This window comes from Cupressus sempervirens, chromosome 9 (genome assembly GCF_028749045.1).
Source record: "Cupressus sempervirens isolate cs-2001-9-10 chromosome 9, ASM2874904v1, whole genome shotgun sequence".
In the NCBI taxonomy this organism is placed as follows: domain Eukaryota; kingdom Viridiplantae; phylum Streptophyta; class Pinopsida; order Cupressales; family Cupressaceae; genus Cupressus; species Cupressus sempervirens.
In genome coordinates this window covers 763,864,914-763,937,002 of record NC_143126.1, presented here as the reverse complement: position 1 = coordinate 763,937,002, position 72,089 = coordinate 763,864,914, and the positions used below count along the sequence as shown (strand labels likewise).

Sequence of the window (72,089 nt, the reverse complement as noted above, 5' to 3'; positions counted from 1 at the left end):
AAAGTGAGAAAAGACATATTGAGGAGAGATAGTGAAGGGAGAGTGAGGAGAGATACAATAGCCTTAGAGATAGTGAGGAGAGAGAAAATAACCTTAGAGATAGTGGAGAGAGAGAGAGAGAGCAAAGAGAGAGAAATTAGCCTAAGAGATAGTGAGGAGAGAGAACTTGAAAAGAGATAAAGTGATGTGAGATGTAGCATGGAGAGAGAAAGTAAGAATGGAGAATGGGGAGAGATAGAGTTAGGAGAGAGAAATAAGAGAGGTCTAGAGACAAAGTTAAGAGATCTAGCTTGAGAATAGAGAAAGAAAGTGACATGAGAGAGTGAGAAAAGAGAGAGTGTGTGAAAGGAAGTATTTAAGAAGAAAGAGAACTTTTGGTTCAAGAGCTTGAGACAAGTATATAATATTTAACGTGGTTAAATTTTTCACAGTTTAATGAAAGGTGTATTTTTTTTTGTTTAGTTTAACATGGTTTAAGTTATATGTACATAGATATAAGTTTAAATAGATATATCTAAACATTAAACAAATATATCTAAACATTAAATAGATATATGTAAACATCATGTACAAATTGAACACTTGAGTGACAAATTAAATAAATATTGGAAGTTTTAAGTTTATATCAAACATGTCTCCTTAAGAAAAATTAAAATCATCTAAATATATTATGTAGCTATCCCTTTAAGAAATTCATTTAAAATCATCATACATTTACATGCTTAATGTTTGCAACACATATACATTGAAAAAAAATCAAAAACCTTGTTAAGATTAATTTAACATTTATATACATTTTGGTAAGGCATGGAAATTTAAATAAAAATGTTAGTGAGGGGAGAGTAAGGAGAGAGAAAGTGGGGAGAGAGAACTTGAGAGACAGAGAATGAGGAGAGACTAAAAGAGAGTAAGGAGAAAGAACTTTGAGAGAGAAATATGAGTGAGAGAGAGAGAGAGAGAGAGAGAGAGAGAGAAAACAAGGAGAGAAAAAGTGAGGAGAGTTCAAGAATGAGGAGAGAGAGTATGGAGAGACAAAGTGAGAAAAGACATATTAAGGAGAGATAGTGAAGGGAGAGTGAGGAGATAGAAAATAGCCTTAGAGATAGTGAGGAGAGAGAAAATAACCTTAGAGATAGTGGAGAGAGAGAGAGAGAGAGAGAAGAGAGAGAAGCCTAAGAGATAGTGAGGAGAGAGAAAACTTGAAAAGAGATAAAGTGATGTGAGATATAACAAGGAGAGAAAGTAAGAATGGAGAATGAGGAGAGAGAGAGTTAGGAGAGAGAAAGCAAGGAGAGAAATAAGAGAGGTCGAGAGAGAATGAAGAGATCTAGCTCGAGAAAAGAGAAAGAAAGTGATGCGAGAGAGTGAGAAAAGAGAGAATAAAGAGAGAGTGTGTGAAAGGACGGATTTAAGAAGAGAGAGAGAACTTTTGGTTCAAGAGCTCGAGATAAGTATATAATGTTCAACATGGATAAATTTTTCACAGTTTAACTAAAGGTATAATGTTTTGTGTAGTTTAACTTGGTTTAAGTTTTATGTACAGAGTTATATAAGTTTACAAGTGTTATCCTATAGGTTGAAGTTCAAAATTTCAAGTTTTCTTATAGAATTCAAATGTTCTTTAAAAACAAACTATTAGAGTTTTTAAAATATTTTTCCTACCTAACATAACAAAAATTCTTTTAATTAATTACAAATTTAAAAGTAAAAATTTACCTATTTGCTACCTAGCATAACAAAATATTAATACTTTTAATAAATTACAAATTTAAAAACTATATTTTAACTATATTTGGCTTAATGTCTCTCCTCTGCCCTCTTGTGTTGCCTTAGCCCTTCACTTCTCAAATGAGGTGCTAAGGACACAATTGTGGCATATATAATGCCAAGAAGTATTAGATTGAGTCCTACTTGATCGAATTCCCCTTGGCACATACATGCCAAATGGCACATATGCAGATTTGATTGAGAGGGACTCGATCGAATCCCACTCAATCAAGCTTGTTGAGTTAGCCTCAACTGCGATAAACTTTTGCGCTTTCCCCCTTTTGTGTTGTCTATATCTTTGTGCATTTTGATTGGAATCTCATTTCGACACTTGCATTTTACTAAGTGGAAAACTTGTCACATTACTTGAGTAGGCCTACTATTGTACCAAATTATATGAGAATTCATTGTCTAGTATATGTTGTCCAAGGTGAACAAAATAGATCTATAGTAGTGCATTAAAAATGTCTCATAAATGCATATGGTCAAAAAGATGCCTCTAAATTTATGCCACAGTGGGTCAAATTGTATATGGCATTCGTACTTCCATTGGCTATCATTGGATTGATAGGAATGAGAAGACCAAATGGCGATTCACGTTGGCATAATCAGGTCAGGGTGAATTTGTAACCACACTTGCAGGAGGCTGTAAAGTTTTGAACTTTTGACAGGGAGTCACAGCACTTTAGTGGCGACGCCATTAAACAATCTTGATAAGTGAAAACGGAGAAAATCATGACCGACAGCCAAACGAAAGGACAAAATTTTATTGACTACGCTGCCACATTGTCACTTCTTATCCTGGGCGAATGTATTGTGAAGTTGCAACTCGGTAGACGGAACGGTTTAAAATATCGAAGAAATTTGCCTCTTGATCAACAACTTGGAAAATTTCAACGCTACAATTAAGGGTTGTAACCAAAGCATCATCTTACAGGAAGTACGATTTTATCTGAGTCATTTTTGTGGGGAAGAATCTTTCTATCTGATGGGAAATTCGAATCTATTATGTATTAAAAAGGGTAAGGTATATTGTTGTTATATTCAAAATCCCAAACTTTGTACAAACCAGATTTAGAGATGATGGTGCTATACAACATGCACAACAAATCGCTATACAACATGTACAACAAATTGGGACAGGCTAATCTTTAGGAGAAATGTACTAAAGCGAAAACAAAGTCGAGTCTTTTTTTTTTTTTTCAGATTCACTAAAATTCAGTGATTTTTTTTCAAATTTTTTGTTATTTAAGAAAATTCATGCTGTTTTCAATTTTTTTAAAATTGGTCAACTGTACAAAATCTGCATTCAAATACCATAGCTATGCTAGACAGGTAGAACAACACTAGAAATTTATCAAATGTTTTAAGATTGTTTTTTTTATATATAACTGTTCATAAAGAATGTTTTAGATTGTTTGAGAAAATTATTAATTGGTTCATTTAGAAAATATAATGAATTTTTCAAAGTATGAAAATAAGTTAATTGTTTAATAGTCTTTACGATATGTAAAGTATTTTTTTAAGTGAGTAGATTTATTAAAGCAAGTTTTGTTTACGTTTATATCATAATTAGATAATTTTATAAAAACATTATATAAATTATTAGTCCCCATGGAACTAATGTTTTCAGTTGTTCTACATTTCATTAGTTATATGATAAAAATTATTCAACTCCTAAAGTTTGAAAATACATTTATTTTTAAATTAATTTTTCACTTCTAATTTCTTTTTTCTGATTAGTTACTTATAATTTTCCCAGAGGTTTAATTATTTTCCAATTCAAAAATTAACAATAATTATTTCTAGAAACTTCTAATACAGAAAGTTCAAGCTCATGGCCGCTGAGACTAGAGAATTTTCTGTAAGTTGTGTTCTCTTTAAACTCCACAAGACCAAGACCTTTGGCTCTGCTTCGGGCACTCCATTTTCTCAGTCGATTGGAGATTATCTATGGAGAGCGAAACTAGCGAAGGGTGAAAAAAACATGGCTCTGCCCGCATATTGTTATTGAAGTGCCCAAGCAGAGGAGCAAGACCTATTCTCTGGATTTATCTTATTTGTCGCCAAATGGGTCCACGACCAAATCTCTTCTTACTTAACCAGACTGGCTCTTTGCACACCTTACACAACAACCAATGGTTACATCCCTTTAATAACAAAATGTTTCAAAATTACTTGAGCAATTACAGGATTTATATTCAGTCCATCATTGCCGCCAAGACCCCCTGCGAATTACCCATTTTGTTTGTATACAATCGGAGTTAATTAGTGCGAATAAACTGTAGCTTATATGGTAGATCATTCTAGAGTGAGGAAGCACACAATTTTAATAAACAAAAGCACTGAAAATGAAATTTATCAATTGACACCGATTAGTAGCGCCTACTAAAATTACAGTATACAACACACTCAAATGATTCCACTTTCCGTGGAATACTTCATCATGGCCTTTCTCTTCACAACCTGGAATAGATTTGGGACTTCTTCTTAACTGATGCAACCATGTTCTAAAAGTAGCAGAACACTGACAAGACGGAAACGAAAAGGCTTTTATTGGAGTGGTGGGCATTCAAACTTTCATTTACGGCCATTCTTAAACATCACACATAAAGGGAAGAATTAAGCTTGGGGAAAAAAATTCAACTTTGACTATTTAACACTTTTGGTCTAGGAATTAAGCTTAGTGTGTGATGTTTAAGCTGTTCGCTCATTTGCATGCAAATACAAATGCAAATGTCCACACTAATTAATAGCGCCGACTAAAATTACACTTATAGAAAATATTAAAAGTTTAGATTCGTCAAATTAACGGGTCCGTTATCAAGATATGAGATCTATCAAAGCAATATGTCCATAAAAATTTGAGATATTCAAAGCAATAGGCTCGGTTATCTAATTTTGAACCCTGTCGAAGTAACCGAGTTAGTTCAAACAAAATTTATAATCTATCACTGTTACAAACTTTTTAAATAAGCTTTAGATCAACTAGCAACTATTCTCACCAAATTTCTTGGTTGAGAGAAGTTTGAGCAATCAAAATATTGGTTGGTTTCATGATAACCTCTTTAGATTAAGAGGGGATGTTAACATGTTAATCTTTTGGGTTAACATATCTGTAATGTATTTTTTAGTTTAGTTGGTTATGACACTCCAATTGTTTTCTGCCTGTAAAATAATGATGTAAATATTTCTTCAAAATGTAATTTCACGATATTATGTCCTTGGGCCTAATAAGCAAGAAATCCTTTTAACTATGATGGGTGACCTTAAAAAAATTGCCACCAACTTTTTTTGTTTTGTTTAGAAAGGTAATGCACTCTTTATTGAGTTTGTTGTACTAAAAGAGTTGTGCAACTGATCTTAGTTAATTCATTGCACTTGATATCTTGATACCTTCTTTTGGCCATGGTAGTGCACTTTCATTTTGGCTGCATCTACTGTAAATGAGTGCCACAGTAGTATCTGAAGGCAAAGAGAGAGACAAATACACACAAATAAAATTGATTTTATTGCCTTGCTGCCTTACAAAATGCATTACATAAGGCCTCTATTTATAGAGGACATGAGAACTCTCTACACACAAAACATTTTACACATGTTACACTATATTAAATATAATATTACATATATTAAAAACATGGGTGGCTGCTATATTGCAGGTGGAATGGCTAATGTCACCTATTTAATATGGATGGTGCTAGAGTGTAGGCTAGGTAGTGGTCTAGACAGCTAAGTTGTGGGTTGCTGATAGACTGGTTGTCTGCTATTAATGGCAGAAATTAATACCGCCAACACTCCCCCTTAATTTCTGTCATTAAAATTTTTTGCATCAGTAATACCCAATTTCTCCCACAGATATTCAAAGTTATTCTCTGACAATGCCTTAGTGAAGATATCTACCAATTGATCTTCAGATTTACAGAACTCAAGATAGATTTCTCCATTGTTGACCAATTCTCTGATGAAGTGATACCTTGTATCAATATGTTTGCTCCTCTTATGAAATACATGATTTTTAGATAATGCTATTGTTGATTTGTTATCACAAAGAATTAGTGTTGGTTCCTCTTGATGATGGTGAAGATTGAACAAAATTCGATGCATCCATACTACTTGACATGCCGTGGAAGTGGCAGCTACATATTCTGCTTCAACTAATGAGATCGTCACTATAGGCTACTTCTTTGATGCTCATGACACAGCGCCTGATCTAAGGTGAAAGATATATCCAAAAGTGCTCTTCCTGTCATCAACGCTACTTGCAAAATCACTATCAGTATAACTAATCAAACCAAAATTGTTAGCTTTGGAATATAGGATTCCATATCCTGTTGTTCCTGCAATATATCTCGATATCCTTTTTCCAAATTGCCAGTGAGAATTTTGTAGTGATTCCATAAACCTTGAGATTAAACTGACACTATACATGATGTCTGGCCTTTTAGTTGTCATATACATTAAACTTCCAACAAGTCTTTTAAACATAGTTAGATCAATATTTGAGCCCTTCTCTTCCTTGCTAAGTTTTGTTCTTGTTGCAATTGGAGTTGACACTGGATTGCAATTCATCATTTTAAATCTCTTTAAAACATCCTTTATATACTTGGATTGACTAATAAAGATACCTTTGTCACATTGAATAACTTCAATACCTAAGAAATATCTCATCAGCCCCAAATCTGCCATTTCAAATTCTTTCATCATTTCTGACTTGAACATGTCTATTGATAGATTTCTAGTGAATATCAAGTCATCAACATACAAACATACAATCAAAATATGACCTTCCTTATTAGTCTTAACATATAATGCGGGCTCATTGTTACTTCTATTGAATTGATTACTTATCATGTATGAATCAATTCTCTTATACCAAGCCCTAGGAGCTTGTTTCAAACCATAAAATGTCTTGTTTAGTTTATATACCTTATTTTCATGCCCACTAACCTCATAACTAGGTGGTTGTTTAACATATACCTCTTCATCAAGAAAACCATTCAAAAAAGATGATTTTACATCCATTTGATATAATTTTTAATCATCTTGTGCTGCTATTGCTAAAATAGTTCTAACTGTGTCAAGTCTAGCAACTAGATCAAATGTTTCTTAATAATCAACTCCATATTGTTGTGAAAAATCTTTAGCAACTAGTCTTTCCTTATGCTTAACAATTTCACTTTTTTCATCAAATTTAGTTTTGTAGACCCATTTGACTCCTATACATTCTTTTCCTTTAGGTAAATCCATTAATTCCTATGTGTTATTTCTTTCAATATAGTCAATTTCTTCATCCATTGCCTTGATCCATTTATCTTCTTTAATTGCTTCATCAAAATACAATAGATCACAAGAAAATAAAGAAAAATTTGAGTAAATATCTACATTCTCTTCTTCTTGATCATATATTTCTTTTAAGCTTCTTGTCTTCTTACCTTTGTAACTTGGTGTTGAGAATGTAGAATCTAATTTATCACTTACATTTGAACTTGGAGGTGAGGCTCCTTGCACAAAGTTCCTTGGTGGAGTATTGGGTGTTGATTGAGTCCTTTGTTCCTTTAATTCATCATCACCTTGTAATATTGGTGCTCCTCTTGTGACTTGTTTGTTATCATTTTCATGGCATGAATCTTCTTCTTCAAATCTAACATCTCTTCTAATTATCAATTTCTTTGAAATGGAATTATACAATCTATAAGCATTTGATTCTTCACTATAACTAATAAAAATGCATTTTTCATTTTTATCATCCAATTTCTTTCTCAATTTAGATGGCACTGATGAATAAGCAACACATCCAAAAACTCTAAAATGGGATACAGTATGTTTCTTACCATTCCATGCTTCTTGTGGAATTGCATTCTTAACACTCTTTGTAGGACTCATATTCAAAATGTATACAACACATGCTATTGCTTCTACCCAAAACTTATTGGATAAATTTTTGGCCTTCAACATACTCCTTGCCATTTCTATTACGGTTATGTTCTTCCTTTCTACTACACCATTTTGTTGTGGTGTGTACCTTGTGGTAAACTACTTCTTAATTCCATGAAATCTGCAAAATTCTAAAAACACGTTGGAATAGAATTCACCACCTCTATCAGATCACAATACCTTGATGTAGTGACCACTTTGTTTTTCAGACAAAGTTTTAAACTCCTTGAACTTTTCAAAAATTCACTCTTTTGTTTGAGAAAGTATATCCATGTCTTCCTGCTAAAATCATCAATAAATGTTAGGAAATATATACTTCCTCCTAATGATGGAGTTTACATAGGTCCACATATATCAGTGTGAACTAATTCCAATGGTGCTCTTGCTCTATATGAACCTTCTATTGGGAAGCTTTCTCTATGTTGTTTTGCCAAAATACAACTTTCAAATGAACTTGGTGGTTTCAATATTTGAGGCAATCCTTTCACCATATTCTTCTTTTGTAACAAGCTCAAAGCATCAAAATGAAGATGACCATACCTCAAATGCCATAGCCATGATTGATCTGAGTATACTGTCTTGAAACTAACTTCTTTTCCTTCTTGAATGGAATGAATCTGGAGGGGGAATATTCGATTTTGTGTCATGTTGACCCTTTCAATTAACATGCCACCAGAATTTCTATCCAAGATTGTGCAAACATCATTATCAAAAGAAACTTTGTAACCCTTTTGTACTAATTGACCAACACTCATTAGATTGTGTTTTAATCTCAATCCAGGCACAAAATACACATCAGGAATATATCTTTTTTCTCCTTTTTTTTTAAAGAAATTTTTAACACCTTTTCCCATTACAAAGACTTTACTATCATTTCCTAGCTTTACTTTAGATTTTACAGAATCATCCAAGCTAGCAAACAAATCTTTATTTCTAGTCATATTGTTACTACATCCACTATCTAGGAATCATGTATCACTAGAGCTTTCTTGAGCAACATTACAAGTTATTAATAAACTTCCTGAATTGTTATCAAATACATCTGAGTAATTAACACCATTATTTTCAATCTCCTTTTTTTTTTTTCTACATGCACTTGCAATATGACCATATCTCTTACAATAATGACATTGAATTCGAGATTTATCAAACCTTGATGATGGGTGTTGGAATGAACTTTTGCCACTTCCTCTGTTCGAACTTTGAATGGATTGATTTATTCTTTCTTCTTGATTTGGACTTCCACGTCCATCTATGCTTCTACCTCTTCCTCTTCCTCTGTAGTTTGATCTTCCTCTTCCTCTACCAAAAGATACCTATGATCTAAAAACATTCTCCAAAGAAGAATTGTTATTTCTGTTCATTCTTGATTCATAAGATAAAAGTGAACCCATTAACTCATCAATAGAGAGTATTGTCAAATCCTTAGATTCTTCAATGGCAACAACAATGGCATCAAATTTTCTAGGCAAACTACGAAGTATCTTTTCAACAACTTTTTGATCTGTCAAATCATCACCATATGATCTAATCTGATTAACCACATCCATTACTTGATTTAGAAATTGATCAACTGAATCTAAATCCTTCATACAAAAATTTTCAAAATCATGCCTTAAAGTTTGCAATTTAGCAATCTTAACTTTTGATGTCCCTTGATATGTTGTTTCTAAAATATCCCATGCAATTTTAGACTTTTTAGCTGCACATACCTTAGGGAAATTGATTCATCTAAAGATTGTTGAATTAGAAACAACGCTTTAGCATCCTTTTTCCTATTATCTTGTAATTTATCTTTTTCATCTTGTGTTAATGTAGACTCATCTTGTGGTTCAATAAAACTCTTTTCAATAAGATCCCATATGCCTTGAGAACAAAATAGTGTCTTCATTTTTATAGCCTAGAATTCATAATTTTTACCAAAAAATATTGGAATTTGTGGTTGCGCTATACTACTTCCTGAAGCCATATTAATACTCACAGTTACAACTGCACCTTACAATTTTAAACATTGCTTTACAAAGCAAATCCACCAAACAAATCTAAGCCAATGACATATAGCTTAAATAAATAACAGTACAATACTTATTTTCTCCTTTTAACAATTTTTTTTGCTCATTAGATTTCACTTTATGAAATCAGCTCATACCTTCTTCAAACATTAAACTGGCATTTTTTCTTCTCTAGATCTTCAAAGCCACCAATCTTCAACTTTAGAAGCTGATAATCTGCAAGAAAGAAAACATTAGAAACTCCATTCACTGCTACAACAGTTATACATATCAACACATAATTCTTTTCCTCCTAGGCCCAGCTCTTCATGCTCTGATACCAATTTGAAGGCAAAGAGAAAGACAAATATATACAAATAAAACTGATTTTATTACCTTGCTGCCTTACAAAATGCATTACATAAGACCTCTATTTATAGAGGACATGAGAACTCTCTACACACAAAACATTTTACACATGTTACACTATATTAAATATAATATTACATATATTAAAAACATGGGCGGCTGCTATACTGCAGGTGGAACGGCTGGGACGGCTAATGTCACCTATTTACTATGGACGGTGCTGGAGTGTGGGCTGGACGGTGGTCTGGACTGCCGACAGACTGGTTGTCTGCTATTAATGGCAGAAATTAATACCGCCAACAGTATCTCCAGGTTCACAATTTCCTCCATTCCCACCTCATTTTCTTTTAATAGTTTTGATAATTCAAAACCAAGCTAGAGGTTTGGTAATAATTATAATACAAGCTCTACTAACAGTAATCTTCTTACACCCAACAAAAGGAAACTTTTGATTCATTCATACAGTTCGGAGGATCAATCATAATATAAACCCTACTGACAATAATCTTCTTACACCTAATAAAAGGAAACTTGTGATTCACTAGTACAGTTTGGAGGATCAATTTGCAAAAGATGACACTGAAAAATTGTTTGGAAATAAGGTCACATATTTTCATAAAACCATTTCTGCAGTGGCATCTAACGATCATCATTACACTCCCATGATTTCATACACTGCTTTAATTAGTAAACAAGTATAACACAAGCTACATTAAAAATCCCTTTAAAGAGTTCCCACATTTTGAGTTTCCTAATTCCTTTTGAAGCAGATTGAATACGACGTTCGACCATGTAATGCTGCCGCTCATTCGCCTGGTGATTGCATTGACATTTGTGAAGTCAACATGGTCATATCACATGGTGGGAATGTAATTTATGCTGTCGGACACCAACATACTGGAGGAGCTGGTTTAACACTTTATGGCCAGGTATGAATTTCATATCTCAATAACTTATGATGACTAGTGGGAATATTAGGAAGAGAGATTTCGACCTCCTTGATCCTGAGTTTCTAGCTCTGTTTCAATGACTAGTTCATGATTATTGTTTTCTTTTCAATTGATGGTACATTATATATTTGATTTAACATAGCTTGTAACGGTAAGGATGGTCGGGAGATTTGCACATCTTCGCAACTTTATGGTGAAGGAAAAGAGCCTGGTAACGAAACTGGTTATGTTGTTGGAATGAGCACCTGTTATCCAAAGCCGGGGAGTGTACAGGTACATAGTGGGGAGACACTGAAATTACAATCCAAATATACCAAAGATCGCGGTCACACAGGTGTTATGGGTCTTTTCTATCTTCTTGTGGCAGACACTGCTTAAAACAGGGCTCTCATCAACTGGTAAGTTACTAGTAAATATTTGGCGTTCTTTCTGTAACGCTCATAGCTTTTTGTGGTTTACCTTTTTAGATTTGAATTCTTGTGCTGCCTCCTATATTACAGGAGAGAACATTATGATCACAACAGCTAAGAAAAAAAGATACTCTTGTTTGATGTATTTCACCTCACAGACTGGGAATTTCAGATTTAAAAAGATCAGAACTGTTGGTAAACAGATTCATCACTTGAAAATATACGATTGGCCCAATGGAGTATGTGGCAAATTGATGTCTCCAACAGTTGGATAGGCCCTTGATATCCGGCCTTCCTCTGCATTTAGAGGGGCAGCTCCCTCGTAAGATAAAATTTTGAATTTTTCAATAAAGATGAATAGAACTTAGAAAATAAAAAAGAAAACCATTGATAGCGAATGCACCACACGCCTTCAACGTTTTCATAAAAATGATGTAAACTGTTAATGAGAGCAATCAAGGACTACGCTTGAGAACTATCACTGACACAATGCTAATTCAACCATTCATGAATACTCACACCATACCATGAAAATACTCATAAATGAATCAACACTTCAACAATTTAGATTATTTAGAAAGAGAATGCCTAATGTACTTCCTTTATTTTCTTGCACCAAGAAAGTAAGAAATACCTGATTACAAAAACAACAATTGTACACACTTTCCAAAAATTGCTTTGTTATCAGAGCATAAGTGTTCCTTGTCTCCAAGTCCAAAAACTCCTTTATTAAATTGATTTTCAGGAATTTATAACCAATCCTAGATTAATCAACTTTTCTGATTCATAACTACTCAAAAAGTTAGAGTTTGGACCACTCTGAAGAGTTCGTAACCAATTCTAACTTTCAAACCTAACCATAATTAAGACATTGACTGAAACAAGGTTAAAATTAAAGTTGACTTCTTCGATCAGAAGGAGTGACCTACGTCACTTTACAGAAGAGTGATTTGAGGTTCATAATATCAAAATGAGAACAAAACTTTGATGTTGTTGACGAAATCTCTATGCCTCTTTCTCAATCCTTGAGCCATTTTCTTAGAAGGATTTTAAAGCTTGTTCATTGTATCCATTTTTGACCAATTTTAAAATTGTTGCCTTCGATAGTGTCCAGGTCATTCCATCAGGAATGAAGAAATGTTTACAGTACTGAAGCACAACCTACAGACACTAAAAACTATGACACTTTTCAACTGCCTCAAATGTTGTCACAAAATTGCATGGCTTTCCAATATCTTGTATGCTTCTCTTGTGGATAGAATTCAGTTTTACATAGCTAACTACATCTAACAAAAGTGATTTCATCATGCCTTTGGTATTGCCTTGTTCTAATCACCATTCATGCCTATGAGATGGTCAAAACATTAATGCATTCTGTCTGACAAATTGGTGGCAACCTCTATTACTACTTTGGCAGCCAAGCTTTACATTGGATGAGTCATCAAAAAACTCAAGAATAGTCAAAGATCCATTTGGGTGGCACCACATATAGCAAAATCCTAGAGGATGCCTGATGATCTTTCAAGACCAATCAACTTGAATTGTCCTCCTATCTCACTCGGAAGTGCAAGCCTATATAAACCTACATCATCGATGGGATCTCATATGTTCAAAAATATTTCATGGCCAACTTTTATAGGGAACTTAATAAATTGGGTGCAGTCATTGATTGGAAGAAGTCCTAGAATGTGCAATTTATCTTGACTATAGTCATATTCAATCAATCTCTTATCAGAGAAGCAATACAAGTGTCCAAATACATTTAGGAAATGTGTACTGTTGAGTCTATTCTTGTGAGAAATATATTAAAAAATTAATTTAATACTCACAACTCAACCCTAAACCTAAAAATTTTACTCGGCACTCACAATTGTCGAGTGCCAGTTTTGCTCGGCACATGAATGTGCCAATTGGAAATTTGCTCGGCACCAACAGATGCCGAGTGACAGGCAACAGGTGCCAAGTGAGCTCGGCACAAAGAGGAGCTTGACATTTGAAGAAAAAATGCTCGGTACACACATAGGAAATGCTCAGCACCAATGGATGCCGAGTGAGCTCGGCTCCAACTGAGAAAGAGGATGCCGAGTGTTCTGTTTCAAACTTAAAAATTATAACTTAGGAAATATTTCAACGTGAATGCTTTCACCATTAAAACCAGAAAGCCAAAGCTTTAAGCTTTCAAACAAATTTCTCAAATGCAACATACAAGGGAAGATCAATAGATTCAAGTATGTTTGCTTGCTTTCTATTCAATCTTTCATTAAACTATTACAAAATCTGGGAGCATTCGGCTTCAACCAAAAAATTCTAAACTAATAATACTTCAAACTTCAATAAACTTTTAAACCTGCAACTCTAATGGCTGCATACAATGGTGCCTGGAGCAATCACTGCTTCAACAGGACAAATCCAAACAACAAAAAACTTACTAAGTGAGCAGGGGAAACACGTGCAACTGCAGGCACAAACTTCTTTCCTTCTTCCTTCTCTGCTCAGCTCTACAACTTCTCTTTGATTTGCTTGATCTGCAAACTCTATAGAATGAATGAATGTAGAAACATTCCTTTTTGTCACATTCTTCCTTTCCCTCTCAATGTTCAAATTTCAAACTTACCTACCAAACATAAATGCTTGTCGACCATGGATGCCTGCGGGAAGCAAACTGACAAGGTAGATGGGCGTGGGGCTTGAGGACAACCTGCAGGCATTGACGTTTAAATTCCAACAACTCTCCCAAGTTCTCCAACTTCTCATGTAGGAATCAAAAACCTCAAAAGTGGGACAAATTGGCTTGTCCATTGCATAGAATTTTTCGTCAGCAAATACACCTCTAAAGGTATTCATGTTGGTGTTCATGTCGGGCAAAAGATCCCACTTGTTCTCCTCCACATCGTAAACTGAAGCGAAATGGATAGGATTGTGAGGGTTGCCATACCGCCCAGCCACATAAATCAATCCCGCTTGCGCTTCTGCTGTAGAGGCAAAATGCATTAGCCAGAAAGGTATATTCTCGCCCTACCGCCATCTCTTTAGATATTTCTCATATGAAGAGACTATGATCTCTGTGTAATCTGATAGTGTATAGTGCACTGATCTCAAAGAACTTGGAAGCAAATAATATTGTTAACATAGTCATTTCCTCCAAGAGTTATGGAAACAAGACCCTCCTCAACAAGTCTGCCCACTTCATCACTTCCAAGGATCTGTGCTACCTTCTTTTGGTACTCTTCAAAATACTCAAATTGCTAAGGAATCCTTTTTATATTTGCAAATTGAACTCCTGTGTCGTTAAGAATCAGCGCACTTGTTACTACTCCAAACATCTGTGAACTTCATTTCTAGCCAGCAGTTGTTTTGAAGTTGAGTTTGGGTTAGGAGGTTCAGGTTAGGATTAGGTTAAAAAGTTGGAGTATGGGGAGAGAGAGTACTTTAGTATGTGGAGAGAGAAAACTTGAGTGAGGAAATCCGAATCCAAACTCGTACTTCTCTCTACAAGTTTTAGTACATGGAGAGAGAAGATTGTGAACGAGGGGAAGGAAACTCAAACCCAAACCTCGAACTTCTCTCTACAAGTTGGAGTACGTTAAGAGAGAAAAGTACAGGGAGAGAGAAAAATTGGTTCTACTTGAAGGCTAATCTCTCTCTTTCCTATTAATTAATATAATTAAACCTCTCTGTAAAATGTTTAGGTGACAAGAAAAAATTTACATTAGAGTAACAACTAAAACCTATCATTTTAAATTTACTTTTCTTGTAAATTGTTATCTTCTAATTGTCCCACTCTTTCTCTGTGCACCATTGCAGTGTTAGGATTGGCAATTCTATCAATAAAGGGAGAGAAGATGGTTATTGTTATAATTTTATATTAAATGCGGCATATAGAGTGCCATATTTAGTGTTCTACCAGAGATGCTGATGTAAAAATAGTATTTTTATCTAAAAACTTGGGAAAGTTCTCTCTTATAGTATTATGCACACTAGTTACTCTGGTATTTATTTATTGTGTAGCAGTAGTGTCAGTAATGATATTTACATAATATTTATATATTATGATAGTTTTGTATATGGTCTAATAATAACTAGTCTAGATAGCAAAATCTTATACTATTAGAATATTTGCGTTTTGATGGAAATGGTTATCCATCTCTTTATCAAAGTAGAAGTAATAGTAAATGAAGATAATTTACACAGTGATACATTCTGAAGGTTGGTTATTATTTCTTCTATTAGTTTTATTAGCAATGGACAAAAGAAAGCTCAATATAAGTAAGTTTGTAAATTTTTCACGACAGATTTTAAAATTTACTTTGACTAGTTCCATGTGCAAAAATAAAAGTTTGTAATTAGGTGGAGAAATTGTCACTGAGTAGAGAATTTTCTCCTACTTCCGAGAGAACAACTCTCTGTTATGATAACAATGCCCATCTCCATCAAATAGTGCAATAGAATATAAAACCGAAAAATGAAAACCAAAAAAATTGGAAAAAAACTTATAGATAAGACTTCAAAAAAAATTCGTCTAGAATTCTTCTAGAAGCTTAGACAGCCACTTCATCTTTCAATTTCAACATTCATATATATAGACCTATAGTTTAGATGTGCTTTGCTACCTTTAATAAAAGCTTGGCTAGCCGCTTCATCTTTCAATTTTCAACATTCATATATAGACCTATAGTGTATATGTGCTTTGCTGCCATTAATAAATTTTGGAAGGAGAAATTTTTATTATGAAAGAACAAAGAATAAAATCAAAATATAACCACAAAAAAACTATTAGTTGCAGGGGGTGGATAGGAAAAAAGAGAACTTGGGTGTCACAAGCTGTTGAATTTAGAGGAGGATTTTTGTCTATCGAGGACAATGATGGCAGGTAACAATATTAGTGTAATGTGTTAACAAGTGTCACATAATGACAATAAATCCTAATTGAAAATTGCACTTTTTAAGGGCGCAAGGGTTATGGTGATAGTGTTATATTTGTTAAATGATGTCATTTTATTTATGATGTAGAAAGTATGCTCATGACTAGTTTTGTATATAGTAAAGCATTAGATAGGATAATTTAGTCTTTACTGTTGTATATAATGAGAAAAATATACCCATAATATTCTAAAGAAGAATATTTGAAACATGATTTGGGCTTTAAAGATAGTTCAGGAATGTTCACCTCAATTCCCTTCATTTTAGGTGCTCAAATAAGAGAAATTCTAGGAAAAAATAATTTTCTATAGGTCTATTTTTGACATTCTACTTAGTTAGGGTCTTAAAATGTATAGTAATGCAAAATATGTGACATTTATTTTTAAATGCACCATAACAAAAAACAAGTAAAATCCTTTTGAACAACATTGTGAATGTAGATTAAACTGCTTTCGGATTTAGAGAAATGAATGAAAATTTTCTTAATTTCTTGATTGTAGGTTTCAATCAGAAATAACTAGCATACCTAAAAATTTAATTCAATTTTTTTGTAAAATAAGCCGAGAGGTGTCTAATTTCAAAAGAATTAATACAAATTTAGTAAATCTTGTGTTTAAATGAACACAAAAATTCCATGAATAAACTATTTTATTTGTTTTTATATATACTATGTCTTGATATTAATACATAGAAGTTTTATGAGAGTGGAAAATTCAGCAAATCAAATTTAGACAATGATTTATTTCACCATGTACAAATTTTTAAAAAATCATATTCTATAAAAAAACATAGCAAAAAAAAACAAGCATATTTCTATTTTATTTTTCTGATATGTAAATGAACGTCATTTTTTCTTCAAAATGGAAAATGTTTACATTGAAGATTGCTGCCCCTATAGAAAGCCTCTCAGCTTAATGATCTTATGTCAAATGTAAATGGGTTATAAATTCAATATTAATTAATATTGAATCTTTCAAGTATGAATTCTACTTCTAGTAATACCTGATCTGCACTAGATAAACATTTATTGATTTCAATGTTTTCTAGGGAGATCAAATCAAATATATATATTATGTTGAATGGGTGTGTCCATAAATGGATATCTCTGCACACAGTGGAGACAAGTCCATTTAGGACACTCTTTCTTATGCACCGATTCAATACAAGGAGAGACTCAATCACTTAATCGAGATTAGTAATGGGATTAGCTATGCCTTTATCCTTGCCCACATAATAATATATATACGAGATCGCTAATTCTAAAGGTGATATAAACAAACTTAATCTGATTTATTTCTTGCATTTGATCATCACCAAGAACATGAAACAAATACTATTAGTCATCTATAATCTGCATGTACAGAATAGTCAATATACATGGGACTATTATGAAGTTATTATATGGCATGTGAATGATAGGTGCATATAATTTATCATTCATATATCTGACCATAGCTATCATACTTCAACACTTCCTCTTAGGTAGGGAAGATAAATATCTAACCAAGTCTATATATATCACAATAGGCTCATCTATTATGAAAAGAGATATCACCTAACTCATGATATCTGAGTATATAATATGCTCAAGAATATCAAGTCGCATGACATTCTTCTTGTATATTCATGTTATGGTATGTGCATTGACATCACATCTTATGATGTCTACCACAACAAATCATGACATATCCATGAAAACATTTATCCATTGTGATTATCTCATAAAGAACATAATGATCTGCAACTGATATCAAATCTTGTGATATCTATCAAAACGTCCAAGAGATACTATCATGACATGTCCTTGAACATCAAGTCACTGTTAATGTTAGTCTAGTTTTAGTAGCAAAAAAACTCACTATATGTGTGTATGTGTGTGTTGTGTGTGATAATAAACTATTATATTAAACACTAATGAATAGACATGTTCTGTGAAGGGACATGCCTATCCATATTTCATCTAATATAAGAGAGATATCTGCCATTTGGAAAGTATATACCAAGAAGGAAATACAACTACAATTGCAAAAATCCATAAACATCAACAATCACATGATAGAGAATTACTCATTGTAAAGTTGTCATGTTACAATGTTAAATACAAGTGTTCATTATCTATAAGATTGTCACCTTTCAATAATGTAGACAAGGGGACATACAGTCATAGAGACACATGGAAAAATAAAATTTACATATTGAACATCTTATATATATATTAGTAAAAATAAACAATTTTGAGACTTAATCTCAATAACTTACATTTCAACTATACCAAGTTTCAACTTAGAGTGTTGATCTGAAGAACGGATCTAGACTATTTGCAGTATTGAATGCTTAAATAAAATCAAATTAAATAAATCACAACTTAGCGGAAGTCTTAATTCATTTACTATCAATGAGATCAAAACTTAAGATGAGAAACAGAATTGAGAGAGAAGATAAGAAGATGCAAATAGAGTTTGATTTCGGAATTCGCCACAAACGTGACTACGTCTCCGGGTCGGCTCCAATAGAGTACGACCGATCCGATTAATCTCCAAAATAAATTAGAAATGCACCAAGACTTATTCCCTTAAACACATCAGCATAGCATGCCCTCAACGTACAAAATAGTCTTCAAAAATCTCTTAAACATTCTCCTGTTCTAAACACCTGAATGCCCTTCCAAAAGGCCTAACACCCCCCTTTTATACATAATTTTAGCCAAAATTAGGCTAAAACCAATTAATGTAAATATAGGGTCTTTAACAAAATTTATCTTCGAAATACTCCTTTTACAAGTTTAGGAGATTCGGCACCTTACACTTATGGGGCTAGAAATAACATCCATATAACCAATTACCCTATTTAAAATAAGGTTAGGTGGCGGTTTTCTAACAATATATAGAAAATACGCCATATAAATAATCAAATGCTAAAATGGCGTGCCGATTGTGATGCATTTTATGAGGTCGCCGGTCGGCGGTTCAAACCCCGCTGGCGGCTATTTTTAATCCCCGATTTTCGGAAATCACACTTTAAATAGCATTTGCGCCCAATAATTTATGAAGTCTATGTATAACGCAACGACTATCGCTTGAGATTTGGAGTCGGGAAGTCACGGGTTCAAACCTCACTAAAATCCTTTTTTATTTTTATTTTTTTGGTCTTTAGACTGCCCCATGATGTCATGATGACGTCATCAAGATTCAAATGACACTTTTACCTCCAAAATTCAAACTGCCATAACTTTCACATATGAAGTCCGTTTTCGATGAAACCAACGCCTTTGGGAAGCTCTCGACAGGATCTTTGATTTGAAACCCATTGTTGACCACTTTTGAGATGGTCTAATTTTGCCCCTAATCTAGCCCTCTGGTCTACCTATTGACCAAAACTTTGATCGAGCATAACTTCTCCATTCAGACTCCGTTTTTGTCCGTTCAAGTTGCGTTGGAATCAGGATGCTGAGATCTTTCTCATGGTGTAGATTTTGGAGAGAAATGAGACACTTCAATTTTCACTAAAAATATCCATCGGATTAGGCCTCCCCACTGAAGACCTTTTGGACCTCCAAAAGTGACATTTACTCTAACATAAAGTGAGGACTTGGCCTCCCCACTTGTCTTGTATCATCTGTACATCTAAATACCTGGCTCACAAGCACAATGAAGGCTACAATAACATTGTTGATCATAAACATTATCCTATCACTTCCATAAGCATCTACATCAGTTGTCGTAGCCACTAACCAACAAACATTGACTAGCATCAAGCTGAACAATAATGCAAAAATGAAAGAGAATAAGTCAACAACATATCGATCCTTCACAACAGGAACATTTTTATCCAAGGAACCATCAATGCTTTCAATCATCATTCCCTCATGCTGTACTACAGGTGCATCCTGCAACATCTGACCCTGGTTAGCTACTCCAAGTTCAAGTGTAGAACCACCTATACTGATAGACATAAGAGTTAACTCTTTACTTGAATTAATTACCCTCTTAACTGCCCTGTGTTTGCAAAAGAACGATCAGTCTTAATCCTGTGAGAATGTACAATATACTGAATGCCATCTTTAAACAAGTGATAATGATTCTTTTCCCTATAGAAAATTGCTTTTCTATCATAAAGATAAGGGCTACCAAGCACTATCCCACAGATATCTAGTGGAACCACATCAAATTGTACTTCATCCACAAATTTACTAGTGATTGTGAATCTTAAGGTGCATTGTCTTGTTACTTGCAACTTATCATTTTCACAAATCCAGCCTAGTGGATAAGGTTTCTTATGTAATGTAGTTTTCAATCCCAAGTTCTTTATAACACTTTCAAAAATCAAGTTCACTTGAGAACCACTATCTATGAGTGCATCAATTTTAGTGTTCTTAGTAACAACCCTTAAATGAAACAACTCATTCCTTTTTTTATCTTCAGGGAAATCATTTACTGTAGAAGTAGAAGCACAACTAGCAACAGAAACACTAGAAATAGGAGCTTTACCTTTCAAACCCATGGCTGTTATCTTAGTCTCGTCATCTAAATCCAAACCAAGATCCATAACAACATTCATGGCTTTCTCCTTACCTTTCTGTTTTTGATTCTGTCTCTGAGCCCACTTAGGCTTCAATTCAGGATGCAACTGCCAACAATGCTCTTCATCATGACCCTTCCTGTCACAATGAGTGCAAGAAAGCTTCTCATCCTTCTTAACTGTAGCTGCCTTCTTTCCTTTCTCTGTCTCAGCATTCTTAGAAGATTTCTTTACATCATTATCAAACTTATCAATAAAAAATCCTTTACCCCTTGACTCTAAGTGTGTAGCTTGAACTGACACTTCATCCAAATTACAAGGGTTTAATACCAAAATAGAATGTCTAAGGTAGGAATGAAGACCTCCTATTTACTTCAACAAAGTATCCTGGGTGTACAAAGGAACATTCAAAGCAATAGCCCTTTTTCTAAATTCATGGCTATACTCTTGGACAGTTTGACCTTTCCCTTGCCTAAACATTTGCCAGTCCATCATTAACTGTTGCATATGTCCTAGGGGATAAAATTGCTTCTTAAGAGCATTAACAAACTCTGCCCAAGTTAAACTGACTCTACCATGCCGTGAAACTTTTGCCTTAGTCTTACTCTCCCACCAAGTTAAAGCTGTACCTCCTAACCGAAGAGTAGCTAATTGAATCCTATCAACATCATCTAATAGGTTCTGGACTCTACAATAGACTTCTACTTGCTGAATCCAATCATCAAATTTTTCAGCATTAAGTTCACCACAATACTTAGGCAAGTCAAATTTTACATCCAGTTTGATCTTAGGCTTATACCCACTCTTGAAAGGATTAGAAGAAGTAGGATGAGGAGAAGATGGAGAAAAAGGAGAAGAGAGAGGAGAAGAAGAAGAGGGTGGATCTAGTTTCTTGTCACCATCTCCATGATGTTTCCCTTTCTTGTCTTCACGTTCTTTTTGCTCTTGTCTCTCCTGAAAAAGAATGTCCACCTTAGCCTTCATCTCGAGGAATGCTCTTCGAAATTCTTGCTCACTGATCTCATCAGGAACCTCCATTCCAGAAATAGACATCTTTGGAAATGTTCTTCGCTTCCCGATCTCAAGATTAAATTCTTCAAGCTTGCCTTCGACCTTCTGAATTCTGGATCTTGTTAGCATTCAAAAAAACAACTGCAATAATAGTCAACTGGGCTCTGATACCACTTGATCTGAAGAACGGATCTGGACTATTTGCAGTATTGAATGCTTAAATAAAATAAAATTAAATAAATCACAACTTAGTGGAAGTCTTAATTCATTTACTATCAATGAGATCAAAACTTAAGATGAGAAACAAAATTGAGAGAGAAGATAAGAAGATGCAAACAGAGTTTGATTTCGGAGTTCGCCACAAACGTGACTACGTCTCTGGGTTAGCTCCAATAGAGTACGACCGATCCGATTAATCTCCAAAATAAATTACAAATGCACCAAGACTTATTCCCTTAAACACATCAGCATAGCATGCCCTCGACATGCAGAATAGTCTTCAAAAATCTCTTAAACATTCTCCTATTCTCACCACCTGAATGCCCTTCCAAAAGGCCTAACACCCCCCTTTCATACATAATTTTAGCCAAAATTAGGCTAAAACCAATTAATGTAAATATAGGGTCTTTAAAAAAATTTATCTTCGAAATACTCCTTTTACAAGTTTAGGAGATTCGGCACCTTAGACTTATGGGGCTAGAAATAACACCCATATAACCAATTACCCTATTTAAAATAAGGTTAGGTGGCGGTTTTCTAACAATATATAGCAAATACGCCATATAAATAATCAAATGCTAAAATGGCGTGCCGATTGTTATGCATTTTACGAGGTCACCGGTCGGCAGTTCAAACCCCACCGGTGGCTATTTTTAATCCCCGATTTTCGGAAATAACACTTTAAATAGCATTTGCGCCTAATAATTTATGAAGTCTACGTATAACGCAACGACTATCGCTTGAGATTTGGAGTTGGGAAGTCACGGGTTCAAACCTCACTAAAATCCTTTTTTATTTTTATTTTTTGGTCTTTAAACTGCCCCATGACATCATGATGACATCATCAAGATTCAAATGACACTTTTACCTCCAAAATTTAAACTGCCATAACTTTCACATATGAAGTCTGTTTTCGATGAAACCAACATCATTGGGAAGCTCTCGACAGGATCTTTGATTTGAAACCCATTGTTGACCAATTTTGAGATGGTCCAATTTTGCCCCTTATCTAGCCCTCTGGTCTACCTATTGACCAAAACTTTGACCGAGCATAACTTCTCCATTCAGACTCCATTTTTGTCCGTTCAAGTTGCGTTGGAATCAGGACGCTGAGATCTTTCTCATGGTGTAGATTTTGGAGAGAAATGAGACACTTCAATTTTCACTAAAAATATCCATCGGATCAAGTGTTCAACCTTAACTCTAGAGAAAGGCTTGGTGAAAATGTCTACTATTTGATCAATTATACTAATTCACTATAACTGGATCATATTCCTTTCTACTATGTCTCTCACATAGTGGCAAGAAATATCTATATGCTTTGATCGATAATGGAATACTGGATTCATTGAAAGCTTAATACAACTTTGATTATCATAAAGAATAGTAGTAGGTTTCAAGGCTCACCAAATAATCTCACAACAATTTGTGAAGCCAAATTGCTTCGCTTTCTTCCATATAGGTTGCAATGTATTTGGCTTCTGTTGAAATTTTTGTTACTAAAGACTATTTCTTGCTTATCCAAGAGATCATTGTTGGTCCCAAATTGAAGCAACATCTTGATATGCTTTATAGATTAGTTACACTTCTAGTCAAATTTGACTCAGAGTATCCATGTAGAGCTAGGTCAACATTTTCATAACTAAGACCATATCCAATAGTACCTTGAAGGTACCTCAATATATTGTTTGCAACAACAAGGTGTATCTCTCATGGTTCACACATAAACTAGCTTAAAGCATTGACTACAACAAATATCCAATCTGATTTTAACTAGGTAGATCAATGATCCAATTTTCTATCGATAAAGAGTAGGATCTACAAATCTAGATTTTGTTGTTGCTTCTTTCAACTTATGTAAGTGAGCATGATTGGGGACAACTTGCTCATTTGTTGCAAAGCTAGATGCCTTATGGGGCATTCTCTTGATGGTTTAGGGCTAGAGGAATCATCCTTGACCACTTGATTATGCTTTGCAATGATAGGACATTGTTGGTTTGGAAGTGGCACCTCCTTCTATGAAGAAAGAATCTCCACATCTTGCTCATGATGCTCATGAACCACCTGCTTGGGAGCTACTGGTATAGTGTGATTTTTCACTTGTTGTTGTAGTGGAACATGCTCCTCATATATAGGAGATGATGATTCAATATCTATGGAACAATAGATAACATTCAACTCATTTAAAAGATCATCCTCATCATTGATCTCCCCTATTACAATTGCAAACACATGCATAGGTTGACAGACAACCTCCTAAAGCTTAGCATATTCCTCCTCAAGGATAAAGCTATCTTTGAGGCTCTCTTTTCCATTCTCCACATCATGGAGGAGTGTCTATTGCAGCAAATGGTCCTCTTCCTTCTCTAGCATTAGATCCTCATTTTATTTTAAAGGCTCAAATGCCATGATTTTTTCTTCAAGGGGATGAACAACCTTGTTGTCCTCTTCTTTTTCCTCAACAAAAGGAGGAAAGCTCTTCAAATAAGAGGATTAGATCCTATTCCTTTATCTCAATAGCTACCTCCTTTTCCTCCTTAGTAGGTTGCAACTCCTCCCCTTGTGGTTTTTCTTGCTTTGTTTCATTATCCCAAAACTCCCTGTTTGGACCATCAAGAGTCCATAAAACTAGTCCATCTTGAAATAGGGAAATAGTGATAGGTCTGAGGGGGTCATGATTAACTCAACTCTCTCTTCCAGGGGGTGGAAGGGCTATAATAGAAGGCTCTTGTAATGGAGGGGGCTTCTTGAAACTTGCGATGACATACTTTGGAGAAGGGGGGGCATCTGCCTCCTTGGCTTGAAAATGAGCTGACTGGAGCTTCATTTCCTCTTCTTTTGCTACAGCAACTTTCCTTGCAAGATCCTCCTCAAAATGTGTCTATCTCTCCCTCTCTTTTTCTTGTTCTTGTTGGAGATAGGCCTAGTAGGCCATCTCCTCATGTTGTCTCTTTATCTCTTGCTACCTTGCAACTTCAACAATTTTCCCATTAATCTCTTCAAGCTATCTATCCTAGGTCAATAATTGCAATAAACTGTCATGCTATGGGGGGGTGGGGGGACAATAGTAGATGTTTCTATGAATGGATCCTTGATTGAAGCTTCATAAAAACTATAAACTCATAGAAAACCTAAAAATCACAAAGATCAAGGATGATCTTTACATACCAACATTGTGTCTATCTGAAACTAGTAGAAGTGCACTAGAGTCAGCATGGTGTTAGATTGAATGCCTCCAAAGGCTGATGAAACTGAGAAAAATACCCAATTTCTCAATGGATCAAGATCAACTAGCTCACCAGAAAACTTATGTAGCTAAAATTGATTATTCCCATCGGGTGTGCCAAAAACTGTTGTAAAAAATTTTTGCACCCTTGTCTAAAGTTTTTACCTAAGGACAACCTTGTGAAACATGGAAACAACCTCAAAGCTGTGGAACTTGAACTATGAGGCTGAGTCTTCGAAGAAGGTTGACTTCCTTTTCTATTAGGGTGCACCTAACTACACTTGGAGAGGAAAAGGGAGAAGGAATTGCAAATTAGAATACCCAATAAATGACACAAGGAAGATGAGATTCACTTATATATCATTCACAGGTCAAAGAGATATAGTCATGCAAGATTGCAGATATCCACAATACACTAATGAGAAGCAAATAGGTCTTGCAGAATACATCAATGGCTAAAGTAGACAATGTAGAATTCTATATAGTTCAAAGGCAAAGGGGATTTGTAGTAGCATGCCAGAGTAATGCCAGAGAAACAAAGAGGGTCTGAACTTAACAAAATTTACAAAAATTTCTTTTATAGCTTAGGCATAACTAAGATATTTTTTTTCCCTAAACCAAACTCAACCACTACCATCAAAGTTATAGAGAACAATCATAAATATCTAGAGAAAATATGATCTTGGCACGTATTTTGATGCAATGAAATCTAATATTTTGCCAAAAAATAGAACCCTGAGAAAACAAAAATGACACCATTTAATCATTCTGACTAAGTAGATGGATAAAACTAGAGGTGGTGGAGTGTTTCCTTTGTTTACCAAGCATGGCATTCATTTGAGAGTGGTTGGAATCGATCATGAAGATCAGATCATGCAAGATACCCTATCTTCCTTCATTTTTGGCTTACGAATCAGCAAGGTCAACAAGTCAACTAAGTCCTACAACCAAGATGAGCCAAGTGGGCCAATATTCTTTTATCTTTCCACCACCCCACAAGGTCCTTGTGGTTTGACCATCTTGTCCATCATAACTATGCCATCCTTTAAAAACCTAACCGTGATTGCCCAAGAAATTGTGACCTAAATGCCATTGCAAACTGTTATTGTTTATTTCTTTAACTGGGCCCACTGGGACACGTGGCCATTTGTTGCTTGCACGCAATGTTAAAGTCCTTACAATTCCATAATGTAGGAAAGTGTTCATCATCTATCTATGAAAGATTAACGATCGTGAAATCCTTCATTATGATTGTGCTTTCTCTTAAAACTTTCAGGCCCACTAAATACTTGACATCCACCTTCGTAGACACGTAAATCCTTGACGAATCAAGACAAAGCAATTGAGAGATATTTTCCACCTAGAAACTACCTGACACTCCTTTTTAGCCCTCGTGGCCCACATAGAAGAATGGACCCACATGTCCACATGTTAAAAAGTTTCTTCCCCACAGTGTTAGAAACTTTGACAAAATACAAAATATGGCAAAGCGACGACCAATCAAAATGCCAACGAACACCAACATGTCAGCACAGTCAAAAGATGACCTATTGAAGAACCTAGACCCACAAGTACGTGTGGTGATCAGGATTATTTCTGCATTGTTTAAATATCTTGCAATTCTATAATGCAAGAATGCGCTCACCATAGATCATCTTCAATCTAATGATGGATGGAAACACGTAGTCTGCTAAAAATCTGTGTTAGTACCTCTGCCAATGAAGTGCCTTCCATATCCAGACTCTGCTGATAGCCTACCTGACACCTTTACTTCGTTTGTAGTCCACGAGGAGAAAATAGACCCGCATGCCACATGGCAACGAGGCGCTTGCCTACATTACATAAATATAGAGCAATTTCATAACGCGAGAAAGTGCCCATCGTGGATCTATGCAAGATCTGATGGTTTGAAAAGTTGCAAGGCTAGGAAAAATAAACTTAGGAAAAAAGGAAATACAATAAAGTTTATTTCATTTATTTATCTTGTATTTCTATGGCATTTAAATATTCAAATATTAGGAGTGACCATTAGGTGGGCCTTAGACATTTAAATTCAAATATTTGCTAGGGGGGTGGGAATTTTTGGCTAACAGTCATCTCCATGACCCTCTGGACTGCAAGACCTTTGCAAAGGTTGGGAAACAATCATGGAACTTGCCTATGGAGTGTAGAGCCAAGCTAGTCGAGAGAGACCAACAGAGGCCTTGGTCCCTTAAGAAGTAGGGTTTGAAATGGGTGGTGGCACCAACAATGTGACTAGCATAACAATAGAAGTGATTGGAACAATCTCTAGTGAAGGTTTGGCATGTTTGGCATGCAAATCATTTTTAGGAGCAAGCTTGTGAGGCATAACCAATGAGCAATCCTTGATCTTGTGCTTGTTTGATTGACACCGATATCAAGTGTTTGGTAGGTTCAAGTAAAGAACCTTTTGGGTGAAGTTGTGATCGCCAACCTAGGTATCAACAGTTTCTTTAAAGTCACGGGAAATGTTAGCTTCAATGCAAATCCTCCTTTGGGGACGAGCGTTGATAACAATTTTAGGTTAGAGCCTAAAGTTGGTTAGAGCTGATTCAATTTTCTTTGTCATTGCTTATAAGAGTGTTTCAAGGTTGGGAACCACTTCAACATCCTTTGCATGGTTTAGAGGTAATGTCATTGTGGAAGAGGCTTTTGCAAGGGATAAGCCTTGTGATTATGGCATTTATACACAGAATCACAACTTGCTTATTCAACTCCTTACACTCAACTCTTCATTTAAGTTTTTCTTCTAGTAGTGCGAATATCTTCTACAAAATCTTTGGAGCTAAGGGGCCCTGAACCTATGCTATGTTTTTTGGAGACATAGGAGAAGTTACTATAGGATTTAGTAATTCATAACATTTTGGATCATATAGCAATGCCCAAATTAATAGTAGCAATAGATACTTAGGATCCTTGTAGGGAGACTCCAATACATGCATGGTGTACAACATGTCACATTGCTTATTGTAACAAAAAAGGTGAGAAATCACTATCATCTAGCTAAATGTGATTCATGCTTTGGTTGGTTTTTGCAGTTCTCAATAAAAGTATAACATTCTATCATTTCTATGATTGCTACTTTTTAAATTTGTCAATGACACCTAGAATCTTGATCACATGACAATGGCGATGGAAATCTAATAGCAATGCGACATGTTTTACACTTAGCAAAATAGTGATGGAAATTTGCTATCATCAATGAAAATAATTTCTATCACCATTTTCATGTGATCAAGATTTCCATCATCATTTGTCACTTGCTTGCAATGTTAAAGTCCTTACAATTCAATAATGTGGGAAAGTGTTGATTGTCGATCTATGAAAGATCGACGATCGTGGAAAACCTTCATTATTACTATGCTTTCTCTTAAGACTTTTGGGCCCATTGAACACTCGGCATCCACCTTCGCAAACACATAAATCCTTGACCAATCAAGACAAAGCAACTAACACATATTTTCCACTTAGAAACTACCTGACACTCCTTTTCAGCCCTCACAACCCACACGAAAGAATGGACCCATATGTCCACATGTTAAAATGTCGCTTCCCCGCATTGTCAAAAACTCTGACAAAATACGAAATGCGGGAAAGCGATAGCCAATGAAAATTCCAACAAATACCAAAATGTTAGCACAGTCAAAAGATGATCCTTTAAAGAACCTGGACCCACAAGTATGCATGGCAAACAGGCCTATTCTCGCATTGTTTAAACATCCTACAATTCCATAATGCAGGAAAGTGCCCACCATGGATCATCTTTGATCTAACAGTGGATGGAAACATGTAGTCCACTGACAACCTGTGTCAGTACCTCCGCCAATGAAGTGACTTCTTTATGCTAACTCTCCTGATAGCTTGCCTAACACCTTTACATCATCTACGACCTAGAAGGAGAAAACAGACCCACATGCCACATGGCAACGAGGCACTTTCCTGCATTGCATAAAGATAGAGCAATTTCATAATGCAGGAAAGCACCCACCATGGATCTATGTAAGATTTATTGGTCTAAAAAGTTACAGAGCCGAAAAAGATAAACTTACAAAAAAGGAAATACAATCAAGTTTATTCCATTTATTTATCTCATATTTTCTTGGCATATAAATATTCAAATATTGGGAGTGACCGTTGGGTGCGCCTTAGACATTTAAATTCAAATATTTGGTAGGGGGGGTTGACATTTTTGGTTAATAGTAATCTCCATGACCATCTGGACTACACAACCTTCGCAAAGTTTGAGAAACAATCATGGAACTTGCCTACGGAGTGTAGAGCCAAGCTAGTTGAGAGACACCCACAGATGCCCTAGTCCCTTGAGAAGTAGGGTTTAAAATAGGTAGTGGCATCAATGACATGAGTAGCATAACAATAGAAGTAATTGGAAAAATCTCTAGTAAAGGCTGGGCAGGTTTGGAATGCAAATATTTTTTAGGAGTAGGCTTGTGAGGCATAACCAATGAGCAATCCTTGATCTTGTGCTTGCTTGATTGACACTGATATCAAGTGTTTGGTAGGTTCAAGTAAAGCACCTTTTGGGTGAAGGTGCAATCCCCAACCTAGATATCAATAGTTTCTTTAAGGTCATGGGAAATGTCATCATCAATGCAAACCATCCTTTGGGGACGAGCGTTGATAAACTTTTCAGGTTAGAGCCTAAAGTTGGTTAGAGTCAATTTAATTTTCTTTTCCATTGCTTATAAGAGTGTTTCAAGGTTGGGAACCACTTCAACATCCTTTGCATGGTTTAGAGGTAATGTCATTGTGGAAGAGGCTTTTGCAAGGGATGAGCCTCATAATTATGGCATTTTTACACAGGAGGAGTGAGAGTTAAAATATTAATTTATATATTGGGTATGTGCAAGATCATGGTGTACCAAACTATGGCCTTAAGTGGCAGTGAAAAATCAGCAAATTGGGTTTATGTCAACTTGACACATAATTTTGAAGTGGTTATGGACTTTATATCAAAAAGTTGTAAGAAAATAATTTGTAGAAAATTGAATGTAGTTTCTAAACTACTAGGCCTTATCAGGAGAAAAAAATAATTGATTAGTCAAAAGTTTGAATTTTAATGCAGTACTAAGAAAATTTCAGGGCAAAAACAAAAAGTAGGTGTATGTCTGACCACCTTAATCAAAATCAAATCATAATATTTTTTTAATATAATTATAGATATGAAAACTAGACTCATGCCCGGATGTGACGCATATTTTTTGATATTTTTATTCCAAATAAATAATTAAATATGAATTTTCTACCAAAAATTTTTCGGATTAAAAAAAGTCCCGTGTCTGACCACCCTAACTAATAGAAAATTTGATCAAATTTTTCTTTTTTTGTTTTTTTCTTATACTAGGCGAAGTATAGAATGTGACGCAACTTTTAGATTTAAAAAATGTTATACCGTTTGAAAGTTATAGCTATTTTTCATTCAATATGTCAATTAGCACTTTACAATAATCTTCATTGATAATTAACTAATAAATACTTATCGAACTTAGAATTTGACAGAAATTATATTGATGGAATCTAGAGAGCGATATTAAAAAACCCATTTTGTTTCATTCAATTTCGATCAAAATAACATTGTCAGACAGCTACCCAAAGTCTGAGTATCACTAAAACTCTCTATAAACACGTCTTTGGGGTTGACCAGGCAGGCTTGGTAAATACCAAGCCTGATCGAATATCCGATTCAAAATCGGATATCCGATTTGACATCGGATATCCGATATGGCTCGGTAGTCAAATTCCAAAAATCTTCAAATTTTGGAGGGAAATTCGATTTAAACGTTCTAGTTTTTTATTTTTAAATTATTTCACTTATATTAATATGTAAAGGCATATTTTAATATATTATATATATATAATAACGTAATGTAAACATACAAGATATAATCTAGTAATATATAATAATATCTTATGTTAATCTTATTACAATCTATAAATATAATATATATTATTATTATTTTTACTAAATATAATAATGTAATTTATATATATATAAAATACGTATTATATATTATTATATTAATATGTATGTTATTAATATATACAATAACGTAATATTTTCATTAAATGTAATATGTATTATATATTATTATATTAATATGTATAATTATATAATATTTATACAACAACGTAATATTTTTATTAAATATAATATATATTATAAATATTATTATATTAATATGTATGTTATTAATATATTTATATAATAACGTAATATTTTCATTAAATATAATAATGTAATATGTATATGTATATATATATATATATATTATTATATTGATATGTATATTATTAATATATATGTATATTATTAATATATAAGAGTCAAAGGGGGTCATAGGGTGACCTATGAGCCTCTTTGACCTATTAAACGACGATATATGTCTCTAGGGGTCCTAGGACCCCTAGGGACATATGTCGTCCTTTAATAGGTCAAAGGGGGTCCCTTTGACCCATTAAATGACGACATATGTCCCTAGGACCCCCAGGAACATAGCCGAATCGTTCATATCGGTCAAAGGGGGTCATAGGGTGACATATGACCCCTTTTGACCCATTAAACGACGACATATGTCTCTAGGGGTCCTAGGACCCCTAGGGACATATTCGAATGGGTATTATGGGTCAAAGGAGGTCATAGGGTGACCTATGACCCTCTTTGACCCATTAAACGATAACATATGTCCCTAGGGGTCCTAGGACCCCTACGGACATAGTCGAATCGTTCATATGGGTCAAAGGAGGTCATAGGGTGACCTATGACCCCCTTTGACCCATTAAATGACGACATATGTCCCTAGGGGTCCTAGGACCCCCAAGGACATAGTCGAATCATTCATATGGGTCAAAGAGGGTCATAGGGTGACCTATGACCCCCTTTGACCCATTAAACGATGACATATGTCCCTAGGGGTCCTAGGACCTCTAGAGACATATTCGAATGGGTAATATGGGTCAAAGGGGGTCATAGGGTGACCTATGACCCTCTTTGACCCATTAAATGATGACATATGTCCCTAAGGGTCCTAGGACCCCTAGGGACATATTTCAATCGTTCATATGGGTCAAAGGGGGTCATAGGGTGACCTATGACCCTCTTTGACCCCTTAAACGACGATATATGTCTCTAGGGGTCCTAGGACGCCTAAGGACATATTCGAATGGGTAATATGGGTCAAAGGGGGTCATAGGTCACCCTATGACCCTCTCTAACTCATTAAACGACGAAATATTTCTCTAGGGGTCCTTGGACCCCTAGGGACATATTCGAATTATTCATATGGGTCAAAGGGGGTCTTAGGGTGACCTATGACCCCCTTTGACCCATTAAATGACGAAATATGTTCCTACGGGTCCTAGGACCCCTAGGGACATATTCGAATGGGTAATATGGGTCAAATGGGGTCATACAGTAACCTATGACCCTCTTTGACCCATTAAACGATGACATATGTCCCTAGGGGTCCTCAAACCCCTAGGGACATATTCGAATCGTTCATATGGGTAAAAGAGGGTCATAGAGTGACCTATGACCCTCTTTGACCCATTAAATGATGACATATGTCCCTAGGGGTCCTCGGACCCCTAGGGACATATTCGAATCGTTCATATGGGTCAAAGGGGGTCATAGGGTGATCTATGACCCTATTTGACCCATTAAACGACGACATATGACCCTAGGGGTCCTACGACCCCTAGGGACATATTCAAATTGTACATATGGGTCAAAGGGGGTCATAGGGTGACCTATGACCCCCTTTGACCCATTAAACGATGACATATGTCTCTAGGGGTCCTAGGAACCCTAGGGACATATTCGAAAGGGTATTATGGGTCAAAGGGGGTCATAGGGTGACCTATGACCCTCTTTGACCCATTAAACGACGACATATGTCCCTAGGGGTCCTTGGAACCCAAAAACCATATTCGAATGGGTAATATGCGTCAAAGGGGGTCATAGGGTGACCTATGACCCTCTTTGACCCATTAAATGACGACATGTGTCCCTAGGGGTCCTAGGACCCTAGGGACATATTCGAATTGTTCATATGGGTCAAAGGGGGTCATAGGGTGACTTTTGACCCCTTTTAACCCATTAAACGACGACATATGTCCCTAGGGGTCCTAGGACCCCTAGGGACATATTTGAATGGGTAATATGGGTCAAATGGGGTCATAGGATAACCTATAACCCTCTTTGACCCATTAAACGATGACATATGTTTCTAGAGGTCCTAGGACCCATAGGGACATATTCGAATCGTTCATATGGGTCAAAGGGGGTCATAGGGTGATCTATGACCCTCTTGACCCATTAAATGACGATATATGTCTCTAGGGGTCCTAGGACCCCTAGGGACATATTCGAAAGGGTAAAATGGGTCAAAGGGGGTCATAGGGTGACCTATGACCCTCTTTGACCCATAAAACGACGACATATGTCCCTAGGGGTCCTCGGACCCTAAGGGACATATTCGAATGGGTAATTTGGGTCAAAGGAGGTCATTGGGTGACCTATGACCCTTTTTGACCCATTAAACGATGACATATGTCCCTAGGGGTCCTAGGACCCTAGGGACATATTCGAATCGTTCATATGGGTAAAAGGGGGTCATAGGGTGATCTATGACCCCCTTTGACTCATTAAACGATGACATATGTCCCTAGGGGTCCTAAGACCCCTAGGGACATATTTGAATCGTTCATATGAGTCAAAGGGTGTCGTAGGGTGACCAATGACCCCCTTTGACCCATTAAATGACGACATATGTCCCTAAGAGTCCTAGGACCCCTAGGGACATATTCGAATGGGTAATATGGGTCAAATGGGGTCATAGGGTCACCTATGACCCTCTTTAACCCATTAAATGACGACATATGTCTCTAGGGGTCCTAGGACCCCTAGGGACATATTCGAATCGTTCATATGGGTCAAAGGGGGTCATAGGGTGACCTATGACCCTCTTGACCCATTAAATGACGATATATGTCTCTAGGGGTCCTAGGACCCCTAGGGACATATTCAAATGGGTAATATGGGTCAAAGGGGGTCATAGGGTGACCTATGACCCTCTTTGACCCATTAAATGACGACATATGTCCCTAGGGGTCCTAGGACCCCTAGGGACATATTCGAATGGGTAATATGAATCAAAGTCTTTGACCCATTAAACGAAGACATATGTCCCTAGGGGTCCTAGGACCTTAGGGACATATTCGAATGGTTCATATGGGTCAAAGGGGGTCATAGGGTGACCTATGACCTGCTTTGACCCATTAAACGATAACATATGTCCCTAGGGGTCTTAGGACCCCTAGGGACATATATGAATTGTTCATATGACTCAAAGGGGGTCATAGGGTGACCTATGACCCCCTTTGACCCATTAAACGATGACATATGTCCCTAAGGGTCCTAGGACCCTAGGGACATATTCGAATGGTTCATATGGGTCAAAGGGGGTCATAGGGTGACCTATGACCCCCTTTGACCCATTAAATGACGACACATGTCCCTAGGGGTCCTAGGACCCCTAGGGACATATTTGAATCGTTCATATGAGTTAAAGGGGGTCATAGGGTGACCTATGACCCCCTTTGACCCATTAAACGACGACATAGGACCCCTAGGGATATATTCGAATGGGTAATATGGGTCAAATGAGGTCATAGGGTAACCTATGACCCTCTTTGACCCATTAAATGACAACATATGTCTCTAGGGGTCCTAGGACCCCTAGGGACATATTCGAATCGTTCATATGGGTCAAAGGGGGTCATAGGGTGACCTATGACCCTCTTGACCCATTAAACGATGATATATGTCTCTAGGGGTCCTCAAACCCCTAGGGACATATTCGAATTGGTAATATGGGTCAAAGGGGGTCATAGGGTGACCTATGACCCTCTTTTACCCATTAAACGATGACATATGTCCCTAAGGGTCCTACAACCCTTAGGGACATATTCGAATGGGTAATATGGGTCAAATGGGGTCATAGGGTAACCTATGACCCTCTGTGACCCATTAAACGATGACATATGTCTCTAGGGGTCCTAGGACCCCTAGGGACATATTCAAATCGTTCATATGGGTCAAAGGGGGTCATAGGGTGACCTATTACCCTCTTGATGCATTAAACGATGATATATGTCTCTAGGCGTCCTAGGACCCCTAGGGACATATTCAAATGGGTAATATGAGTCAAAGGGGGTCATAGGGTGACCTATGACCCTCTTTGACCCATTAAATGATGACATATGTTCCTGAGGGTCCTCGGACCCTAAGGGACATATTTGAATGGGTAATATGGGTCAAATGGGGTTATAGGGTGTCCTATGACCCTCTTTGACCCATTAAATGATGACATATGTCCCTAGGGGTCCTAGGACCCTAGGGACATATTCCAATCGTTCATATGGGTCAAAGGGGGTCATAGGGTGACCTATGACCCCCTTTGACCCATTAAACAATAACATATGTCCCTAGGGGTCTTAGGACTCCTAGGGACATATTTGAATCGTTCATATGAGTCAAAGGGGGTCATAGGGTGACCTATGACCCCTTTTGATGCATTAAACGACGACATATGTCCCTAGGGGTCCTAGGACCCCTAAGGACATATTCGAATGGGTAATATGGATCAAATGGGGTCATAGGGTAACCTATTACCCTCTTTGACCGTTTAAATGATGACATATGTCTCTAGGGGTCCTAAGACCCCTAAGGACATATTCGAATCGTACATATGGGTCAAAGGGGGTCATAGGGTGACCTATGACCCTCTTTGACCCATTAAACGATGATATATGTCTCTAGGGGTCCTAGGACCCCTAGGGAAATATTTGAATGGGTAATATTGGTCAAAGGGGGTCATAGGGTGACCTATGACCCTCTCTGACCCATTAAACGACGAGATATGTCACTAGGGGTCCTAAGACCTCCAGGGACATATTCGAATGGGTAATATGGGTCAAAGGGGGTCATAGGGTGACCTATGACCCCCTCTGACCCATTAAACGATGACATATGTCTCTAGGGGTCCTAGGACCCCTAAGGACATATTCGAATGGGTATTATGGGTCAAAGGGTGTCATAGGGTGATGTATGACCCTCTTTGACTCATTAAACGACGACATATGTCCCTAGGGGTCCTTGGACCCCAAGGGACATATTCGAATGGGTAATATGGGTCAAATGGGGTCATAGGGTGACCTATGACCCTCTTTGACCTATTAAACGACAACATATGTCCCTAGGGTTCCTAGGACCCTAGGGACATATTCCAATCGTTCATATGGGTCAAAGGGGGTCATAGGGTGACCTATGACCCCCTGTGACCCATTAAACGACAACATATGTCCCTAGGGGTCCTAGGACCCCTAGGGTCATATTTGAATCGTTCATATGAGTCAAAGGGGGTCATAGGGTGACCTATGACCCCCTTTGATGCATTAAACGACGACATATGTTCCTAGAGGTCCTAGGACCTCTAGGGACATATTCGAATGGGTAATATGGATCAAATGGGTTCATAGGGTAACCTATGACCCTCTTTGACCTATTAAACGATGATATATGTCTCTAGGGGTCCTAGGACCCCTAGGGACATATGTCATCCTTTAATGGGTCAAAGGGGGTCCCTTTGACCCATTAAATGACGACATGTCCCTAGGACCCCCAGGGACATAGCCGAATCGTTCATATCGGTCAAAGGGGGTCATAGGGTGACCTATGACCCTTTTGACCCATTAAACGACGACATATGTCTCTAGGGGTCCTAAGACCCCTAGGGACATATTCGAATCGGTATTATGGGTCAAAGGAGGTCATAGGGTGACCTATGACCCTCTTTGAACCATTAAACGATAACATATGTCCCTAGGGGTCCTAGGACCCCTAGGAACATAGTCGAATCGTTCATATGGGTCAAAGGGGGTCATTGGTTGACCTATGACCCCCTTTGACCTATTAAATGACGACATATGTCCCTAGGGGTCCTAGGACCCCCAAGGACATAGTCGAATCATTCATATGGGTCAAAGAGGGTCATAGGGTGACCTATGACCCCCTTTGACCCATTAAACGATGACATATGTCTCTAGGGGTCCTAGGACCTCTAGGGACATATTCGAATGGGTAATATGGGTCAAAGGGGGTCATAGGGTGACCTATGACCCTCTTTGACCCATTAAATGACGACATATGTCCCTAGGTGTCCTAGGACACCTAGGGACATATTTCAATCGTTCATATGGGTCAAAGGGGGTCATAGGGTGACCTATGACCCTCTTTGACCCCTTAAATGACGATATATGTCTCTAGGGGTCCTAGGACCCCTAGGGACATATTCGAATGGGTAATATGGGTCAAAGGGGGTCATAGGTCACCCTATGACCCTCTCTTACTCATTAAACGACGAAATATTTCTCTAGGGGTCCTTGGACCCATAGGGACATATTCGAATTGTTCATATGGGTCAAAGGGGGTCTTAGGGTGACCTATGACCCCCTTTGACCCATTAAATGACGAAATATGTTCCTAGGGGTCCTAGGACCCCTAGGGACATATTCGAATGGGTAATATGGGTCAAATGGGATCATAGAGTAACCTATGACCCTCTTTGACCCATTAAACGACGACATATGTCCCTAGGGGTCCTCAAACCCCTAGGGACATATTCGAATTATTCATATGGGTCAAAGAGGGTCATAGGGTGACCTATGACCGTCTTTGACCCATTAAACGACAACATATGTCCCTAGGGGTCCTCGGACCCCTAGGGACATATTCGAATCGTGCATATAGGTTAAAAGGGGTCATAGGGTGACCTATGACCCTATTTGACCCATTAAACGACGACATATGTCCCTAGAGGTCCTACGACCCCTAGGGACATATTCGAATCGTACATATGGGTCAAAGGGGGTCATACGGTGACCTATGACCCCCTTTGACCCATTAAACGATGACATATGTCTCTAGGGGTCCTAGGAACCCTAGGGACATATTCGAATGGGTATTATGGGTCAAAGGGGGTCATAGGGTGACCTATGACCCTCTTTGACCCATTAAACGATGACGTATGTCCCTAGGGGTCCTTGGAACCCAAAAAACATATTTGAATGTGTAATATGGGTCAAAGGGGGTCATAGCGTGACCTATGACCCTCTTTGACCCATTAAACGACGACATATGTCCCTATGGGTCCTAGGACCCTAGGGACATATTCGAATTGTTCATATGGGTCAAAGGGGGTCATAGGGTGACCTTTGACCCCTTTTGACCCATTAAATGACGACATATGTCCCTAGAGGTCCTAGGACCCCTAGGGACATATTCGAATGGGTAATATGGGTCAAATGGGGTCATAGGATAACCTATGACCCTCTTTGACCCATTAAACGATAACATATGTTTCTAGAGGTCCTAGGACCCCTATGGACATATTCGAATCGTTCATATGGGTCAAAGGGGGTCATAGGGTGACCTATGACCCTCTTGACCCATTAAATGACGATATATGTCTCTAGGGGTCCTAGGACCCCTGGGGACATATTCGAATGGGTAATATGGGTCAAAGGGGGTCATAGGGTGACCTATGACCCTCTTTGACCCATAAAACGATGACATATGTCCCTAGGGATCCTCGGACCCTAAGCGATATATTCGAATGGGTAATTTGGGTCAAAGGAGGTCATTGGGTGACCTATGACCCTTTTTGACTCATTAAACGACGACATATGTCCCTAGGGGTCATAGGACCCTAGGGACATATTCGAATCGTTCATATGGGTAAAAGGGGGTCATAGGGTGATCTATGATCCCCTTTGACTCATTAAACGATGACATATGTCCCTAGGGGTCCTAAGACCCCTAGGGACATATTTGAATCATTCATATGAGTCAAAGGGTGTCGTAGGGTGACCTATGACCCCCTTTGACCCATTAAATGACGACATATGTCCCTAAGAGTCCTAGGACCCCTAGGGACATATTCAAATGGGTAATATGGGTCAAATGGGGTCATAGGGTCACCTATGACCCTCTTTGACCCATTAAATGATGACATATGTCTCTAGGGGTCATAGGACCCCTAGAGACATATTCGAATCGTTCATATGGGTCAAAGGGGGTCATAGGGTGACCTATGACCCTCTTGACCCATTAAATGACGATATATGTCTTTAGGACCCCTAGGGACATATTCGAATGGGTAATATTGGTCAAAGGGGGTCATAGGGTGACCTATGACCCTCTTTGACCCATTAAACGACGACATATGTCCCTAGGGGTCCTAGGACCCCTAGGGACATATTTGAATGGGTAATATGGGTCAAAGTCTTTGACCCATTAAACAAAGACATATGTCCCTAGGGGTCCTAGGACCTTAGGGACATATTCGAATGGTTCATATGGGTCAAAGGGGGTCATAGGGTGACCTATGACCTGCTTTGACCCATTAAACGATAACATATGTCCCTAGGGGTCTTAGGACCCCTAGGGACATATTTGAATCGTTCATATGAGTCAAAGGGGGTCATAGGGTGACCTATGACCCCCTTTGACCCATTAAACGACGACATATGTCCCTAAGGGTCCTAGGACCCTAGGGACATATTCGAATGGTTCATATGGGTCAAAGGGGGTCATAGGTCTTTGACCCATTAAATGACGACATATGTCCCTAGGGGTCCTAGGACCCCTAGGGACATATTTGAATCGTTCATATGAGTCAAAGTCGGTCATAGGGTGACCTATGACCCCCTTTGACCCATTATACGACGACATAGGACCCCTAGGGATATATTCGAATGGGTAATATGGGTCAAATGAGGTCATAGGGTAACCTATGACCCTCTTTGACCAATTAAATGACCACATATGTCTCTAGGGGTCCTAGGACCGCTAGGGACATATTCGAATCGTTCATATGGGTCAAAGGGGGTCATAGGGTGACCTATGACCCTCTTGACCCATTAAACGATGATATATGTCTCTAGGGGTCCTCAAACCCCTAGGAACATATTCGAATTGGTAATATGGGTCAAAGGGGGTCATAGGGTGACCTATGGCCCTCTTTTACCCATTAAACGATGACATATGTCCCTAAGGGTCCTAGGACCCCTAGGGACATATTCGAATGGGTAATATGGGTCAAATGGGGTCATAGGGTAACCTATGACCCTCTTTGACCCATTAAACGATGACATATGTCTCTAGGGTTCCTAGGACCCCTAGGGACATATTCGAATCGTTCATATGGGTCAAAGGGGGTCATAGGGTGACCTATTACCCTCTTGACGCATTAAACGATGATATATGTCTCTAGGGGTCCTAGGACCCCTAGGGACATATTCAAATGGGTAATATGGGTCAAAGGGGGTCATAGGGTGACCTATGACCCTCTTTGACCCATTAAATGACGACATATGTTCCTGGGGGTCCTCGGACCCCAAGGGACATATTCGAATGGGTAATATGGGTCAAATGGGGTTATAGGGTGACCTATGACCCTCTTTGACCCATTAAATGATGACATATGTCCCTAGGGGTCCTAGGACCCTAGGGACATATTCCAATCGTTCATATGGGTCAAAGGGGGTCATAGGGTGACCTATGACCCCCTTTGACCCATTAAACGATAACATATGTTCCTAGGGACATATTTGAATCGTTCATATGAGTCAAAGGGGGTCATAGGGTGACCTATGACCCCTTTTGATGCATTAAACGATGACATATGTCGCTAGGGGTCTTAGGACCCCTAGGGACATATTCGAATGGGTAATATGGGTCAAATGGGGTCATAGGGTAACCTATTACCCTCTTTGACCGTTTGAATGACGACATATGTCTCTAGGGGTCCTAAGACCCCTAGGGACATATTCAAATCGTACATATGGGTCAAAGGGGGTCATAGGGTGACCTATGACCCTCTTTGACCCATTAAACGATGATATATGTCTCTAGGGGTCCTAGGACCCCTAGGGACATATTCGAATGGGTAATATGGGTCAAAGGGGGTCATAGGGTGACCTATGACCCTCTCTGACCCATTAAACGACGAGATATGTCACTAGGGGTCCTAGGACCCCTAGGGACATATTCGAATGGGTAATATGGGTCAAAGGGGGTCATAGGGTGACCTATGACCCCCTCTGACCTATTAAACGATGACATATGTCTCTAGGAGTCCTAGGACCCCTAAGGACATATTCGAATGGGTATTATGGGTCAAAGGGAGTCATAGGGTGATGTATGACCCTCTTTGACTCATTAAACGACGACATATGTCCCTAGGGGTCCTTGGACCCCAAGGGACATATTCAAATGGGTAATATGGGTCAAATGGGGTTATAGGGTGACCTATGACCCTCTTTGACCTATTAAACGACGACATATGTCCCTAGGGGTCCTAGGACCCTAGGGACATATTCCAATCGTTCATATGGGTCAAAGGGGGTCATAGGGTGACCTATGACCCCCTTTGACTCATTAAATGACAACATATGTCCCTAGGGGTCCTAGGACCCCTAGGGACATATTTGAATCGTTCATATGAGTCAAAGGGGGTCATAGGGTGACCTATGACCGCCTTTGATGCATTAAACGATGACATATGTTTCTAGAGGTCCTAGGACCTCTAGGGACATATTCAAATGGGTAATATGGATCAAATGGGGTCATAGGGTAAGCTATGACCCTCTTTGACCCTTTAAATGATGACATATGTCTCTAGGGGTCCTAGGACCCCTAGGGACATATTCCAATCGTACATATGGGTCGAAGGGGGTCATAGGGTGACCTATGACCCTCTTGATCCATTAAACGACGATATATGTCTCTAGGGGTCCTAAGACCCCTAGGGACATATTCGAATGAGTAATATGGGTCAAAGGGGGTCATAGGGTGACGTATGACCCTCTTTGACCCATTAAATCATGATATATGTCTCTAGGGGTCCTAAGACCCCTAGGGACATATTCGAATGGGTAATATGGGTCAAAGGGGGTCATAGGGTGACCTATGACCCTCTCTGACCCATTAAACGATGAGATATGTCGCTAGGGGTCTTAGGACCCCTAGGGACATATTCGAATGGGTAATATGAGTCAAAGGGGGTCATAGGGTGACCTATGACCTCCTTTGACCCATTAAACGACGACATATGTCTCTAGGGGTCTTAAGACCCCTAGGGACATATTCGAATGGGTATTATGGGTCAAAGGGGGTCATAGGGTGCCCTATGACCCTCTTTGACCCATTAAACGACGACATATGTCCCTAGGGGTCCTTGGACCCCATGGGACATATTCGAATGGGTAATATGGGTCAAAGGGGGTCATAGGTCACTATGACCCTCTTTGACCCATTAAATGATGGCATATGTCCCTAGGGGTCCTAGGACCCCAAGGGATATATTTGAATCGTTCATGTGAGTCAAAGAGGGTCATAGGGTGACCTATGACCCCCTTTGATCCATTAAACGATGACGTATGTCCCTAGGGGTCTTAGGACCCCTAGGGACATAGTCGAGTCTTTCATATGGGTTAAAGGGGGTCATAGGGTGACCTATGACCCCCTTTGACCCATTAAATGACGACCCTCTTTGTATTATATATATGTCATATGTGATCTCAGTTGAAAGGTGGAGATCAGAGTGTACGGTGGTTTGGAGAAAAAATAATAAAAACTTCAATTTTCTAGAAATTTACTTAGTTGCATTTAATAAATCCATATGACCAATTTTGAGTCAATGGAATAGTTTAGAAAGTTAGGGAATGCATAAAAACTATAGTTTGAAATTTGAATTTCAAATTCAAACGGTCATATTAGTTTTGGAGGGAAAGTAGTAATTTGGTATTTGTTTGATTAAATAAACCTTTGTAACCAACTTGGTCGGTTGGACAGGTGCATATAAGCCTATTTAAGTTGTAATGAACATATGCAAGACATGAATCATTATTGGTACGGAAAAAATCATAGAAATTGTATAGAACAACAATCATACTTTCCTCTGCATCAATTAAAAAAATAAAAAATAAATGATACTTATACATACAATGGGGCTCTCTGTGCGAATGAAAATCCCTGATGATCTAGGACACCGAATCTGTACAGGCTCATCGCCAGTAGCCACACCCTATATACAATAAATAATGTAATTAAATGAGATTACCACAAACATTTTACAAGAATGCATCAATATTTAATCAATTAGAAAACATCTAATTACCTTTCCTTTGTCAATGCATGCTGGCTCACCCCCCGCACTTTGTCCCCCCGGGGTAGGTGGTATCTGCAAGATAAAAGAAAGATTAGCAACCATATATGCTACAATATCAAATAGAAAAAAAGAAATGCGAACACAACATAATGTACCGTAGATGTCTCAAGGCCAAATGAAATGGCCGAGAGTGTAGCATCATCTATCTGTCTGAGCTCCTCCTCGATCATCAACTAAACATGAATGAAGATCACATACATATAAAAGTCAGTATGGCTTAAAAATTAAAATTACTCTATTATAAAAATTAACTTTAAATCACATATGTCATAACAAAAAAATGTATACACGTACCGACACCGAAGGAGTCCATGCCTCTACATTCCCCTCCTCTCTCGCATCAGGGTCTGTAGCCTCTGCACATGCGTCTGGTGTATCCTCGTCTAATACAAAATGATACTCAGGAAGATCACCTATGGAACCCAGGCAAATATTCTTGCATGTAATGCAAGTGTGAGGCACAAAAACGTGTGATGAGCTAGCCGATGATGAACTGGCACCAACATCATCAACACGAGGAGGCAAGACTGACCTAGCCTGAGATATCATTAGGCTACTCAGCCTATGAATGACTCTGATGGTCTGAGAGCTAGCCTCTGCCATAATATCTGGATGTTGCACTCGAGGAGGGGGGGAGATATCGGGGGGGGGACAAAAGTGCCAAGTTTCTTCCGCTGGGAAGAGGGTCTATCCTGAGGAGCTCCTAGTCCTAAGCCCATGTTGGGCTTCATGCTCCAATAGTTCACTTTAAGTTTCAACACAAATTCTGCATATAATTTTTTAAGGAAATAAAATGGTATGTCTAAATTGCCATGTGGAGGGATATCAAAGACCATCCACCAACGGTCCCAAAAAATTGCACGTATGGTGTCATTTGTGCACCATTTAATCGATAGTTTGGTTTTTTTTGGGTCAACTGGTATACCCGTTTTTGGGTTAGCAAAAAGGCTTTCCAAATCGTCTTTGGTTATGTTGAGGGCCGCGACCTCATCATAATCCAAACCATCATCAAACATCTGGTGCATTTCATCACGCCAACGAAGAGCGGCATTTTGTTGGTTTGTAAGAGTTTCAATGTTATCCACTATGGTGTTTAACGTGGATAACATAGGAGCCAGTGCAGGTACACTATTGTTCTATGCAAACCTCTCAACTCAGTGAGATTTTCATTTATCAAATCCTCGATTCGAGGAGGGTTTTGAGGAGGTAGAGGATCATTTGGTGGACGGTTTTGTGGGGATACTGGATCGTTTGGTGGTGGGTTGCGAGGAATATTATTCCCCTCCTCAGTGTCATCATTTTGATCAGCCATTCCTATTGAATTGCAAAACGTAATATATATTAAAAAAAAAATCTAAATTTTAACCATTTTTGTCAAAAAAACCCTAGATTCAACTAAAACAAACAAAATGTTGTTAAAATCTATTAAATTTAGGTTAAAAATGAGTCAGGGGGGGGGGGGGGAACATACCTGATATCTGATATCCAATTTGCTATCTGATATCCGATTTATTATTTGATATCCAATCCGACTGGCCCAAATTCGCGTGAAAATAAGGGCCCGCGGGTCTGTGATTTTGTGTTTAATCCATGCACAGGTATCGGATATCTGCTATTATATCGGATATCCGATATTATAATATATATAATATAACATATATATTACATTTTATATATTTTTATATTATATTTTATATTAATTATATTAATTTACTATATATTATAATATAAAATATTATTATTATACTATATTATTATAATTTATAATATATTATACTTTTTTATTATATATTATATTATAAGATATTACTTTTTATTATTATATTATATTATATATATATATTATATTACATTACTATATATTATAATATATGAAATATTATATTATATTATTATAATATAATATGTTATTATAATATTATTATTATAGTATAATATTATACGATTATAATATTATAATAATATTATTATTATATTATAGTATAATAATTATTATAATAATAATATTAAATAATATATCATACTATTATATGATTTTAATTATTAGTCGGATATTGGATTTAAAATCGGATATCCGATATCAAATTGGATATCCGATATGATATCGGATATCTGATAAGGCTCGGCTTAACCTTCCAGGTTTGGTTCCTGGATAGGTAAAAAAAAGTCAGAGCGGATTTTGAAGCGCTTTTAGGCGTCTTCAAACTCTTTTTTTTTCACATTGCCACTTTTTGGCACACCATGATCCTGCACATACCCTATTATATTTATATAAAAGTATTTTTCTAATTTTCTATTTTTTATAAAGTTAGTATCGATTTATTTGTTTATTTTTATGATTAGGTTTAGGATTAGGGTTAGAGTAAGAGTTAGGGTTAGGGTCAGGATTAGAATTAGGGTTAGGGTTAGGGTTAGTGTTAGAGTAAGAGTTAGGGTTAAGGTTGGAGTTAGAGTTTGGGTCAGAGTCAAAGTTAGGGTTAGGGTTAGAATTAGAGATTTAGTTAGCATTAGGGTTAGGATAATGATTAGAGTTAGAGTTAGGGTTAGAAATGTAAATCTCTTTAAATTAATCAAAGTTTAAATTTACGTAACATCATCATTATTGGATAGTATTTCTTTTATATATATATATATATATATATATATATATATATATATATAATAGGATCCCTTGCCGCCTTTCTCTACTTATACCTTCTAATCATCCTTCCCCCCCTCTATGTATAAGCCCCCTAATCACCCCCTCTCTCACTCTTGCCTACCTTATCTCACCATTATATCCCGCTCTCTACCCCAATCTATAAGATCTCTCTATTGAGAGCATGCTTTAGCTATTGAAAATGTAATATGAGTTCCCATCTCTCTCTCTCTCTCTCTCTCTCTCTCTCTCTCTCTCTCTCTCTCTCTCTCTCTCTCTCTCTCTCGATATGCCCCCCTCTCCCCCCTCCCTCCATTTAATCAAGTATCACTCTATCTTCTATCCATTATTAACATAATATGTGTCTTTTTACAATTAGACTATGGCTAGTACTATGGTTAGATTTTATGTTAACATCTTGGTCAAAGTTATAGTTATGATTTCAGTTTAGGTGGAGAATTCTATTATAATAAGAAGCATAACTATATTTCCTTTCATATATATTTTGTTATTGTAATTTCTTAGATTAAATCCCAAATAAAATGTATAAGAGAAAATTATATAGTTGAAAATTTTATCAAATAATTTTTTAATAAAATGAACATTTACCTACATAGTATTATTATATTATACAATAATTTATAATATAAGAAAATTCAAATGAAACTGTATAATAGCCTTTATTTTAGTGGTAGATCCTATCTATGGTTTGAGAAATAAAAATAACAACCTATGCAATATTAATCATTTAAAAGTAAAAATATTGAAGATATAAACAATTATATTTGATTTACGTTATCTTAAATATCGTTAATGAAATTAGAAACTTTTTGTTTATTGGAAAATGAAACTAACGTCTTATTATATTTAAATAAACTCTAAATTATTTAGAAATTAAAAAATAGAAATAATTATATGATAAAGTTTTAAAATCTATTACTCATACTTACACCTCAAATATTAGAAAAAATAAAAAATAAAAATTTATATGTTGAAAAAATATTGACCCTATCTTTAATTTCAATGGTGAATCTTATTTGTCATTATGGAAAGAATAAATAAAAATATAGTAAATTAAAAATGATAATTTCTATTTAAAACTTAAATAATATTAAATTTAAATTTAAATAATAAATTCAAAAGTATTATTAACAATTCAAAATGAAAGATAAACAACTATTTTTTAATTTTCTCCACCTAATAAGTGCAAGTTTCTAAATCAAATTTGATTTATTTAAACTTAGAAATTACTAAAAGAAAACTAAGGATGAAAAGTTTAATTGATTAATTTTTGAATAAATTATTTTGTTAATAGAAGAGATTTTGGTTTTAAATTTTGAAGTTTCAGAAAATTAATTTTTTAATTTGAAATGACTTTCTAGACTTATTATTTTAGCCCTAATTTTTTGGGCCTTTTAATTATCTCCTATTTTTTTGAGGTTTTATATCTGGTTGCCTCCTATTCTTTAGGGCTTATAATGTGGAGCCCATTATTATAGAATAGTAATCCTGGGGTCCCATGGGGGGGCTTGGGCTCTATATTTAAGGCATTGGAGGTCCCATGATAATATTTTGGGGGGGCTAAAGCTTAATTTTGAATCTTTTCCTATTAATTAAGAGTCATTACTTTTTAGTTGAGCGGATGCAAAAAAGGGGGGGGGGGGGGGGGGGGGGGGGGGTGGTGTCGCGGCTGGAAATAGCCCCTACTATTTAGGGAATAATTCTGCCACTTGGCAAGAACCTACCCTTCATTTTCCCTCCAAATTGAAATCATCTTACAAAAAATTCTAAAAACAACAATTTATATTTTTAATATTTCTTTCAATTTAAGAGCTAATTTTTTTAAGCAAATTTAAATGTCATGTGCATGAGACCGCTCCCCTTTAAATGTTCCTAAAAAGGCTCAGCGGCACCAGCTCTATTTTTAAGCAAGCGGGTGCCCATGAGACCCCAGCCTAAAAGACATTTCATATATAAAGACTTCCATTCTTTAACAACTCAAAATAAAAGATAAGCAAATGCGGTCTATCAAACATTGTGTACTAATGCGCCATCAAACAAAGCACATTGTAAAACTAAATTTCTGTTCATTGCTCCCAGATTATACTGACAAATATTATGAAATCTGATTGTACCTTGAATTTGACAAATGCATTTTTTGAAGATCGAACCTACTATTAAAACTTAAGTAAGGCAGCTTCAAACTGGAAACATCTGTATGCATTTTAATACGTCAGTATCATATTCTTTTGAAAAACAACCTAAGACAAAAATAAAACAAAATTTAAAGTTTGGGCATGCAGCGGCAGAGTCCTCTTTGGAGTTAATAAAATTGTATAAGAGATTTTGATGATAGAACTGCACCTATGTTATTCCATCTTATGGGGCATTAAGAATGAAATCCCTAAAATCCTGAATTCATAGAATTATAACAATGTCTTAACTATTCAAATATAGATGACAATGTCTATATTGAAATCTCCATGAGGCATAGAATGGCTGAACCAGAAGCCTCCCGTGTCGGTCTTATACATTTCATTCTGTAGCATCTTGGTCATAAAAGAAGAACAGATCCATGAGCTGTCTTTTAGTACGGCTGCCCTTGCCTCATCTAGCTGATCTACTTCCACCAACGAAATCAATCATCTGCACCTAAAATTATACAAAATTCCTCTTTCGAACGCTATATCTACAAAGAAAATCGAGATTTACTCACCTGCATTTCCATAAGAGAGGTGTTATCCGATCACTTTCCAAACTGGTGAATTCGCATCAGTCTCTATTACATTAAGCTTTGCTAATGACAGCAGAGGACAGATGATCAGACACATTCAATTAACAAAAGAGGATGAATGAAATCGGTGGGGAATTAGGATAATGCAAATCCAATAACAGAAAATCGTAATGAAAAAGAAGAAATAATGCGAGAGAAGGTAAGGCTGTTGTACCCACCATTAAAGAATCTACCACCTTATCTGAAATGAGAACAATACTAATTCAATGATAACTGAAATGTCAAGATATCATAACTGAACTAAATCACCTTGGAAAAAACATACATTTAAACCAGTTTTTGTCTGAATCAAAATATCTACAGACGACATTATTAATTGTTGTTATTGAATGATGAGGCACTCCTTAGGGCATATACGTTTCAAAGGCTACTTGATATTCAGCTATTATTCTCGACTTACTTTCGATTTGTAATTGTAGGAATTTGAATCAGTTCGTCAAAGCTAGGTATGAATTGTAAATTATCATTAATATTTTTAAAAAAAATCAATTGCAATTGATAAGTAGGAGATAATTTCTACAGCAAGTCAAATTGTGATATTGCTATCAGAATTTAACTGCGGGATTTTTGAGTCAAACTCATTGACCCATGTTTCTGATAAAAATAAAAGATCTAAGATTTACTAAAATCTGAAATAAGCACAAATACTTGGCAATGGAAAAAAACAGAAATAAACACTTAAGAGAGAAGCAACTTTTATTCATCAAACTGATTGCTACAAGGCTATGCAATGGCCTCTATATATAGAGAGCCCATGAGATGAGAAGATGATTCTAGAGGATAAGGTGATAAGGTTGTATGACCTAGTATCAAGGAGGACATTCATATCTTCTTAGGATAATGTTGTATGACCTAGTTATATGGAGGACATTCCTATCTTGTTACCAATTTAATAGGAAATGTGTGGCATACTTGCTGTTTGGTTATAACAGCATGACTGTTGACTATTTCTAACATCCTCCCTTAATTTCTACCACTAATGATAATGTATGAGAGAAATTACAATAAAAAATATAGATATGATAGGTCCCGACATTCAGCCTTGTTAGGTACCTATTTACAACAAAAGAAAGAGAGGGGAACATGACATGACTATCACCCCTGAATGTTCACCTCAATCATGCCGAGCATGCCTCGTAGTTTCAAAAATTTGGCCTCAAGCATACTCTTAGTAAATATATCTGCTGCTTGGTCTTCACTTGGACAAAAGAGAAGATTAACAAAATTTTCTTGAACAAGATCCCGAATATAGTGAACATCAATCTCAATGTGTTTTGTTTTAGCATGAAAAACAGGATTATTTGCAACTTGAATAGCACTTTGATTATCACAATACAAAGGAGTAGCTGAACTTTGTGCAAAACCAAGCTCAAATAAAAGGTTGCGAATCCAAACTACTTCCTTTCCAGCTTCTTTTGTTACTCTATATTCTGCTTCACATGAGGACAATGATGTAGTAGTTTGTTTTTTGTTGCTCCATGTAATTGGACCTGACCCAAGCTGAAAAATATAACCACCAGTAGATTTTCTATCATCTATGTCACCTCCCCAGTCTGAATCTGTGAAGCCGGTCAAAGAAATTGAAGACTTGTAACTATAATGAATGCCATAGTAAATGGTGCCACGAATGTATTGTAAAATTCTTTTGGTAGCCAACCAATGAGTTTCTTTTGGTTCCTGCATAAATCTAGATACCAAATTGACTGCAAAACAAATGTCTGGTCTAGACTGTGTTAGATAAACCAAGCTACCAACAAGCTGTCTATATAAAGTAGCATCCACCTTCTTGAAAATACATTCTTTAGTAAGCTTAATTCCAGATTGAAAAGGAGTAGGGGTTGGCTTACATTCAAGCATGTTAAATTTATCTAAAAGATCCAAAGCATATTTTTCTTAAGAGATAAATAATCCATCATGAAGTCTACTAATTTGCAAGCCAAGAAAATAATTCAGTTCACCCAAATCACTCATATGAAATGCTCCTTGAAGATCTGATTTGAAATAACTAATTAACCCAATATTTGGTCCAGCTATGAGTAAATCATCCACATAAACTGCAACAAGAATAATTTTATTTTGCACTCTCTTCACATAAAGATTTGGATCTGATTTGCATTTTTGAAACCCATGAAGCTGAAAATACCTATCAATCTTCTCATTCCATGCTCTTGGTGTTTGTTTAAGCCCATAAAGTGACTTCTTTAATCTACAAACAAGATTAGAATGTTGCTGATCTACAAAACCTGGTGGCTGATCCATATATATTTCTTCATATAAATCTCCATTTAAGAAAGCATTTTTTACATCCATTTGATGAATATGCCACCCAAGACTTGCAGCCAAAGAAAGAATAATTCTAACTGTATTCATTTTAATGACAGGAGCAAAAGTTTCTTCATAATCAACACCTTCTTTTTTATTAAATCCCTTAGCAACCAATCTAGCTTTAAATTTTTCTATAGCACCATCTGATTTAAATTTTTTTTTATAAACCCATTTGCAACCAATGACATTCTTACCTTTGGGAAGTTGCACAAATTTCCAAGTTTTATTTTTCACCAAAGCATCATATTTTTCTTCCATAGCTTGCTCCCATTCTTTCTTCCCTTTGGCTTCCTCATATGATCTTGGGTCATTTACTTGTAATACTTTGGCCATGAGAGCACTACCATTCCTCCCTTGAATCTTTGAGCCTTGCCTATATATTTCTTCAACACTCCTTGTCTTTTGGCTAGCTGAAAAGTTATCTTCTTCATCATTACTTCCTACAGAAAATGTCTGATTACAAACATTAGTTGGGTTGTTTTCATTAGTATTTTCATCATTTGTAGAAGTGCACAACTCATCCTCATCAATGTAGTCTCCATTTCCTCCTAAAATATCTGAAAAATGATAAGCATTTGTTGTTTTAGAGTGAGAAAGAGTGGCTATAAGTTGTGAATGCTCATCAAACTTCACATCTCTACTAACAAAGACCTTGTTTGTTGTCAAATCATATAACCTATAAGCCTTTGATTCTTCACTATAACCCATAAACAAACACTTATGACTCTTTGGTTCTAACTTTTCCCTTTGTGCATCAGAAATGTGTGCCCAAGCAATACACCCAAATACTTTAAAATATCCAATGTGAGGTTTCTTACCACTCCATGCTTCTTCTGGGGTGATATTTGTGAGGGCTTTGGTGGGGATTCTATTTATAATATGTGCAGCACAAGAAACAGCCAAACTCCAAAATTTATTATGCAAAATTTTTGATGCAGGAGCATCTTGCATGGAAAAATTGAAAAAAAAAAAAAAATTGTGGAGGAGAGAGAAAGTGACGAAAATTAAAGGAGAAATAATAAAAAAATAAAAAGAGGAAAAAAGGAGAAAAGAAAGAAAAAGATGATTTCTATTTTCGAAGTGCATAGGTGGCATAATAGAAAAAAAATAAAATAAATGGTTGTCATTCCATTTATCGAGGTGTGTGGGAAGAATTCTAGAAAGTTATGAATATTGTAGAAAGTTTTGGAAGCTGTAGAAGGTTGTGGAAGATGTAGAAGGTTGTGGAAGTTGCAGAAGGTTGTGGAGGAATTCTAGAAGGTTGTGGATAAGTCATGCATGGGGTGGTAAGTGCCTATTTAAGCAAGGCATATGAGCATTTCTAAATCAAGCTCAAGGAGTAGCTCAAGAAGTGGAAGCTCAAGAGGAAAGCTTGGAGAAGCTCAAGGGGAAGCTTGAGGAGTAGAAGCTTGAGAAGGAGAAGCTTGAGAAGGAGAAGTTTGAGAAGTAGAAGCTCGAGGAGTAGAAGCTTGAGAAGGAGAAGCTTTGGAAGGAAAGCTTGGAAAGGTAAAAGTTGTGGAAAATGTGAAGGTGTAGTGCCTGCCCCTAAGTCGCATTTCTGTCATCCTTGCCAAACTCTTTTAGGCCAATTTATGTTTGATGATTAGTATTATTATTTTAGAGATTATCAGATGTTGTTTTACACTCAATTTATTATATGATGAGATTACTTGGTACTCTATATTTCATGCATGTATGATGATTATTCAATGGTTTCAATTCTCGATGATGATTAGTTAGATGGTTTATTATTCCATGTGCTTCTTATGGATACTTACCCCATACTGAATGTGTATGGTGTGCATGTTTGTTTTATTTATGTATGGTGTTTCTGATGTGGTTAAGGAAGGGAGTCGTAGTCACCTGCTAGTCGGGATCTACACAATGCACCACTTCCTACCATTGTCTGTTTAGCTTAGAATATTGTGTTTGTACATGCGTGGATTTTATGCAGGTTGCAGGTACCGAGTATCGACTTCCCTGAATTGCCAGGATGAGCGTACCCTATCGCATTGTCTCAATGGTAAGAGAGGGGAGAAACTCTTGAGTCCAATTCTTAAACCCTTTAGCCAATTGTCCTAATTGATAATTAAGACAAGTATCTGAGTTAAGTACCCTCCGAATGCATCAAATGATGTAATTTCGGGTTTATAACCCTTTTTGTTTTGATTTAGTATGTGTTTTTCTATGTTGAGTTTTCGTATGTTGTTATATGAGTCCTTGATGTGTTTTCTATTAATTAAAGTCTAATTAAAAAGATTAATTAAAGATTTAATTTAATGGAGAATTAATATGATATCTTTAATATTTAATTAATTAAGAAATTAATTAAATAAAAGAATTAAATTTAAAGGTTAAAGTTCAAAGATAAATTTAGAATAGGATAATATTTATTTAATTTAATAATAATATATTTGGAATTCATTTTTAAATAAATGTTAAATATTATTGTTATTTAAATTAATTAAATATGTTATCAATTAAGTTCTAAAATAAATTAAAAGTTGAAAAATATTAAATTATTAAGAATTCTAGATCGCATGATCTAAGCATGAGATTAAATATGAGAATTAAATTAAAAGATTAAATTATAGAAATTAATAATGTTATTTTTAATTTCTTAAAAGTGCACATAAGATTAAAGTAATAAATTAATTTAAAATAGAAGTCAAGTAGAATATTAAATAAAGTTATTTAATAAATCAACTTAATGTGCATGAAAGTTGAATGCAAAATAAAAGAAAAGATAATAAAGGTTAATTTGGAGTTAACTCAGTTGTGCAAAGAGTCTTCTCGGTGAACGCACAATTAGTGCCCCGATTTGAGGAAAAAATTGCTTATCACAACTTTGGGGGGGTTCATTCTTGGGGAGAGGATTTGGGACACGAATTTGGACAGGAATTTTTGGGAGACTACTTTTGGAAGCGAATTTCAGAAGGCTGATACCAAGAAAGTTTTCTAGAGGAAGGTTATTGAGAGAAGCAAATTCTCTTACAGTTCCTGGAGATTGCATAATAGCATCAGGATCAGGTAGGGTCTTGTGTTTTTGATTATCGATTTATTACGCAATTATCCTTTCCTGTCTTCTTCGTGTCTGGGGTTTGTAAATCTGAATTCTCTGTGATGAATGTTTTAAACATTGCAATATTGGAATTTATTAGATGCTTGTTTATAAACTTCTGTATACATGAGATTTAAATGGGAAAGGGTTGAATCTAATACGAAATTCTAGATTAGAAGTTCGGATGGTTGATTATATTTCTATACCATTATATAAAAAAGAGGCAATTCTTTAATATATTTATATATTAATATATTAAAGAGGAATTGAGTTAGTATATTTATAAATTTATATATATTTATTTATATATATATTTATATTTAAGCGAAATTAAATCTCAATTAAAAAAAAAAGAAATTGTTTAAAACAAATTTTTTGTTTTTAAAATTAAATTATATAAAACTAAAAATATAAATTTAGTGGGGGGGAGGGATTTACCCCGTGCCCACCCCCATGGTCGGCCTAGCCGACAGTACCTGCGTCGCAGGTACTGCGACCGCAGGCCCTGCGTCCGCAGGACTGCGACAGGCCGTCGGCTGGAATAGCTGACGGTTTATACTTGCACTTTTTGTTTTATAAATATATATATTTTTTAATTCATTTTTTTAAAAAAATTATATTATTATTTACAATAACAATGTTTATTATTATTTAAAATTTTTAATTAATAAAATTATAATATATTTTAATTAATAATTGTTTTATCTTTATTAATATTTAATAAATAAATATTAAATGCATTTAACATAGTTTGTAAATATTAATTTATTAATAATTTTGGTTTAATATTAATAAATTAACAATTAATGAATAGATTAAGATAAGTAAGTAGAATAAGCAATTATTGATTAATTTAATTAAAATTAGTTTAATTAAAGTTAATTAATAATGAATATTATTTGACTAAATTATAGATTTGGATTATTGATTTAATGGAAGTTATTATAGAAATGGGTTAATCGTAAGGGGTAGTTATGAAAACTTAGTTACTTGAATTCGACATTAAACTGAAACATAAACCTTACCTTAACTCAATAATATACTTTCAAATCCAATCTCTGAGACTTTGATGTTTTCTATGTGTTCTCTGTGTTTTGGAGTTGGTTTAGCGTTGACCAGTTTAGGTTGTTACCAGAGGCTCGGGGTTGTGAATATGATGTCATGATGATTTGGTCTTGATCTTTCTTAACCCGACCATGGTAATGTGATGAAGTGCTCTATGACATGATTGTGTTTACCATTTGTTATTGCTTTCCAGTTTCCTTATGTGAAGCTGAGATGTATGTAATTGAGATACCTGACTTAACCATTTTCGAGTCTCGATCAGTTATATTGATAACCATTTTTGAGTCTCGATCAGTTATACTTGGATTGCTTTTCGGTCGCTTGAGAGGACTGAAGTGTTCGTTATGTTCTTGATGATGTCATGTTTTGACTTGACCATTTTGGAGTCTTTGATCAGTATTGTAATTTACTATTGGGATACTTTCTAGTTGCTCATTGGAGAACCATTGAATTTTGTGATTTATCATTGATGCCTTCAGTTGCTGATAGAGAACTGTCGTGATCATATGATTATTATTGGATGCTTATCTGTTGCTCATGAAGAACTGATGTAATTTTGTGGCTTATCTTTTATGATGTTTTTCAGTTGCTTGTATAGGACTGAGGTTATTTTATTATGATTCTTTGATTTATGATTTCATGAGCCTAGGGTAGGTTATCTATGTGTAGTGTCGGGAAGTGGCTTGCAATGGGGATCGGGGCCCTAAGAGGCTGCCTGGAGTAACCCATTGTAAGTTGTTTTAATAAGTGAAAACATTTACACTAAATAAGGGAAAATGAACCTAATAAGATAATTGTATGTTCTCTCCCATGCCTTGAGTGCTAGTATAGACTAGGATGGGGTAGAGAGAATGCTTGGTTACGACCTTGCATTCCATAGTATGCCTCGTCAGTACGAGAGGATACTAGTGGCCACAGGGATCAGTAGGGACTCGGGATTCCTAAGGGATTGCTCGAGTAACTTTTACATGACTTTTGCGATGACACTTTTCTGCTTGCATATTAGGTTTCCTACGTGTCTAGTGGTACCTCTGAGATTTAGATGTCGATCTTTTTAGGAACCCTTGAGTTAGCATACTTATAGGATTTCCTGGACTTAGAGATTATTTATGATTATAGGTTTTGTTATCCTATTTGGGACTTGAGACTATCTCCTCAGCGCGGTGGGAGTGGACCATTTAGGTTCCATGCGGTCGGGTGGTAGTGCTTTTACTCTTACCATTGAGATCCGTTCCGTGGTCACCGTGGCTGGAGTTTTCATGATTGGCATTTACCTTCACTATGTTCTTGGATTATTATGATGGATGGTTAGATTTTATGATAGATGTTTTATCATTATGGATGTATGGATGTATCATGTATGGGGAATAGTTTCATATGTTTTTACTATACTTTGTATCGTGGATTTGAGGATGTTGTATCTTTATCTTTACATATGTATATTCTTTTAAGCCTTTCATACCCTGTGACATGTACAGTGGATGATTGAGTATTCCGAATTAATTTGCCGAGAGGCATTCGAAACAAATGTATATTATGGACATGGGACTTTCTGATTATTCTTTCATTTGTATGTGATAGTTGTTAGACTTAGAATTAATTAAATTTAAACGTGACTCAACGTCTTGGGATCTTTAAGAAATGTAACTTACAATGTATGTTGTCGATTATTACATGTTATTGCTTCTGCTACTATGTGTTTGATGTGTATGTTATACTTTCTTACTAAAAAAATAAAAATAAAAATAAAAAATGTTTAGCAAACTTAGTGAAACTTTAGGTTAATTCTTTTGGATCCCTTGGCGGGGCGTTACAGAAGGCTTCAAGGTGTGAAAGAGAAGGAGGAAGTGAAGAGTGAGTTTTCCTGAGTCTGTGAACAGAGCGCCGAATGTGAGGTAGTTTACAGCAGGATTGTGATGGACTTGTGAGTGTGTAGACAGAGCGCCGAATGTGAGGCATTTACACTTGGATCTTGGATAGAGTTTGTGAGAAGAGCTAGTGACTGTGGTTTAGAAACAAGGAGGTTGCTTGGTGGCTTGCGAGCACAAGTTGAGATCTCAGAGGTTTCTACCAGAGTGTGGATCTGGACTAGCTTAGGCTTGGATTGGATCTTGAGAGATCTTGAAGAAATGTTATTGTAATTTCTATTGGATTTTCAAGTATAATAAAATTGTCTTCAAATTGTTGCATTCTTGGTTGTGATTTGGTAAGGGTGGTGTGGCCCTTTGTCAGTGGTATCAAAGCGTATCTTCATCAGTGGTATCAGAGCATATCTACATTAGTGGTATCAGAGCTGTACCTACATTACTTTTAAAATGCAACATACAACGAGCCATTTCTAAAACAGTTCTATTCATTCGTTCAGCCACCCCATTTTGTTGAGGAGTATAAGGAACTGTTCTTTGCACCTTAATACCATAATTTTCACAAAATGACTCAAAAGCATAATTGCAATATTCACCCCCATTATCTGTCCTCAAACATTTAATTGTTTTGCCACTTTGATTTTCAACTAATGCCTTAAACTTTTGAAATACTTCAAACACTTCTTTTTTCCTTTCAAGAAAATAAACCCATACTCTCCTGCTATAATCATCAATAAAAGTGAGAAGGTACCTAGCATCTGAAAGTGAAGGATATCCTGGTTCACATAAATCACTATGAATAAGTTGCAATGGATGATTAGCTCTCCATGCTTTACCTGAATCAAAAGGATCTCGATGATGTTTCCCTAATACACAACCTTCACACAGACCTTCAGAAGCTGAAATTTTTGTTAATCCTCTAACCATATCCATTCTAACCATATCTTGTAATTTTTTATAATTTAAATGTCCAAGTCTAGCATGCCAAAGTTGTGACATATAATCAGTTTGAGCAATAAAAGCATGAGAAAGTGTATATTTATCATCAAGAAACCCCACAAATTTAAATAGATTCTCTTCATGATCAACTCTACCAATAGCAATTATATTGCTTGGGTCTTTTCTATCTCTAACAATAACTTGATCAGCATTGACAACAAACTCATATCCAGCTTGAACTATTTTGTATACTGAAATAAGATTCACCCCCAATCCTTTAACCAATAAAACATTTTTCAAAGACCCATGTGTTACATTAACAGTTCCTGTTCCTAAAACTGGAAGTTTCATTTTATTGCCAATAGAAATTTTTTGATCTGAATTCTTTCCTTCATAAAAATCAATAAACAAAGATCTATCCCCAGTCATGTGAGATGATGCCCCCGAATCTAAAATCCATTCTTTATTAGAATCTGAAGCAAAGTATCCCCCTTTAATACTAGATTTACTTTTGGGTGTAGCAATTACCTCCTCATTTGATTTCTCTTGCCTTTTTAAAGAGATAGCTACGAAACTATGATTATCCTTCTTTTCATCCTTAAACCTTTCTTGCTTGGGCTTATATTGCTGCCTTTCATTGTCCCTCTTCTTTAAACAAAACTTCTCCATGTGATTCTCACCTCCACAATACTTGCAAATAAAAGGCTTTCTTCCAGCTTGCTTTTCTGCACCATCATTTCTAGAAAAATGATTAGAACTTTCATGATTTCAAAATTTATTATTTCCTTTCCAATTCTTTTTTCCATCATTTCTAAAAAATTTACTTTTGGCTGTATATGCATGATTCTTCTTAATATGCCCTTCTTTAATAAGCTGAACTTCTTCATCTAAAACAGATTTGCAAAATTGATCAAAATTTTGCTAGGGGGTATTGGGATTTAGTTGAAGAACCCTTTTCCTTGATTCCTTAAAAACTTTATATGGCTGGGGAAGCTTACTTTCAACCATTGCAATCAACTGAAAATCCTTTTTTGCATATTCAGCACCTATTTTTTTTAGCTGAGTATTTAAAAAAATAACTTCATTGAAGTAATCAGACATTTTTTCAAAATAAGATGGATCTAAATTCATCAATTTTTCTTTTATACTAAACGTGCTAGCCATGTCTACATCTTTATAATCTTTTTCTAAAGTCTCCCACAGCTCTATTGGGTTATCAATATCAACAAATCTTCTATTTAGATTGGGGCTCAAAGCTTTACCAATAATACCTCTAGCTTGCTCCAACTTACATTTCCACAACTCCTTTTCTTCATCAATTTGTTGAGGTTCCCCAATTTCTTTATTTACTATCCTCCATAAAACCTTCTCTCTTAGAGCATTCTTGACTGCAATCTTCCAATCTGCAAAACCACTTCCATCAAAGATAGGCAAAACTTCATTTGAAGAACCTATGTTAGCAAAAAAATCAGCCTTCAAACAAATCTAACAATATTCCAGCAGCATAACAGCCCTGCAACCAAATATCACTCCAAAAAAAATCAGCCCTGCAAACAACCATTTCCAGCAATATATTCCTTTAACAAAAGCCTCTAGCAATATTTCTAGCTGAACTTCTAAATAAATCTCCAGCTGAACTTGGCTAAACCAAGCTCTGATACTATGATAAAAATAAGAGATCTAAGATTTACTAAAATTTGAAATAAGCACAAATACTTGGCAATGGAAAAAATAGAAATAAACACTTAAGAGAGAAGCAACTTTTATTCATCAAACTGATTGCTACAAGGCTATGCAATGACCTCTATATATAGAGAGCCCATGAGATGAGAAGATGATTCTAGAGGATAAGGCGATAAGGTTGTATGACCTAGTATCAAGGAGGACATTCATATCTTCTTAGGATAATGTTGTATGACCTAGTTATATGGAGGACATTCCTATCTTGTTACCAATTTAATAGGAAATGTGTGGCATACTTGCTGTTTGGTTATAACAGCATGACTGTTGACTATTTCTAACAGTTTCATGAGTAGTGATTCAACATGAATCCATCTCTCATGAGAATAAATGGAACACTTAGTACTCATTGGATCTAGGTGATGCTCAATTGCAACTGTTAGAGCATTGAAGAGTTTCTTTTTTCTTTACACGCATATTCTGTAAGCATTTTCTTCAAGCATATTCTCGTGCTGGAATTTGCTGCTGCCATTGTATATGCCTCTCAGCATAATAAATTATTATTAAAATAAAAATAGAACTGTTTTGTAGTTTTTTAGTAATTAATAAATTATAACAATTAGTCATTCGGTGGGCTGTCTAGCCATTTCGTTCATTCATTTCTTGAGCGCAATGTCTGAGTCCGCCGGCCATCTCTTCCGTGGGATGAACAGCCGGCTGTACCAAGCCGCTGATCAGGGAAACGTGAGTGATCTTGATTACATCACTGATGGGGGAAAGCTCAATATCCTTCAAGAGTTTACCGGGCTAGGGAATACTGTACTTCACATAGCACTTTCCCGCGGTAATCTTCAATTTATTGAAAGGTTGCTACAAGTGGCGAACATAGAATCAGTAGAGGGGCGTGAATTTCTTAGGGTGAAGAATTCACATGGGAATACTGCACTACACGTGGCAGCCCTGTATGGCCATCACGAATTGGTGGAGAAGTTTGTTGGAGCAATGAAAGGAGATGTGGAGGCCGGTGATAGCTTTGTGAGTATCCAAAATAGTGAAGGAAACACTGCTCTCCACGAAGCTGCAAAGGAGGGAAATCGTAAGATTGTGCTGTTACTGGTGAATCGTAATGCTAGTCTGACCAGCATATTGAATCATAAGGGTGAATCGGCTCTGTTTATAGCTTCCGAGAGAGGCAGCGTCTATACAGCCACGAAAATGCACTTTCTTACGAAGGAGAGGACTTAGAATTTGTTTTTGAAAAGTTAGAAAAAACAATGTAAAGGGAGTGCATTTTCGTGGCTGTATAGTCACGGGCTCCGAGAGAGGTCATGTAGACACTGTTGAGATACTCTTGAGTCCCGTCACCAATATGGATGAGGATGAGGATGATCTGACCAGCGTATCAAATAGTGAGAGTAAAGACAAGTCTACACCTCTTCATACTGCGGTGCTCCAAGGACACGCAGGTAATTATGGCGTTTGCACCAAATAAGGAGATTAAACTGCTCTTTAGTACTCACCTTCCATTTCTGTCAATGTTTACATATACTTAAAAGATAAAAGTGCTTGTCTCATTTTTCTTTCAAATTCCTGTAAAAATTCCTGTAACTGGATGAGAAATTTCTATTGAATCTTATTTAATTTGAGATTGATTTTAAAATTGAGTTCGTATCAGGAAAGGCTTCAAGATTGAAAATTTTTGGATTTTCATTTAATTGGCCCAATGTTCTATTGAGTTGTATATATATTCACATCTGATTTAGTCTACTCTTATTGTCATACATAGATGTTTTTGACTGTTGGTCAACTTTTTTTTTGAGCTTCATGTAATATCTCTTGTTGAAATACTATTAGTACATTCGACAGTGCACGGTGACAGTCCTTTTCGAAGACATGTATTTTGTTCTACATGATGGTCAAACATGAACCTCTTTCATATTTATTTAATGATAACTTCATTGTGTTTTGTAAATTGTTGATGTGATATAGTTGTTGAGAGTCCATGTAATAGTCTTTACATTAGTATTTCATTCCTTAGTATAAGAGATAAATTCTTATGAACCACTATTCATGAAAACTAAATCAATAAATTTGACTCAATTACTACACAGTTTAATTCTGATAATAATATGATAATTTAACTTACCAGAAGAAAATATCTCCTAATGCTTTAAATTGTTCAGGTGTCGTTAAGAAACTTCTAAAACACAGTCCTAAACTGGCCAAACAAACCAACGGATGCGGAAGAACAGCGATGCACATGCTTGCATTATCTTTCCCAGTTATTTTCCCAGTTACTGGCTTTATGGGGGATACTGATTGGGTCAGAGGTGGTGACTTCACTGAGATCGCCAGATTGCTTCTGGAAGAAGACAACTCTCAGTGTTACAAAGTGTGCCAAAGAAAACAGACCCCACTTCACATGGCAGCGGAGGGAGGAAAGTATCTTCTTGTGGATATTCTGCTGAGATATGGCAGAGACTGCATAGAAGCTGTCGATGACGAAGGCAGGAAACCCCTCCATCTAGCCGTCATGAATGCACTCAACTATATCACATCATTTCATAAAGTTGAATTCTACGTATTCAAAAATATGTTGCTCTCCTTAATGTCAAGGGAGTCTCTCAATCATCGCGACAATTTAGGACGAACTCCCTTACACATAGCGGTTAAGAATACTGAGAAAGACCCATTACTTTACGAGGGCGTAAGTAAAGTGGATCAAATGACTTTATCATCTTAAATCTGGCTTAAATATTAACATGTAAACTTATATTATTTTTTCTAAGCATTCTCAATAATCATACAGATCAAAACTGTGCTTCGCATGAATGGTGCGTTGGTGAGTGCAGAGATTTTGGAAGATACGAGAGGGAAGGAGCCATCAACTGATAAATTGGTGATAAAAGCCAGAGATATATCCATAAATGCAGTGTTGATAGCGACTGTGTCGTTTGCAGCAGCCTTCACATTACCAGGAGGACTTGACTCGCAACAAAAAGCTCTTCTCATTAATAACTTTTTCTTCAAAATGTTTGTGATATGTGACGCATTCTCGTTTTGTAGTTCAATGGCATCAGCTATTCTTGTCCAGTATGCATGTGCGGGTGAGAAGGAAGATCTATTCCTGTCTATGTACAGTGTAAACTTATTGTGGGCAGCACTGTTGTCACTAGTTGCAGCATTTGGAGCAGCGCTGCAGCTGGTCATCTCACCATATTCATTGTTAGTGAGCACAGTATGGACCCTTGTGCTCTTTGTTCCCCTTACCATTAATGTCGCTCGTGGTAATTCAAAACTCTTTATTTTCCAGCGAGAGAGGTTCAAATTGATTATGGCATTAGGACTCCCATTGATAATCATTGGCTCGATAGGATATGTAATATGGGATGTATTAGATGCACTCTTGTGCGGTGGTCTAATGTACGTCGTGCCCCGTGGGATTAAAGCACTCCCCATAATACTCCAGGGAGCAAGGAGAAGCACTAGGGAAATGAAGAGAAATTAAAGCTACATTTGTGACATTTTGTGTTCTCTAAGTTTAGTTCCTAATGTGAATAATTTGTTCCGTTATTAGTCTTATATATTGAGTTGTAAGTTTATTTTGCAAGCATTTCTAATGTCAATGGTTTGTTCCATTAAAGCACACTCCATGACAGTCCAGCCTATGAAGTATAAGTCTAATATGAATGCTCTATTTTTCGGTATTATCCTTATATATTGAGTCTACATTGGTTTGGCATCCTTCTTTCTTCAATTTTAGCTAGCAAAATATTTAATGTGAATTTATTTGATAAATTTTTTTTGGTACAGGCTAAATTTCAACAAAAAAATACCAAAGACAAAAAAAAAGTCAAACCTTTTTTTTTTTTTTCAAAATTTACGAAAACTTAGTGATATTTTTTCAAAAAATTTATTGTTTTTGACTACAAACTATGGAGATCATGAAAAACACTAAAATTTTCAAAAAAATCCATGATGTTTTTGATCTTTTGAAAATTGGTCAACTATACATTTTTGTGGTAGGATAGCCACATCCTTTTTTAAATCTAGACAATTAATGTGGATTCATTGAAAAATTTATTTTTATTTACATATTAGGTAAAAAAAAGTTAATTGAGAAGAGCATAAGAGAAATGTTGTAAAATATGATGGTTTTATTAAGAACTTACATTTTAACTATCAAATAGGAGAACAAATTCAAATCCACAAATTAAAAGAAAATAAAATGTCTTTAAGTAATTGGTAAGACACAATTATAAGGTATTGAGAGGGTTATAGTGATTCACTTTTACCTATAAGTCAATATGCTTCATGACATTAAAAGAATAAGCTTCTAACCAAAATTCATTTTCTTTTCATTTTCTTTTAATGTGGATATTCATAGGAAGATAACAAATTTCTCATATAAATTTTAATAAATAGGGCTTTGGAACGGGTACATGAGATACTACAGTCATGATTTAGAAAGAAATGTAGATGTACTACTTTTAGTATTTTTTTTTCTTGATCCTAGAACTTTGCATAAGGACAATGGAATTTAATCATAACTTGATCAAAAAGTGAGAAGTGGATGTAAATAAATCATCTAAAGTGTGTACCCAAATTTTATTTTTTCAAATGCTAAAATGGATTTCAAGTTTGAAAGCATGTCAAATGTGAGTGATTTTGAATTTACGCTTCCCTTGAATGTACTCTACTAGGGTTTTGCACGTAGTACAATTTTTTCTTTACTCTGGTTTTGCACCTATCATACTACATTTACTATGGGACCATTAGGGATTTTTACTAAGGCTCTAACCAACTTTAGCCTAGTAGTTAATACTAGTGTTGGAGTTGTTGTGATGGATGCTCATGGCACCTTTACTAAACAAATGCCCTCGCAAGTTTGTTCCAAAAGTGTTTCACAAGGTAAGACCTCCCCTAATATTTTTCTCACCATTCAAGATTTTGATTTAACCCATGTGAATGGTTAGAGAAGCATACTTTGATAGGGTACTTTGTGGGTAGAACTCCTCCTCAAAGAAAGCTTAAAGAATTGGTTGCCAAGGCCTAGACTCCTCATGGGGTCTGGCTTGAAGGCATTCAAAATTGCACCAAGGGCTTTTTCTTATTTCAGTTTGCTAACCCTTCCTAGGTCGATGTGGTTTTTAACCATGGGCCCTAGACAGTTAGGTCTTCGCTTTTGGTTTTCCAACAATGGTCTCATGACTTCTCTATCTTAGATGACAAGAAGTTGAAGGTCCTTGTATGGGTGGAGTTCCTAAGTCTCCCTGTGCCCCATTGGTCATTTATCCATGTCATTGCACAAACCCTCAGCAAGGTGGTTTGCATGGAACCTAAAAAAATTTTCAATGCTCGTCCCCAAAGGAGGGTTTGTGTTGAAGCTGGCGTTTCCCATGACCTTAAAGAAACTGCTAATATATAGGTTGGAGATCACACCTTCACCAAGAAGGCATTTTACTTGAACCTACCAAACACTTGATATTGGTGTCAATCAAGCAAGTACAAGATCAAGGAGTGTTCACTAGTTGTGCCTCATAAGCTTGCTCCTAAAAAATATTTGCATGCCAAACCTGCTAAGACTGGTAAAAAACATGAGTGGATAACTCTTGTTCACAAGGGTAAAATTTTATTGCTGCCTAAACAACCAGTGTCTTCCTCCACCTATCCTTCACTAGAGATTATTCCAATCACTTCTATTGTTATGCTAGTCACATCATTGGTGCCACCACCCATTTCAAACCCTGCTTCTCAAGGGACCAAGGCATCTGTGGGTGTCTCTCAACCAACTTGGGTCTACACTCCGTAGGTGAGTTCCATGATTGTTTCCCAACCTTTGTGAAGGTCTCACAATCTATATGGTCATGGAGATGACCTAGATGGTGGTTCTAAGAAGTGGAGAATAATCTATAGCAGAGATTCTTCTCCTACCTTCACCACTAATTCCTTCTTGCACAATAGTTTGTCCTCTCACGGGGACGAGGATGACATGCAAGAGTGGTTATTATGAATTTTATCTCATAGAATGTGTGGGGTCTCATAGACCTTCCTTGTAAATATTTTGTGTGAGGCACTAAATGTCAAATTAGTATCCTAGATATTTTGTATCTCTAGGAAGTTAAAATTTTAGGGTTCTTATTCAATGTTTCTTGTCATGCTATTCAACACTAATTTTCCTTCCCAACATGAGACCGGTTGAGGTGGTTTGGTTACTCTTCTCTTCCCTCATTGAATTTATTGATTTATTTCTCATGGCTTTCACTACAACATTTGGGGTCAAATTGTTATGACAATGTAATTTGTGGTGATTTTCATCTTTTATTTGCACTTGTCCCCGACATCATCTCAATAACAACTTTAATGTCATAATTGTGATGCCCACGTGAGCATAAACAAAATAAAAATGACACAAATCATTCCTCATTTGTTTCAATTGTGGAGAGTTTTGCGCAAAAGAGGTGGAGAGCTATGAACATTGTCGTGCCCTTATGATTGGTGCATTTCATTTTTGTGCCTTTGAGATCTCTACATTTTGTTGCCATACCCTTGCTCTGCGATTTCATTGTCATGTCATGCTCTTGTGATCTACATGCCCTTGCTTTGTAGTTTTCTTCAAAGGCGAGAAGAGGTACCTATGTAAATGTTCTTTTCTTTTCCTTCTAAACTTGTATTTGTTTATATTTCCTTCTAAACATGTATCTCTTTATATATTCAGAGAGATCTTTTTAAAGGTGCTTATTACATATTAGCTCACAACAAAAAAATTAATCCAGTTGCATACATATTCCATAATCTAAATAATAAAACAATAAAACTCACTCAACTTGTGCCAAGTGACTTAGCTCAAGATCCTATACAAAAAATAATGCAAACCACGAAAATGGGTAGACTTCACAAGAAATCTTACAAAAACATATCATAGCAAATAGTTTTAGAAGGAAATAATCCATAACCCAGTTAAATTGGTGCAGTTTTTGATTAGCTGGGTTGATTACAAAATCCTATAGAACTGTCATTAGATTAGGTACAATAAAATGAACAATCAATTGTTCCCAGCTACAAGATCAAGTATAGGTTGATAAAACTGCATATATAGATGCATCAACTCCATGTTAGGCATGAAGCGCATTCCCCAACTTATAATGAACAATTGGATATAAAGGCTCCATATGTTGGTCCAACAATGGAAGCCAAGGATGTAACCATGCATATATTGGAGTCTCCCTACGAGGATCCCAAGTATCTATTGATATTGTTAATTTGGGCATCGTTATATGATCCAAAATGTTATGAAGTACTAATGCCTATAGCAACTTCTCCCAAGTCTCCAAATAAGTAGCATAGGTGCAAGTCCCTTGGCTCCCAAAAATTTGTAGTAGCTATTCTCACTACTAGAAGAATTACTTCAGTGAAGAGTTGAGTCTATGCAGTTGAATAAGCAAGTTTTGCTTTTGTGTATCAATGTCATAATCAGGAGGTTCTTTCCCTTGTAGAAGCATCTTTCACAATGACATTAAACCTCTAAACCATGCAAAGGATGTTGAAGTGGTTCCCAACCTTGAAATGCTCTTATAAGCAATGACAAAGAAAATATAGATGCAATACATGACAAACTACATAACTCGTAATCTTTATATATATCTATAGAGATTTTTTTTTGAAGGTTCTTATTACATATTAACACAACAGAAAAATTGATCTAGATACATACATATTCTAGAATCCAAATAATAAAACAATAAAACTCACTAAACCCGTGCTAAGTGATATAGCTCAAGATCCTACACAAAAATAATGTAGACCACAAAAAATGAGCAGAGTTTGCAATAAATTTTACAAAAATATATCATAGTAGATATTATATTTTTAGAAAGAAAAAAGCCATAACCTAGTTAAATTGGTCTAGTTTCTAATTAGTTGGGTTGATTACAAATTCTTATAGAACTATCATCAGATTAGGTACAATAAAATGAACAATCAATTGTTCCCCGCTAGCAGGATCAAATACAATTTTTCAAGGTGATAAAACTGTGTATACAGATGTGTCACTTGCATGTTAGGCATGAAGTACATTCCCCAACTTATAATGAATTATTGGATATCTATGCAGATCTTTCAGAAAAAATGATGGCAGAGTGATTATAGAAATAGAAAGAGCTTAAGTAGAAAGAGCATGATGGGCTATCACTTTGGTATTGGGTGCTTTGTGTAGATTGGAATTATCACATGGTCAAAGTTGGGAGGTTGGTTAATGTCACTAACATTGGTATGTTGGGAGCCCTCAAATGCGTCATTTGTGAGTGCTTGCCTAATTATGAAACAAATAAGTATTAACTAGTAAAAAATTCTAGATTAGAAACAAATAACCCTACATAATAAATTATATTAAAAAATGTTTTTTTTAAAATAGAAGAATTTCTTAGAATACTATGATTATTAGATTAATTAAATTTTATTTCCATTCCATCCACAATCACAAATATATAAATTAAAATAAACTTGCAAACTTCTTTAAACAAATCAAGTCAGAGGAATTTCAAACAAAAGCAAAGATGAAACAAACTTACCCTTTAATTCTTGGCTGTCAATATACCATACTAGATTGCGTTAGAAAGCAATTTCAATATCAAAGGATTTTCCATAATAAACTAATGTAAATGTCATGAAAATGGATTGACTAATATCATAAAATAATAATAATAAGGTAGTTGTGAAAGTGTACCAGGATGATTGATGTGTTGAATCTAAAGGCTAACAAATCTTCACTTGAAAAGAATACTATGAACACTGCAAAAGAGAGAATGATGCAAAACATTGCCTATGTTAGGAAAGCTACTTGTGGAAATGCCTTCTAAATGCCAACTTATAGGGAAACCTAAAAGGTTTGAATCTACACAGATGTATAGGAAAAATAAAGAACATAGAAAAAACACCAATGCACACAAGATACATAGGAGACCAATATTTATGTGGGAAACCCTTTCGGGAAAAACCCACCAGCCAAGAACTAAAGTATCGCCCTTTGTATTACTATAACACATACATTACATACAAACAATAATGGACTTAGGCTCATATCATCTTTACAATCAACTTGACTACTACCACTATGACACTTTGTCCTTTAGGTTCATAGCCACAGCCCTCACAGCCTCTACAGCAATACAACCATTACTGTCAACAATAGACTTAGCAACATTTTGCCATGCATTTGGCTTGTCCTCCCCTCAACGAATCTCGCATACATTTATACACTATGTAATTCGTTAGGGAGTTCAGTATGTCAACTGTTACATTACATAACCGGTCAACCAACTCTGCTTCACACCATAATTGTCACCGTATTGGAAACATCCATATACTTATGCTCGTCGTACTTGTGCATTTCGTATAGATCTTGCGCCATATCCCACTCCATATAGAATGGGAGCTCACATATGGGAGACTTCATTGTACAGGAACACATGCATATTGTCACCATACAGTGACTCACGACAATGGCTATTTGGCCAAAAATTTGCACCGATCTTATAGCCTGTGCCATGCCTATAGCCTTCATCCTTTTACCAACCAATGCAAAGTACAAAGTACTTGTCAAATATTTTTTAAAGTATATTTTTTTCTTTAAATGTGTTTAATTGTGCCATATAGACTTTTACACTATATAATTTTTATATTACATTAGTTCTATGTACACCATATTATTAATTTTAATATTATATTAAGTAGTAATATTATTATTTTTTAGTTAATAATTTAAAATATGATATCTATTAATTTAGTTAATTTTATAATTGGAAAATTATATTTATTTTATATTTACTTTACATTTATGCGTACTCAAAATCTATTGAAATCTAATGTGTGGTATATTATATTGACTATTACTACTATATATTGTAGTTTAGATATTTTAATTCAATTTATAATTTTAATATTAAAATCTAGTTTAATATTTAATATTTTGGTTTAAATGTAATATGAAAAGTTAGTTTTATTTTGTATTTAATATTTATTCTAGTTAAAATCAATATTTAAAAGACTATAAAATAAATAATTAAATACTCAATTAAATTTTTTTATACTTTAAATTTGCGTGGGTGTTTTTGGAAATCTTCTGCAGTCAATTTTGGATTGGGGTTTTCTTGTTTGCATGGCAGGGCCTGGGATTTCTTCTGCGTTGGTGAGAACAGATGGTTCTTCTCCAACTATGCATCCAATGCGATCTGAATCGTTTTATTCAAGGGAGAGCTCCAAGCTGAAAAAAGTTAATGGTTGTTTTTTGCGTAGCCATGATCGCCTTGTTCTGGTTATTCCTCCAACGGTTGTAATGGAGGACATTGATTATTGGACCAAGCATGCTTTGATATGCAAATTTCTTGGAATTCGGATTTCCCTATCCGCTCTTGAGGCATGGATCCGCCGCTCATGGCAGGTGGAAGGCGATATGGAGATTATGTTGGCAGGGAATAGTTTTTTTTTTGTTATATTCTCTTGCATGTTTGATCGTGACCGTGTTTTTGAAGGAGGCCCTTATTTCTACAACCATGTGGGGTTATTTGTCAAACCTTGGCATTTAGGTTTTAATTCTGCTGAGGATCTCCCTTCAACAGTGCCAGTTTGGGTTCGCTTGCCTCGTCTTCCCTTGGAATTTTGGCGTGAAGACATCCTTCAAAAAATTGCTACTTTGTTGGGGAAGCCGGCTGCGATCGTACATCAATCCCTCGATAAAAAGGTTATTTCTTATGCTAGAATTTGTGTTGAAATTAATTTGAATAACCCATTACCAGATTCTTTGGAAATTTGTCTGGGGGATTCTTCTTGGGTGTAGCAGTTAGATTATGAATCCCTCCCTTTCCGTTGTTGGATTTTTCATGAGTATGGTCATTTACAGCATCAGTGCCCCCGTAACTCGAGTTTCAAAGGAGTGGATGGTTCTACAGCTAGCAATGCTGGTGGTTTGGCAGATACTGCAGGGAAAGGACAATCTCAAATGGCTAATACTACCAAGGGGATGAATCCGCAAGATGCTATAGGTAAGGGTAAGGCTCAAATGCAGGATAAGGATGGATTTACCCCTGTTCGCCCTCGAGCTAAGGGACGTGGTCAAAAGAGGCCTTTGAAAGAAAGATTATCTGATTCGGGTTTTAACTGCTTTGAGGTGTTGGATAGTATGGTTCTAGAGGAGGGTATTCCTCCTCCTATCTCTTCTGATCCAGTTTGCCCAGATGAGAGATCTGTTCCTAATGATGCTTGTGGGGCATCCCAAGTTGTAGTATATCAAAACTGTGAGGTCCCTGTAGCTCTTGTGACAGAGGCTCTGGTGACTCCTGCAGTGTTGGAGGATAATGATGTTGTTTTGGCTAACTTGGTTAAGGATGTGCTACCATCAGGTAAGGGCAAGGGATCTCCTCTCCCCTTGGGGTTGACGCTTCAACCCTTTAAGCGGACTTCTTTTACTCCCCCTCTAAGGAGTGGGCGAAAAATAGACCAAGAGAAGATTAAACTCATAGGAGATATATTGATTGAGTCTGGTTCAGTGAAACCTTTGGATTCTCATTTTCCCAATTCTACCCAATGATGATTATTCTCTCATGGAATGTAAGGGGGTTGAATAGCATCCCTATACAAAAGGTTATTCATAACTTGGTGGTTGATCATAGTCCTGATGTTTTTTGTATCCAAGAGACTAAGCTCTCTGTGGAGTCTATGGTCCAACATGCCTCTAGTATTTGGTCTCGTGGCCAATGCCAGTGTGTTGGGGCAACAGACAGTGCTGGTGGTTTAGCTATATTTTGGGATCCTCAAAAAATTTCTCCTCTTGGCTGGATGTCTTCTCGCTCAGCTCTCTCTATGGTAGCTTCTACTCTAGACTCAGGAGAGGTAATCATGGTTACTAATGTGTATGCACCTGTTGATCTTGTAGGAAAGGAGGAACTTTGGGAACATAGTCAATATGTTAGAAATTGTCATCCTTATCATCCTTGGGTGTTAGCAGGGGACTTCAATTCAGTTTTAAGTCTGGAGGAGAAGCATGGTGGTTTGGCTAGATTGGGGCCTTCTTCTGCTCTT

At 36.2% G+C, this 72,089-nt stretch overlaps 1 protein-coding gene across 1 annotated transcript; it reads left to right on the top strand.

The window, feature by feature from the left end:
• Nucleotides 1–29,928: 29,928 nt before the first annotated feature.
• LOC149540926 (uncharacterized) lies at nucleotides 29,929–63,522 on the top strand. The gene is made up of 5 exons (XM_089802753.1): nucleotides 29,929–29,990; nucleotides 60,638–61,173; nucleotides 61,322–61,480; nucleotides 62,198–62,721; nucleotides 62,824–63,522. Exons 1-5 carry the CDS (start codon nucleotides 29,929–29,931, stop codon nucleotides 63,520–63,522), a joined length of 1,980 nt encoding a protein of 659 aa, XP_089658879.1.
• Nucleotides 63,523–72,089: the final 8,567 nt, after the last annotated feature.

What these genes read in the sequence shown, in the direction of transcription:
- LOC149540926 (XM_089802753.1), top strand. Translation starts at nt 29,929, where the DNA reads ATGGGAAATGTCATCATCAATGCAAACCATCCTTTGGGGACGAGCGTT. An exon ending in AGCGTTGATAAACTTTTCAG is followed by an intron (nt 29,991 to 60,637) that starts GTTAGAGCCTAA and finishes TATAACAATTAG; the next exon opens with TCATTCGGTGGGCTGTCTAG. An exon ending in GGTGCTCCAAGGACACGCAG is followed by an intron (nt 61,481 to 62,197) that starts GTAATTATGGCG and finishes TAAATTGTTCAG; the next exon opens with GTGTCGTTAAGAAACTTCTA.